The 72,089-nt window shown below is 37.2% G+C and overlaps 1 protein-coding gene and 1 long non-coding RNA gene across 3 annotated transcripts; one reads left to right on the forward strand and one right to left on the reverse strand.

Annotated features, from left to right (window-relative positions):
• Positions 1-399: 399 nt before the first annotated feature.
• On the forward strand, positions 400-9,826 carry LOC149066223 (uncharacterized). 2 transcript variants are annotated; one of them, XR_016195427.1, is made up of 3 exons: positions 400-580; positions 5,240-5,333; positions 9,244-9,826. It is a non-coding gene; the product is annotated as an uncharacterized LOC149066223 (long non-coding RNA). The 2 variants fall into 2 exon arrangements; XR_016195426.1 differs by having other exon boundaries at positions 401-580; positions 5,237-5,333.
• A 20,816-nt stretch (positions 9,827-30,642) lies between these two features.
• Positions 30,643-46,514, reverse strand: LOC149066224 (uncharacterized). Its single transcript, XM_089253185.1, has 10 exons — positions 46,428-46,514; positions 42,245-42,368; positions 39,663-39,866; positions 37,542-37,764; positions 37,164-37,398; positions 35,320-35,443; positions 33,440-33,625; positions 32,585-32,600; positions 31,146-31,341; positions 30,643-31,034 (listed from the first exon to the last, which is right to left on the reverse strand). Exons 2-10 carry the CDS (start codon positions 42,356-42,358, stop codon positions 30,668-30,670), a joined length of 1,665 nt encoding a protein of 554 aa, XP_089109311.1. The 5' UTR covers positions 42,359-42,368; positions 46,428-46,514; the 3' UTR covers positions 30,643-30,667.
• Positions 46,515-72,089: the final 25,575 nt, after the last annotated feature.

A 72,089-nucleotide genomic window follows, 5' to 3' on the forward strand; every position in this document is an offset into this window, starting at 1 on the left:
ATCGATTTCGTTTCCGAAAACTCGTGGGTTTGATTTTTTCCCCCCCCATTTGATATAAAGAAAATAATGTAGTTTTGCATTTAAATGCCTCTCGTAATTTAGAGGACGCAAAGGGCACGACTGATAATTTCCAAACAAAAAAAAATAGATTAATATTAATCGTATTATCATGGTTGTTATCGTTAGAAAAATATCATATCCATAGCAAATCGCTCTTTCACACGAAAAGCTTTGTTTTTTCTCGAATGTATATTATCCATACTGATGATACGCAGGTCTCTGAACGGATTCATAATAAAAGATAACAGGTAATTGATATGGGTGAGAGGGAAAATTCCCTTCACCAGATTTATAGCAACCCTAATAGGAATTTTTGGCGTGATATCAATATAAAACAATGGCCAGATCCAAATATATCGGCAGAACGAAAGGCAATATTTAAGATAACCACCACGACGAACATTCAATCTCTCGGTTGAAGTCATTAGTCGTACAGACTGAAGTAATAAATCATCAACCCCCGGAATCACTGGAAATAAATAGATAACTCATTCCCGAACAAAAAGGTTCTCGGAGAGAGGTGCGTCTTATTCCAATATATTTATATGTATATTTTAAATGATAGAATTATAAATATTTATTTTCCTTATTTATATGATAATACTCAATACTATTTGAAATTGATTGCGTGTTGGAAATGTGGAATACGAATCACGCGATGATTTTAAATAGATTTTAATTTTCATACAGTCAAACCCGGATATAACGAAGTCGCCCGAGAACGTGTAAAACTTTCGTTGTATCTGGTATTTGTTATGACCGATCTATGATAAATTCTTGAGTTTAATGAGGGGAACCTGTTTAGAAATGTTTCTCAAAATATGGTCCGTAAAGAAGGGACAGGTTGTCCTCGGACAGACTTGAAAATTAAAATAATGGTTATTCACGTGTGTCACAATGTTAACTATGCTCAAATTTCTCTAACTATGCTCTTTTCTCTAATAGGGTTGTTAATAAATGGAATAGCTTACCCCCGGAGGTAGTAAATTGTAACACAATTGTATTTGTAAATAGGGCTGAAAAAAAATACAGTAAAACCTCTCTTAACGGACCCCCCTCCCCCGATGCGGTAATCCCCCCCCCCTTTTACGGCCAAATAATAATTTTTTCTCCTCGTATAACAAAAGTATGCATTTCAAACCCCTGATTTTATCGGTAACCCCTCTTTTACGGACGAAATTCTTTGTCCCCGTCGGTGACCGCAAAAGGAAGGTTTTACTGTAATAGACCCATATACTGCAAGTTAATGGCTCTCAGCGTGTGCGTCGCAGCTTCCATATAGGAGAGCTTCCAACATTAATTGGAGGGGAGCTATCGATACTGATTTGAGCCTGCTTTGAAGTGGTTCTCTTTTAAATTTTGGAGTGCCACTGGTGGGAAAAGTATATAGCAGTTCACTGTAAATGATATTTTTTACATTATTTCGGTATTGCAGGTTCACTGGGATGGATATTTACTTATTTTTTATTCTGTTTAAATATGCGATCAGCACGTATTCCCAAGAGATCGCTACGATCTGTCCAGGGAATTTGTTAATGTTAGTAGACATCCATGTCCGACCCGGGATTATTATTCATTCGAGATATTTATTTATTATTACAGATACTTCGTAGTATCTGATTTCATTATAAGCTGTTTCTAAAAAAATCGTACATCGGAAATTGATCAAGAGTGTCGTATAAAAATGCCAGTTGATTAAATTGCAATGTACCAATTTATTCAATTGCAATTATTTTCAGCCTCCTCCTTTGTCATTTTGCCTGCTGTGGTCTTTGCATTTTTATTATATCATTGATAAATAGCAATATACCAATTGATTTAATAACAGCATAGGGGGCCGTTCAAGTATTAGGTAAACACATTTTTAGCCATTTTGTACCCCCTCCTCCCTCTTTGTCAGCAAAAGTCAGCAAAACTCTGACGCCCCCCCCCCTCCTCAGCAAAATTTCGTCATCAGCTCTGCCCCTCTGAATCCTAACGCATATTGGTGGGATCAGAGACGTACACAGGTGGGGGGCATAGGGGGCTCATGCCCCCCCCCCCTCGACGATCAAAAATTTATTTTTTTAATGCCATAAATATTTCTTAAGTTATTTTCTTCCGAAATTTTAATTTATATGTTATTATGATCGATTTCTGTGAATTTCAATGTTATTTGAAAGCTATGAACTCAAAATTTATCTTTAATAAATTCATTGCGACCCACCCTCCAAGCCATATAATGATATATCGCATAAAGGTCCTTGGCCAGCGGACCAAATATGGCCCTGGGGGTTATCTGATGCAGCCTGCCCTCCTCTAACCTAATTTTGTAAAAATGAACTAAGCGGCACATTTAGAGATCACTCAAGTGTCCCGTGGTACAATTCCAGAGCATTTAAGCGGCCCGTGGCACATTTTCAGATTACTTAAGTGACCCGGAACACAGTTCCAGAACACTTAAGTGATCCGTGACACATTTAGAGATCCCTTGAGTGACATGTGACGTAGTTTTAGAGCACTTAAGTGGCCCCAGTGCCGTTCTACATCACTCAAGTTACCCGCTGCACATTCTCAGATTATTTAAGTGATCTGCGGTATGTAATTATGGATTACTTGAGTGATCCGTGGCACAGTTCTAGAGCACTTAAGCGGCCCGGATACATTTCCAGACCACTTGGATCCGTGAAACATTTAGAGATCACTAAAGTGGTCCTTTAGGGCACTTATCTATGGGGGGGGGGGAAATATTACTTCAAGTGCGCACAAACTATCGAAAGGTTTTTCCTGTTTTGATGGCATTAAAAATATTTCATATTTTCATAAAGGGTGGTTGATGACGCAAGCATTATTCAAACTCCCCCCCCCCCTTGCATCCAAAGTCAGCAAATCTGAAATCCCCCCCCCCCACGCTGAAGTAATACTTGAATGGCCTCATACCAATTGATTAAATAGCAATGTACCAAACGATTAAATAGAAATATCCGAAGTGATTAAATTGCGTCATACCAATTTATTAACTTGCATTATATCAATTTCTTAATTGGCATTATACCGATTTCTTAATTTGCATTATACCAGTTTATTAATCTGTATTATATCAATTTCTTAATTTGCATTATAACAATTTAATTATTTTCGAAATACCAATGAACCAATTTGCATTATAGCATGATTAAAGTGCATCATCCCAATCGATTAAATTGTATTTAACTAATTGGAATCGTCATTAGGGCGCGCTTATAGTGCATACGTGTTTCCGAATCAGGTAGTGAGCGCGCTTTTACTCGTGCCGGGAAGGTGCACATAGTGCATACCTGTTTTCGGCTGCTGTATTTTATGCCGTATATATTTTTTTTACTCGTCAAACCGGCGCGGCGGGAGGGAAAACAGCGAAAAAATAGAAGAAAATGCTGTTAGGGAAAAGAAAGCAGTTTCTATTTGGCCTTTATACACTGTGGGCGTTGTATTCCCCCTCCCAGCCACGTGCAATGCATCTAAAATTAGTTTTTCTTCTGCAAATTATTTCTTCAGATCTATTTATCTACAGTTTGAATTTCACAAATGAAACACACACATTTGTTCCAATTTTTTTTCAATTATTATATTGGCAAAATAGACAAACGAGGTGGCAGAAAAAGTAGGAAAACAAATTGCTCACGTGTCAAGTTTTAGAAGCAATTTGTGTCTTCGAAAACGGTGTGGTGATAACAAGGACACGGATGTTGGTGACATTTGCATTTTTATGCTTTTTTCACTGTTAGTTTTTTTTTAGTTTTGGGGCTTTTTTTTTGACATTTTCACGATATTTTTTGTCTTTTTAAAATTTTTTGACAATGGAAAAGATTTAGAAAATTTTATGGATACTGATTGCATTGAGCACTAATGAAAAAATATGCTTAAAAATTCCTTGGAAAATAAAATAAAAGATGTTTTTTTTGGCTTCCTATGTATTGGCATGTATATACGGGGTGATTATAAAAAAACTATCCCGACATATGGGCCCCTATCATACCATTCACAGAAACTGAATGAAATTTTGGCATAAGGTATTTTGAGGTATGCGCTCAAGAATGATATGGAAAACAACAGTGTCACTCTAACAGTTACGGTTACAGTGAGAAAATTTCGAAAATATCAAATGGCAACACAAAGTTTTTTGTATTGCAATGGGATCTCCATACTGAAAAACACTAAATAGCGTTGGAATGGCACCTGTAGCACGAAAATCCCCGGAGCTAGGCAAGGAAAAAGGACTTTGGCGTGCACCAGAGCATTAATGTTCGTTTCATTCGTCACACCGTTTCTTCGGCTGAGATCCCAGCCCGATTAGTCCTCCACAAGGTCATGTGGAAAACACAATAAAATGCTTTATTTTATGCTGCTTCTCTGTCCTTATTGGTTGTCCTCACTTTTAGCCTATCTACCGCCGGTGATTTTCATGCTACAGTTGCCGTTCGAACGCTATTTAGGGTTTTTCACAATGGAGATCACATTCCAATACAAAAAACTTGGTGTTGCCATTTGATATTTTCTCACTGTAACCGTAACTGTTAGAGTGACACTGTTGTTTTCCATATCATTCTTGAGCGCATACCTCAAAATACCTTATGCCAAAATTTCATTCAGGTTCTGTGAATGGTATGATAGTTAGAGGCCCATATGTCGGGATAGTTTTTTTTATAATCACCCTGTATTACGGCAAAAGAGCCCGAAGAGTGGTAAAACTCTTGTAAACGCATACATTTCGGACTTTTACTAAGCACTTCGGTAAATGTACAAACTTTCATGAAAATGAGTGAAAATGCGATTTCATTAATTTCCATTAGAAAACTTTTTGAAAACTTATCATTTATTAACCACAACGATCCTGATGCTAATTAAATAATAATGAATTAACTAATTAGATATTCAAATTCATGAAAATTAGTAAAATTGCGAATTTTCTAATTTTTATAAATTTGAAATCTTGTCATAATTGTTGTTGCTTTATTAATCACAGCATATACACAGGATTTCCTCGGAAGGGGGTAGGTTTCAACGTTCAATTTTACAAAATCAATTTGTAGCCTATAATAGTCGCCTATATGTTAATATTTTAACCAATCATTCATAAAATCCAGTTCACTGATTATTATTGCTCTGTAATGAGATACTCATGGACCAACTTTATGAATATTTTTCTCGTATTTTACAGCAGTTTTTCCTGGAATTCGTCAGAGTATATCTGCATAGTAATCTTGTCCTCTTCAGCCAGATCTAATCAAATTTTGGGGATAAGTCAAAAATGGCAGGTTTGTGTACTTTGGATAATGATCAATCATAAAATATTATAATTTCAATTATATTTTTAGTCATTAGTGATAAAGAAAACAATGTAACCCTAATAAACATAGTTATGCTTAACCACATAAACTATGTAAATTTTTTATTCCTAAATCACAAAATTCAAAACGATATAATGCAGTTGATAATATTAATTTTTCTGTGATTTATTTCGTTAATATAGATGGCAGCATCTAATAGACCTTATTCTGTGCTTTGTTTATAATGTTCAAGTGATTTAAGATTGCTGTCTGTTCTGCGTCTCCCGCTCTCTCGAGCATTCGCAATCATGTAGCCAACGCGTTAACATCTATTTCTTTCGTGCTTCTTCCTTTATCATGTGTATGTGTATTAAATGTAATAATTCAAAGAGTTCACTTCGTCTTCCACTCGGACGAATGTTTCAATGAGTAATGAAATATAAAAAAATTTAATATTTAATTGAATTTTGTTCTTTATTTTAACATGTATAAGGAGCCCCCATTTTTTGGATTAAAATTTGGTAAAATTTTCTTTAAAGATATTTTTTGTTTTCAGATATATAATGAAAAATATTTATCATAGAACCCATTAAATTCCTCACCACTCTCATCTGATACACCACAATCAGCTACATCAACTTGTCAATTATCATCATCAGAGTCACTCTCATCGTAAATTGCAAAGAATTGAGTAATTTGTTAATATCTATAATACAGGGTGGTTATAAACACACTGATGCTACTGACACGTATGTGGCGCCCATTCTGATGGAGGTATTTTAATGAAAATTGATATACTGTATATATAGGCCTGGCATATATGCGCGAACGCGAGCCGATCTCTCCGTTGAAAAGTCAACGGAGGCCTACAAAATTATACAATTATTCAAGGCGATAAAATTATTCAATAATAACACTTCACTCATGGTTTGAAAAATTTATGGCAGATGGCAGCACCACGACAAGCATTACACAGAAAACAAGCTTTTCGTTAGGTTCACAGCACATACTAGCACATTTCCCAGCAGGGCCTAGGTCTTCAACCACCTGCTGAAATGTCATCTCTGAGACAGAGTGGTAGGCCACGATCTAGTTAGGAGGAGGTATATTGGATATATGGACCATGGGGGGGGGGGAATTGAAATTAAGAAGTGTGTCGGGTCTCTACACATCTATCTTTCTTTTCCCACCTGAAGAAAAAAAATAAATAAAAATAGATTTTTTTCCACCAGGTGAAAATGTGGCACTTTTTTTTATCAGTTACATTTTCGCATGTCCAAATGTATATACCAACTTTCAATCAAATACGTCCAGGGCCGGACTTTAGCAGGTGCGAAGGGTGCTGTCGCACCGGACCGCTAAATTTTAGGGGCCGCAAAATGGAATAAAAATACTTTGATTGCATTTTGACTTTAACTGCTTAACAAAGAAAGTATGTAATAGCTTAAAAATCTCTGTTCAAGACAGGCGACCCTCAATATTCGGACATTGATCACTCATGACTTAAGGGTTCGACCCCCCCCCCCCATTATGCTCTACAGCATAGTTTAGCAAACTTTTCATTCCATCGCCCCCTTCTTCAGAAATCTTTTTTTCTCATCGCCCCCAACTCAAGTGAACCCATAGGATCCTATGTTAAATCCGTAGCTTCTATCGCCCACTTTGGGAAACACTGCTCTAGAGGGAGGGGGTGCAAGTTGACCTGAGGTCCCGGGCGCTGTATCAACAGAGGAGCTGAATTCCTTTAACAAATTATTAAAAATTATCCGGGTGGGGTAAAATGTGCGCTTACTCTGGCTGAAACAGTATTCATTTGCGGTCCTGGATAGATGATCGGTTTTCTAGCCTCAGCAACCCTTCCACTATGATTCTCTGCATAGAGCACTTATAATTTTTTTCACTGGGCAGCGGACACTATTGTCCAAATTTAGTGCGGAATGGCTATCTTATTAACTACCATGAAATACTTTAGTACAGTGTTCCTCAACCTTTCAGAAAACAATGACCAGTAAAATGTTTGAAACAATTTCTTTCTTTGAAACAGAGCACAGCTTCGGTCTATCGCCATGGGCAATTTACTACTTGACTTTGAAAGCGGGAATGTGATGGAGGGAGGTTGTCTGGTTCTTACGAGTCAAGATTTCTTCTCCATCACTTTGATGGCATGCTACAGTGTGACAACTGTTCAAGCGGTTGGCGGCGAAATTTTTGCCTGAGGAGCATTTTTCTGCTATTCTTTTGGTCCCTTATTTCGATTGGAAACATTCGTCAATGCCAGCGCCTACCTTCATATCGTTGCTGACCACGTGTACCCGTTTATGGCTATAATGTTTCCTGATGATGATGATGGCTATTTCCATTTCATTTCGTGCACCGCCCAGGCTCTATCGACCATTGTAAAACGCCAATTTTAGCCATTGCCCCGGATGAGGCGGCTGGGCTAAAAGGACAGGTCCTGGACCACGCGTCTTCCCTCGTTGGCTCGGGTGAGCCCTCTTCCGCGGCCAGGCCAGGTCCTAGACCCTCGTTGGCTCGGGTGGGCCTTCCGCCGTGGCCAGCCCAGGTCTTTCCTCATTGGCTTGTTGTGAAGGCTATTTCCAGTAATCAACAAATTGCATATAAAGCAACAAATTAAAATTTTCAGCAAAATTTAGCGATATATCCCGTATTTAGGATTGCAATTTCTTGCATTCTTCTCGATGGTGTATGGTGAACCTGAGTATTGAAGGTATAATTTTATTTGAGCCCCTATGGATATTACTAATATCAATTGTGCAATGTGTGAATAATTTAATTAAGTCTGCCTGAGTAACATCTATGCCATCGTCGCGGACCATAGGTTGAGAAACGCCGAAATAGTAGTTTGATAGTCATATTTTCTCGGGTGACAGTGGAAATTTGGCGTGCACCAGGGTGCCCACGGACACTGGGGGAAAGAGAAAGAAAACCAATTTTAGAGGGTCGCTAAGCTGCTTTTACACCGGGTCACAAAATACTTAGGTTCGTCCCTGAATACGTCCATCACAACGAGCGCGATATAGGTCAGAGAAGTGTCAGTATGCAGTCGAATCCCGTTATAACGAACGCAAAGAGAACGAAGGAATCACTTCGTTAAACGAAATTTCGTTATGAAAGAATTCCAGGTTGCGTAGCAATGTTCCTATGTAAACTTATTTGGGGAATTAGAAAAGTGTTCGTTAAAACGAGATTTTCGCTATAACGGTATTCGTTAAAACGGGATTCGACTGTATAAAATTAAACTGACGCTATTACGACCAATGTAGCGCCCGTTGAGGTAGACGCATTTCATTGAAACTTGGCATATACGTTATTAGGACCATAGGGAAAACATAATGATTACATGAACCATAACAATGCGATAAAAAGCGCCACTTCTTCACCTGGTGGTAAAAGAAATCGAACTATTTTTTTATTGAATCTTTCCCCCCCCCCCCCCATGCTCTACAACAGGGGGTTGGCAACCTTTTTTGGGCTGCGGGTCAAAATTAACCAAAATGTGTGTATTAAGAAGACGCTTTATAATTATGTATCATATATAGTTATGCTTTATTTTCGGAACTCCCTTGAGTCACTTTAAATTATGAAATGGGTCACTCAGTGACCCCGCGGGTCATAGGTTGCCGAGGCCTGATCTACTATTATCATATATACCAAGTTTCATTAAAATATCCTCGTCAGAATGGGCTACATACGTCTGAAGTAGCTGTCAGTTTATAACCAGTATTCATTCATAAAAATCCTCCCATTTCTTGAGACCGAATTTTGGCAAAGACTTCATTGGCAAAAACGAGGGGGGGGGGGAGGGTCCTTATACACGTTAAAATTCTTTTTTTGTGACATTATTAAATATTAATTTTTTGGTATTTTCTCATTTCAGCCACGGCAACTTGTACAGCAGCTTGCACGGCACTGGCCATAGGAGGAACAACCGCCGCCGTTGCAGGGCTAGGCTTCGGTGCAGCGGGAGTAGGAGCCGGTAGTATAGCAGCTTGGGCGCAAGGCTACTTTTGGGGTTCCACAGTTGCTTCTGGGAGCGCCTTCTCTGTCCTGCAGAGTATCGGTATGGCAGGATTGGCCGGGAAGACATACGCAGAGATCACTGCTGTGTGTGCGGCAGGTTGCGCACAGGTTTTCTTTTTAATGTGAAACTGTGCTTCTAGGAAAAAACGTATAAAATGCCCGCCACATTGTATCATTGCGATAGCTTCATTACAATCATTCGAGCTTCATTATAAGACATCCTCATTGCTGAATTTTTAGGTTAGATTTGACTATGGACTTGCATATAGTAAAGACAATTTTTCTACAGCGGTACCTTTCTTATGTATCATAACGATGTCACATTATGAATAAATAAACACATTCCTTATGTGACAGTCGGAAACGTCATTCATCCATTTGTAACGGTGGGGATAATTATTTTTTTGTGTGAAAACAATAAAAAATGTTTCGAAAAATGATGGCTGTTCACTTTCGTTGATATGAGGGAAAAACAATGTCAGCATTTGACGAAGCCTGCGTAACACTTGAAACAGGATTATACAGGAGAAAAGTACATGGCACATATTTTGAAATATTTAAATTAAAAATCAACAATTCGATACAAAAAAGTGTGGTTTGCTCTAAAACAGTGGTTCTCAACCGGGGGCCATATGGCCTCAGAGGGGCCCTAGGATATTCCAGGGGGGCCACGGATGAAAATCTGGCAAAAGGGGAGCCACGAAGAAGTTTGTGGAATTAAATTTCTTTAGTCACTCTGACTAAAAATAATTTAATTTGAACCAAAAAATGCATAGAATATATTTTTCGCCATTTTTCCGCTATTCAAGTAACATTAACATTAGGAAGGAAATAAAAAAAGCGCGTTGCATGTAATCTCGGCGGGTTTACGACTTGGGGTTGACAGTAGGCCCTGACACAAACTATAGAAGAGGTTTAAGCAAAATGGAGTAACTGTAAAGACAGAAAATTGTGCGCATTCGAAGACTTTTCATTCAAAGAGGGCTGCCATAAAGAAATCAGACAAAGATTTGTTGACTATTCATTGTTGACATTCTTTTGAGTGCTGGTAGTAAATGCAATCCAAGAAGTAAATGGGTGAAAAGTGAAAGCTTTTAAAAAACCCCCATCGTTTTCATGCAATTACAGACGGATAGCCATCTAGTTTATCACAAAGCTATCTTCAACCGGCACTGAGTGGTCTGATCATTGATCATTTTTGGCGCACGACGAGGGCTAATTAGACCCCGGGACCTACAATTTATTGACGATTCCGAACGGCAGGCTTGTTTCTTATACTCATCGAGAGGTTGGTGCGCTAACCCCTCGATGGGGGACTCAGAAATTTTGTGCTGCGCTCAAGTTGTCATTTTTTGTTGTACCCCTATGTCAGGAAAGTTTTCTGACAAGGACGAACCGGGTATCGAACTCGCGACGCCTCTAAACCTGAGTGGTCTGATGGGGAATATATTTATAAAAATCGAATAAAGAACGATTGCTCTGGGGTATTTTTTATGGATTTTTGGGGAGGGGTGTGCCAACCCATTGCCTCCACTGAAAAGAAATAAAGTCGAATTCAGTTATAACGAACTCCATCCAAGAGACCAAATCATACATGAGGAAAAATACCCGCGAAATTACATTTTTTAAAAATGTATAACTTAAGAAACTGTAATTGCATAAATTTGCTGTTGTGTCTCAATCGCAAGTGTTCATATGCCATTCCTTTTAATTTAACAGGAAAAACGTGATTTTAAACATATTTAAGACGATCTTAACGTCATTTGGTTTGCTAATTGGTTTCTATATGCAGGGCCGTCTTAAGAGCATCATGGGTCCCCGGGGCAAGTGATTTCTGTGAGGCCCATGCCTTAAGACGGCACTGTCTATATGCAATCCAAGTAGATAATGTATTGGGACTTAGTAGGACTAAGATTGACATCACATCTTTAACGTTTTTTTTAATCTATACTGTAATGCTTCCTACTAACTGCCCAACTACGTAAGCCTGCTGCTGGCCTGCAACATCGCAAATAATTTCAATGCAATTTTCCTATACTGCAAGAACAATGTTGTGGACATTAGAAAATAAAATTCTAAAATGGCGTATGACCACATTTAAAGCAATTGAAATCCGTTTATTTGAGAGTCAGGGCATCTGCTGATTTTTCAGAAACGTGTAATAAATTCTCACGTAAGTCTTCACTTTGAAATGTCCATAACCGACCGGCTCAATGCGTATCTCTGTATCACTCAACCTAAAATTTGTGGTTTTTAGTGTTGATAATACGCATGCAAAACCAATTCAGCGACGCATTTTTGCATTTGATAGATAGAAATGATGTCTAAATGGCAAAGATTTGGAGTTCGAGTCAAAATGAAAGTGTCAAATAATTGAAATTGTGCTTCGAATAAATGAAATATTTTAATATTGAAAGCTATATATAGAGATTAATCTCGTGCCCGTAGTCATACGTCTCATAATTGCCGAAGTTCAATTACTTTACTGCAAAAATGTCAGAATTTTTTTTTTTTTTGGTGGGAATACAGTCAAACCCCATTATAATGAACTCCAAGAGACCGGAGTAATAAAGAAATTTCGTTACAAAACAATTTCAGATTTTTATGTTGTTCCTATGTAAACTTATCCGGGGCATTAGAAAAGTTTTCGTTAAAACGATTTTTTTTTCCGTTATAACGGTATTCGTTAAAACGAGAGTCGACTGTATTTCGTCTCAAACTATTTTTTTACGTGTATATGTAGACTGCATGGCGTATGGCACTACTTGCGAGCCGTTAGTCTTAAAGACATACCCAACTAGAAAAAGTATCCAAATCACGTGTCCAACTCAGATATGTCATTCATGTTGTAAGGGGTTGTATAGCTATAAAATAAAAAAAAAACCAACTTTTTATACCGTCCCCGTGTGCCAAAGAACCCAATTAAGAAGTTGTTGCTCTGTCTTTCCCGATGACAACTAAAATAATTTCACGTTTCTAGGTGCAATATTCACCGAGATATGCAAATTCGAAAAATTGAGGAAATTTGGGGGAAAAAAAACAGCATTAAATGCGGGTAAAATTGTTTCTTCTCATTTAATGATGTTTTTTTTCCCCAACTTTCTTCGAATATCTCAGTGAATATTGCACTTAGAAACGATGAATGTTTTTGTTGGAGACCGGGAAACAACTTTCACATTGTGTTTTGGGGCACAGGGTGTCCACATAGAAACTTAGCATTTTTATTTTAATAATTGTATAACCCCTGGCAACATGAATCAAATATCTGAGTACTACACATTATTAGGGTACTTTTTCCAATTGGAAGTATGCCTCTAGGACCAATGGTTCACCAGTAAAATGCCATATGCCCCGTTACCTATGCACCTTGTATATTGTATATTAAATATAGTACAGACTATTATGTGAAATATTGTGTTGTGTTTAAGCCAACTCGCACGTTGTTTCGTTCGCCCTCGAGAGAGCGGCCACATTATGAACCAAAAAGCCACTTGAAGGTAACTTGTCATCCAACGAAATATCAGATTTTCACCCCGCATCGAAATTCAAGTCAACGAACTGATAAGAGGGGGTTTCGGATTTGCTGACACTTTTGATGAGGGGGGGGGGGGGGGGTTGAAGGTGGCTTACGTCAGCAACTACCCCCGTTTTTTTTTTTGAAGATATGAAATGTTCTAAGCTGCTGACGGGGGGGGGGATCAGTGTTTTGCTTACAACGGGGGGGGAAGGGGGCCAAAAATGGCTGAAAATCTGCTTACGTAATACTTGAATGGCCCCTTATTTATATTTTCCGCTGGACTTGAAATCCTGATAATCAATCATTATTATGTTCACATGAACAGTTTTTGTCACTGCGTTACGCAATGGCAAAATCCGTATATACCGGGCGACTCGAAATGTTACGTCGTCCGCCAAAGCAGTGTTTTTTTTTTTGTTTTTTTTTGCCGCCTCGTAGCATTTGCAGTAGGGCAGAAAATCACTTCATTGTGGTAGGCCTGAGCTATAGTCGGTTTCAGATAAAGATAAAGCATTTGCAGCGAATTCACAATGGCACTAACAATTTTAAGGGAATTAAAATTAATTTAATAATTTTAGAAGTACCTTATGTGGTGATGACGAAAAGCTCAGCTATAAAAAATTAAATTCTTCATTCAGCTACGCTCCTTATAAACAAAGCTTATAAACTGACCTGAAAGATCAAAATTCCAGTTCAATAAAACAAAGGACCTCCACACAAGCAGACGACAGGTAAGATCGTAAAAAGTGAATTTTTCCTCATTCCACTTTATAGTAATGTGCTGCCATCTAATGTCAAATTTAAAAGTGACTCACGTGGTGATGATGAAGTTCAAAGTGAAAAAAAAACTATATTCTTTATTCCACTCAGTTCCTTATAAACAGAGCTCGTGAACTGAACTGGAAATTCAAACTATAAGTTCGGTTATTTTATTTGAGCTTAAGGAGACGTCCAAAACAAACAGCCTCTTAATGAGCAGACGACGGAGAAGAAGTCGGTTCCCTACGAGTTAAGCCCACAAACAGAACTGAAAGTTCGAACTGCCAGTTCAGTAATTTTTTCAGGACCCAAGGAGACGCCCAAAACAAGTAACCTGGAGAGAAGCAGACGACAGAGATTATACATTACTGGAGGGATCATCCAGCTACCGCGACTGCAGCGACATCAAATGCAAGGAAATTACGGGACTCGGTGAAAACAAAATTCCCGCCTGGCAATTTTTCCATAGAAATGTACAGTTCGGTCTCTAAATATTGGGTTTTAAAGATTTAAAAGAAGGATAGAGAGAAGAACTCATCTAAAGAGAGATGAAAAAAGGTTAAATTATTTTTATTTAATACCGGAATCATTTCTTTCATAATTTCTTGGATTTTCCTTCATTATTTCTTGAATATTCTTTCATTATTTCTTGAATATTCTTTCATTATTTCTTGAATATTCTTTCATTATTTCTTGAATATTCTTTCATTATTTCTTGAATTATCTATTTCATTAATTTTGGAATTATCTCTTTTTCATTAATTTTGGAATTATCTCTTTTTCATTAATTTTGGAATTATCTCTTTTTCATTAATTTTGGAATTATCTCTTTTTCATTAATTTTGGAATTATCTCTTTTTCATTAATTTTGGAATTATCTCTTTCCTACATTCTGGAATTATCCTTCATTAATTTTATTATTATCTCTTTTATTAATTCTTTCACTAATTTTGGAATTATCTTTCATTAATTCTTTCACTAATTTTGGAATTATGTTTCATTAATTCTTTCACTAATTTTGGAATTATGTTTCATCAATTCTTTCACTAATTTTGGAATTATCTTTCATCAATTCTTTCACTAACTTTGGAATTATGTTTCATTAATTTTATTATTATCTCTTACATTAATTATAGAATATTTTCTTCCATTAATGGTGAAATTATCTTTCTTTAATGCTGAAATTATAACTTTCATTAATTTTGGAATTATCTCGTCCATGCTGAAACTATTTTTTCATTTATTGTTTTAAACTCATCTTTATGCCATAAGAAAATAACAGGGGGGGGGGGTGGGGATCGTGTTTGTTTTCGCCGAGTCACGCGATGTTCCGACAAAAAATGTTGGGGGACACAGTTCTTAGCACTGCCAAGGCGGAGACCGCTGACGTCATACTCTCTCCGGAGGCTTGATTTATATACTCTTGGTGCTGCCATTTAATCACGAGGAAACTCATGCGATGATGAAAGAGAGATAGAGAGTTCTCTTTGTCATTTTTTGGCATGAAATTTTTTTATGAGACGAAAATTTCGGTAACAAAATTCGTACATTTGCAACAATCGATTTTTTATGTAGAAAAAATAACTATTTCTTTCCACAAAAACATTCGGACAATATGGATGATCGAACAAATAAGTGAAAATACGGATTATGTGGTCTTCAGATAGGGTTACCAGATTCAATTTACGAATTTTTCGAGAATTTTTCAGGTAGGGCCTCCAAAAAATCCTTTGGCTCGGGGGTGCCTATGATACTATTACGACGATCCTGCCTGTCAGCCCCACTCTTGTGGGGGGTCATGGAATTCCACTGCTTGGTTCCTTTACTTCTATTAATTTACATTAATTACACAAAAATAGCAATAAAAAATTGCGAAAAATGATCAAAGTTATCGAATTGCAACGTATATTTGATAAAGAGATGATGAAGCGCTTTAAAAGTATGACAAAACTTTATGTCTGTTCAATATGATTCGAGCCACGATGAAGTGTCAGCAGGTGGTCCACGTGCTAATTATTATTAATAATTTATGAATTTTGTGAATTTAATTCAAATGCCATTCCCCCCTCTCAATGGATCGTGTTTGATTACGATCCAGACAATCAACGCGTTCCTGAAATAATGAAAAAAAATGAGTGTGATAGAATTCGTTCTTTTCGTGAAAACAAAATTTCAAGATTTATGTTCGTAACTAGAAAAGTTTGTAAGTCGGGGAGCAACTACATGAAAAAATTTTAGAGAGGGCCGCAATTTTTTTTTTTTTTTTTTTTTTTGCATTGGGCCGTGAAATTCTCCTAAGCCTGGGCTGGTCTCCGATTTTTGAATTTAAATATCTCAGGAAATAATGGAGTTGAAAACATGTAATTTGTTTGTTGGGCTCAGAAGAGAAAGAGCAACAACTGTCTGATTGGAAGTTAGAGGACGGGGGCGGGGAGAGGGATCGTATAAAAATTTCATTTTTTATTTTGTGTACACTGTATTTTCATCCTCAAAACTCGCACAGGGTAATTTCTGGTCACATTTTTAGAATTTTTAAAATTAGAGCCATACCACTACGACGAACGGTTGATGAGATAAAGACTGTAACAACACTCCAAGGAGAAATCTTTGAATCTTAGAATGGCCATAATATTACCAATAGGCAGGGCCGCAAGTAGTTGGGGGGAGCAGGCGAATCTGGTGCCCCCGGCGCATTAAAAAGGGGCGCAGATTTAACCATTCAACCTATCCTTCAGCATTACGGGGGGGGGGGTGTGCCTAAATGAGTGGTTGCCCCGGCTAACTAAGTATCCAGTTGCGGCCCTGCCAGTAGGTATCTTATTTCTGACGATTCACCGTTATATATATTGGGTATTTTTTATTTTTAGTTACATTCTCAAGTTCGTAATTTACACATGGTAGCATTTCTTTTATTTCTATAGATCAAACTACACAGTTGATCCACTAATAACCCACAAAAATCATGCCCTCATTGTGTAGAACTTGGTTTACTGCGTGGGCCCACCTGAGCACTTCTGGCAACCAAGTGACAATTAGATCTGGTTCCGATTTTCAAGAGTAAATATGCAAATAGGTAGGTAGGAATTTTTAGCATGGTAGTAGTGCCTCTCTCAAAAAAATCGCTTTGTATGCGGGCGTGTGATAATGTTAAGAGACAGCCCTGGGCGTACTTTATGAAAATTGTGAAAAGCTAATCAAAAAACTCAGCAAAATAATGTGGTCTAGTTTTGTTAGTTTCTCATCTTTTGTGCCATCCTTGTGATAATGATCTTCAACTATTACAATCAAGTGTTCTTAAAATTTCAAGCCGGGTTTTCCTAGGAATAGGTTTGTTGCGCCGCGTGAACCGAATTAGACTATTTCGCGCCGACAGAAACGTGTTACATAATCACGCCACGCGTTTGTGTTTTCCTAGCGAGACGCATCAGATCAGGGCGGCTATATAAAGTATATGGCTTTGGCATCAGCTACTCTGTAGTCTGCATGCTCCGGTTTGAAGGGAAGGGAAAGAAAACACAGAAGAGTGAAGAGAATATCGGCAAAACCGCGGCGCACGACGCATTTGACTCCTCCAGAAGCAGTCGGCCAATCACGCCGGACGTAAAGCGCTGTCGTCAGGCGTATTGCGCTCTGTGGGAAAACAGTCATGCTGCTTTTCTTACTGGTGAGTGGACGGCGTGTCGCGCTGGGTGAATCACGTTGCGCGTGGCACAGGAAACCTGCTCCTAGGAAAACCCGGCTTTAGAATCTATCGGATGATCGATGTTGAAAAAAAAAATCGCGCATTAAAAAAAATACCATATGATATCTTTTTGTGATGTCCCTTTTGTACTGATGCCCTAAGCACGTGCTTATTTTGCTTAATGGTTAATCCAGCCCTGTGACTGCGCACATGATTTTTCTGGAATGAATGTTTCAAACAAATACTTAAAAATTTTTCACACGTATTTTAGTTCATTTTTTTAAGTTTAGTATGGCTACAACATTAACCTATATCCTTGATACATTATTGAAAACGATGTGAAAGGTTGAACTTTTCATTGTGATTCTTTCTGTGTGGCTTTATATACTACTTTTATCCGCATGAAGAGAATAAAACTAATAAAACTGCTTGATACCACTCTTGGCGATTTTTATCACTACAAGAATGCGTATTTTGGAAGCCACAGCTGACATTTTCACAACGAAACCATAATCATTCACACAAAAATAAACTAATTTGAAATAATACAAATTTCATCCATGGTGAATTTTCCTACATGTGTAAGCGTAAGAGGGTTCTCATACTAGGGGATTTCAATTACCCAGGTATTGATTAGGTGAACCTTTCATCTAGGGATCAGTATGAAAGAGACTTTCTTAAGTTGGTGTTCGAAAATGTTTTGTATCAGCATGTATCAGTAGCCACTACGGGTACTGCTATTTTGGATTTAGTTCTTACTAGTTCTGAGTGTCTTGTTGAGCATGTTTCGGTGGGGGAAGAGTTTTCTTCCAGTGATCATCGTATCGTCAGATTTCACTGTAACTTTTCCTCGGGTAAGGTCGATAACAAAAGACTGGTTCCTTGTTTTCGAAGAACTAACTTTGATGTTTTGAGAGGAAGGTTAGCGGAAGTTTTCAAAGATTGGTTGGAATCAGTAGGGGTGGTAAGTCAATGGGAAGAATTTAGTACGAAGCTGTCCTCTGTTGTGCACGACGTCATACCCTTTGTTCGAAAAAAGCGTATTTGTACATCGCACCCTCTATGGTTCACAGATAGCGAGCGTAACCTTTATCTTGAAAAGAAAAGAGCATTCAGAGTGTATAAAAGTGGACGACGTGACCTATCATTGTTTACTGATAAAAGAAGAGTGTTGAAGAGAGTGATAAGGGATAGTAAAAAGGAAGTTGAATCTAGGTTGGCAGATAACATTATCTTTGACTTAAAATCATTTTTTCGATGCGTCAGTAATGGATGTAAGGGGACGGTGGGCCCCCTCTCGATAGGAGGGTCTAGGTTAGAGAGCAATGTAGGCATGTGTAGTGCTTTCAATGACGTTTTTGCGTCGGTTTTTAATGGAGATAATGATATTCGATGTACGGGTGTTGCATGGGGTAATAAAACCCTCAACGATATTCAAGTAGAAGAGGTCCTAAATCTTCTAAGAAATGTATGTGCAAGAAAAGCACCAGTATCAGATGATATCAATCCCAGGGTCCTCAGGGAATGTGCTAACGGATTGTTGGGGCCAGTCGCACAGATATATAGGAGTAGTGTTGCTGAGGGTATCGTCCCAAGGGATTGGAAACTTGCTAATGTTGTTCCGATATTTAAGAAGGGTAGTAGAGAAGCGGTGTCAAATTATCGTCCAGTGAGTTTGACGAGCTCCCTTTCGAAAATTTTGGAAATTATCACCAAAAGGCAGTTTGTAAATTGGATAGACGAGAATAATGTGTTGTCGGATAATCAGCATGGGTTCAGGAAGGGGAAGTCATGTGTAAATAACCTCCTTTGCTCCTATGATCACGTGACTAAGGCTTTGTATAAGAGCAAAAATGGAGATGTTGTTTACCTTGATTTCCAGAAGGAATTCTCATTGACGAGCGGCTTAGGTTTTTTGAACATTCTTCAGCGGTGGTCAAAAAATCGAATAGAATGCTTGGTCTCATTTTCAAAAAGGTCTCTTCGCGTTCTCCTAAAGCCATTCTTCCGCTTTTTCGAGGCTTAGTTCGTCATGGACTGGAGCATGCTGTAAGGTTTTGGGGACCATACCTACAGAGGGACATACACTTGGTTGAAGGGGTGCAGAGAAGAGCTACGCGTGTCCTTATTGGCACACGGGGCTTGAAGAGAGACTTCATTTTTTGAATATGTTTACATTGGATGAACGCAGGTGTCGGGGAGATATGATCGATGTATTAAAAATTTTCAATGGGATGGATAGGATGGACCATGAACTTTTAGTACACCGCCAATCGACTGCTTTTACAAGGGGACACCAATATCGATTTGTGAGGGACAATGCAAGGTTATGGTGTCGCAGGGAATTTTTCTCCAATAGGGTTGTTAATAAATGGAATAGCTTACCCCCGGAGGTAGTAAATTGTAACACAGTTGACACGTTTTAAAAAAAAATACGAGAAACATGTTGGCGTAAATTGAGAAGCTATCCATTCTTGGATTAAGACAACCACAATATTCTTTATGGGCATTGTATAGTATTCTATCATGCATATATATATTGTTTATAATTTTTGTTAATTGCATTTTTAATTGGGTTGCTGTATTTTTGAAATATATGACATCCATATTTTTATGGGCATCTTTTTCTCAGCCACCTCGTTGGCAATTTTGCCTGTTGTGGCGTTGTATTTGTATTTACAGTAACTTGATGACATTGTGTCGTCTTCAAGCGCAGAATTTACATTGATTGAAAATAATTTATTCTAATTTTTTTACTGTATTCTATTACGTTTATTTTGCTCTTTCGTTATTTTCATAAATTAAAAATTAATCAAATTAAATTCAAACATATTTATATATTTTAGACAATTTTTGAATAACTATCTTCTAATGGAAAAACGGGGGGGGGGGTAGAAAATTATTCATGTTCGCAAGAGGGGGGCCATAGGAATAAGAAATGGTTAAAAGGGGGCCATGGACAAAAAAAGGTTGAGAACCACTGCTCTAAAACACTTGTCATGGCGCAGAATTTTTTTTTTGTGATAAATTAAAAAAAAACAGTTGAAAATTTCACTCATAGATTTCGCTTTCTATTAAGAAAACGGAATAGAACAAAATGCGTCGCAAACAGTGTGTAATCACTAGGGTGACCGTACGTCCCGTATTTACCGGGACAGTCCCGGTATTTTCTGTTTTTTTTGGTCGTCCGGACTTTTTGGCAAAAGTGTCCCGGTTTTTCCCGTATTTTACACGAAGCCTACTTGAATTTTTATTCTTTGTTGAAATCGAAGATTGGCATTATTTTTCAACTCATAAATTATTTTATGATAATTACAACTGTAAAAAAGAATGTTAATCTTCCACATTCGTCTTTGGTGAACGTTTTCTTCGTGGAATTCATTTTAATCCACTTCAATTTGCAGTAATAGTTCATTTCTCGCCATTGTGATTTTTCCGTAATTTCAACAATATTTGGCAACTTTGCTTTGGCGTCATTTTTGGCAATAATTGGCGGAGTCCCGTATTTCCCCGTATTTGGAATCCCAATGTCCCGTATTTCTCTCGAGGAAATATGGTCAGCCTAGTAATCACTCAATGTTTATTAGCCCAATACCATTTAGCTTGGGTACATCACGCGTCTTCAACCTAAGAGAAAAATAACTTTTCATGAAACTCTCAGGCTACCAACTCATATTGATGTACAGGGACATAAAAGGGAAACTACTAGACACAAAATGTTATCAAACTTGGTAATAGTTTACAGGAGGTCATGAGAATCAATTTTGCGCAAAAAAAAAAGTTCAAAAACTCACCACCAGGGGAATGGCACTGTATGCAATATTGTTAAACGAAATAAGATTCACATGAAGACATCGGTTTAAAATGTTTTTAATCGTTTCTAAAACTAAACTGTTTGTGGGGCTATGCAAAATCCCATACATATCCGTAACATTCTTCCTGATATGCTAAGAGCTACTGTTGAGAACGCAGTAATGCGATTTAACTTGTTTCCAGAAAATGGTGGACGCCACATTGAACATACTTTCTAACACGTTTTAGAAACGATTAAAAACATTTTAAACCGATGTCTTCATGTCTTATTTCGTTTAACAATATTGCATACAGCGCCATTCCCCCACTGGTGGTGAGTTTTTGAACAATTTTTTTTTGTTGCGGAAGATTGAATCCCATGACTACCTGTAAACTATTACCATTTTTGATAACATTTTGCCCCAGTAGTTTTCCCTTTTATGGCCATTTCAAAGTGGAACTTTAATTTTAGGGGTCTTAGGGTACTTTAGAACAGTGGTTCTCAACCTGGAGCCATATGGCCCCCTTGCGGTCTTGGGATATTCTAGGGGAGCCACGGGAGAAAATCAGAAGAAAGGTGATCCCCGACGAGGGGCTGAAGGGAGTCATAGAGAGAGCTCACAGCTTCAAAAGTGAAACATGGTTGAAAAATATTACTACTTTCAGAATCCATTAGATCCGTCCAAAGAACCAGGGACATCCTAACCCTTGGGTCTATGTGGGCATGACCGGGGTCTTCATGTCTATAATGAAGGGAGGGGGACTGCACTATATGGGATCTGGTACTATTATTTTCATACGTAAGCTGTTACTTCCAGCTATGTATGGAGGGCCGCCAGAGCAACGGTTGTGTTAGGAGAGTCGATTTATCGTGTAGGTTCGCTGGATCGCCCCGTATTTTACATAGACCGTTTTTTACTGAGATGATAATCAACCATTTGAATCCGTGCCTACCCAGGATTCCAGAGATTGATCTGATTTATTAAAATGCCATTCATAATAAAAAAAAATAGAAAGTATCTCACTCTTGGATGAGGGTAGAGGGGGCCCTGGATAGGAGAAAAAAATGTGATCCATAGGGGGCCATGAGCTGAAAAAGGTTAAGAAACACTGCTTTAGAAGACCTGTACTTTATACAGGGTCTTTAGAAGACCCGGTACTTCGGTACAGAAATACCGAAATTAATAATTACGTGACGCTGTACGTTACATAATTACCAAAATAAATAATTACAGATTAATTTGAAAACGTAATTAATCAAAAACATTTTCCGAATTGGTGAAAAATTGCTTTCTAAATACAGGGTCTTTATTTGGTCGCGTAACTAATAATTTCGGTATGGCGGTACTGATATTCCCTTTTCAGTTTATCTTGAAATTATTTCTTTCTCAAATATTTTGAAATTACTTTTTTCAATAAATCTTTAGGTATTTTTTTCAACAATTACGCAATCTTTTTTTTTTTTATGATAACTATGAATTAATTTCTATCACTAATTTCAAAATTATTACTTTTATTGATTCTAAATGTTATTTTTTCACTAATTCTGAATTTTATTTGTTTTGCGAAAATTTCAAAACAGTTTTTCTTTCAACAATCATCAAATTATACTTCTATTAATTAGAGATTTTTATGAATCACAAAATATTTTCACTAATTCTGAAATTATTTCCTTCATTAATTTTTAATTTCAAAAACTCCAAATTTCATTTTTTTACTTTTTTTCCAGCATTATTGTGAGTTCGGTGATTAGGTATGCTTTTTTGAAATACATGAAATCGGGAGCGGGGGGCTCCAACAACTGTTAAGATGGCCATGGAAGTATTAGATGCATAGCGTAGTTGGTGGATCTCGAAAATTCTCAATACCGCAGTATAACCTGCGGGTGAGACTGAATTATTATTCTAACTTGATATAGTCTTTCAATGTTTTTATTTATTTTATAAAAAATGGTTGGCGGAACACAAGGCAAAACGCTTCGAAGGACAGGCGACCCCCCGACAATGTAAAAATTGCTCAATTTCATTTCACGTATCTGCTAACATCGATTGCGGAAGCGTGTGGTAGCTCAGGTCGATAATATACCCGCCAAGTACCAAAGGAAGTTTAGAGTTGTCGCGAGTTCGATACCCGGTTCCGTCCTTGTCAGAAAACTTTTCTGATACAGGGGTACAACAGAAACGGCGACATGACCGCAGAAGAAATTGTTACCGCAGGGAGTCCGCTATTGAGGGGCTATCGCACCAACTTCTCGATGAGTATAAAAACAAGCCAGCCGCTCGGAATCGGAAATAAATTGTAGGTCCCTGTCTAATTACCCCTCGTGTGCAGAAAATGACCGTGGTGTGACAAAAATGGTCGATTGCGGAAGAGTCTCGATCACTTCCATGAATCTCGTCATCAAGTTGTCGAAGTTGGTATGCGTGAGGTGTAAACTTTGTCAAGTTTGGCAGCCCCTCCGGTTCCAAGCCGTCGGTCACGGAATTCCTAATTGAGTGGATCTCGTACAATTGAGTGAATCTTCCCCGAAAATGGTGGAACATCATAAGGACGGTATTGATAGGTGATATTTTGAGATTGCATCAGTGTCGTAACTAGGATTTTTCAGGGGGAGGCGCAAACGTTATTTTTCCTCCTCTTACACCAGAGGCCTTAAACTTTTTTATAGTCGCGAGCACTGCCTGTACCCATCATCAAAAGAAGAGCACCCTTTACGGCAAGTTTTACATCGAACGTATGAAATCAGGATGATTTTAATCCTTGAATAAAATTTGCACAAGGTGTTTAATCGAACAGTGATTGAGTGCTCGAAATCGGACACGGGCGTAGAGCACCACGGGTGCTTCAGAGAGCACAGCATTGCTCCAGAGAAACAGGTTGAAGATCCCTGCCCTACACTGTGGTGATATCCGATGATTTTATCATTGTGTTTTTGTCCTTTTCCTGAAATTTTCCGCTCCCTAAAGTTTGTCGTCCGGGCAGTTGCTTCCCCTGCCCACAGTTCCAGCCTGGGTTGTATTCCAACTGCGCTTAGCAACTTGATGCAAACAATCATGTAAAAATGCAAAACCCGGAAGGATTCTAGATCCCGAAAAATAAAGAATGGAAATCCCTCTTTTTGATCTGTTTTGCCGTCTGCAACAGTGTTCAACCGCAGGACCAGATTTCGTTCAATTTATGTAGCTGCTGCATTATTTTTAGATTTAGTTGAATATTATGCCGTCTTGGTCCGTCAGAGGGTCTGTGAAACATTTTTCTATTCAATTTTTGCCAGTCCGCACATTATTACTCCCATTTTTCTAGCGGTCTGTAGAATTTCTCTACTTTCATCGGTCCACAAACCTATAGGCTTCCGTTTTTTTTCCCCCCAATGCATTTTCTATCAGCTGAATCCATCGAGCTTATAATACTGGAGGGAGCATCCAGCCGCCGCGACGTCGTCTACATATAGTGCAAGGATACCACGTGACTCGTTGCAGACAAACGCGATCCCCCCCATAGAGATCAATGTTAAAATTGCCGATTTTAGCATAGAAATGCGGAAATTTATGAGGGTTTTCCGCCGCATCAATAATTTTAAAAATTGAATTGAATTCTCGATTTTCGAAATATTGAGTTCGCTTAGAGATACGAAGCACAGAAAATTGAATATAAAATAATGAGCCAGACCCACTTTTGAGGTGGATATCCATGCAATAACATTAATTTAAGCTTTTTATTTATATCTTCTCAAGCATGAAAATGACAATTAATGTCTCCGTATTGTCTTATATTATCCACTTGCATTTTTTTAATCCGTTTTGAAATTAATTCTGGAATTATTTCTTTATTAATTATTATTTCTTTATTAATTATTATTTCTTTCATTCTGGAGTAATTGCTTTAATCAATTCTAGATTTGCTTCTTTCATTAATGCTGAAATTATTTATTTCATTAATGATGAAATTATTTCTTTCATTGATTCTGAAATTATTTCTTTCATTGGTTCTGAAAAATTATGTCTCATTGATTCTGAAAAATTATGTCTCATTGATTCTGAAAAATTATGTCTCATTGATTCTGAAAAATTATGTCTCATTAATTCTGGCATTATCTCTTTCATTAATTTTGGAATTATATCTCATTAATTTTGGAACTATCACTTTTTCATTAATGCTGGAATTATTTCTTTCATTAATTCTAGAATTTTTCTTTCATTAATTCTAGAATTTTTCTTTCATTAATTCTAGAATTTTTCTTTCATTAATTCTAGAATTTTTCTTTCATTAATTTTGGAACTATCTTTTACTTTAATTCTGGAATTACCGCTTTCTTTAATTTTGGAATTATCACTTCATTAATGCTGAAATTACTTCTTTCATCGATTTTGGAATTATCTCTTCCATTAATTCTATAATTTTTTCTTTCATTAATTTTGGAATTATCCCTTTTTCTTAATTCTGGAATTTTAATTATTAATGCTGAAATTATCGCTTTCATTTATTTTGGAACTGAAATTATCTGTTTCATTAAAACTAGAATTTTTCTTTTATTTATTCTGGAATCATCTTTCATTAATTCCGAATTATCTTTCATTACTGCTGCAGTTATTTTAGGTATTTATTTAGGTACTGCTTTCATTTATTTTGGAACTGAAATGATCTCTTTCATTAATTTTGGAACTGAAATGATCTCTTTCATTAATTTTGGAATTATCTTTCATTAATTTTGGAATTATCACTTTCATTAATTTTAGAATTATCACTTTCATTAATTCTGGAATTATCAATTTCATCAATGCTGAAAGTATCAATTTCATTAACTTTGGAATTATCTTTCATTAATGCTAAAATTATCTTTGGTTAAAATTTCGAAATTGTTTTTAAGTTATTAATGTGCCTGTTTTTGCTTCAAAAAATGCTTGATTAAAGCTGCAGAATTTCTTCAATTAATTTATATGGGCCCATAATTAATTTCAAAACATCCTAAACCAGTGGTTCTCAACCTTTGGAAGCCCACGGCCCGGTTTCATTTATTTTTGTAAGTGGAAGGCCCGGTCAAACACATGATTAACGGAACCTGAATAGGGAGGGGGGGGGGGACGAAAGGAAAGGGGGGGGAAAGGGCAGATCAGTCGCAGCCCAGTATGAATGATGTCACAGCCCAGTGCCGGGCCGCGGCCCGGCGGTTGAGAAACACTGTCCTAAACTAAATGGATTGGGAGATGCAAGTGGATAATATAAGACAATACGGTGACATTAATTTTCATTTTCGTGCTTGAGAAGATAAAAATAAAAAAGCTGGAATTAATGTTATTTCATGGATATCCACCTCGAAAGTAGGTCTGGCGAATCAGATAATTCCATATCGTACATAAAATTTTTTAACATGGGATGTGCCTCATTGGCTAAGATCACTATTACGTCACTAAATCGTCACATCCGATCGTGACCGGAACTTCGGGCCTCGATGTAATGCGCATGCGCGACATAGTTATTGGCGCAAATATATTTCCTGGCAACGTTTAATGATAGATATACCTAATTTTACCTGCGATCGGCATGTGCCAGTCGGTGAAATGGTTAGAGTGGTGTTTCCCAACCTTTTCAAGTTCGCGGCTCCCTTGGGAATAACGTCAAAATTTGGGGCACCCTTCCTTGAATACAGAGTTTACTATACAAAAATTACTGAGTGAAAATACATCAGTAGAGTTTTGTTCGATTAATCATTAATGTGGAACTTTTGATTGATGCTTGTTCACTGTTGGTGAACTTACGTTTGTGGAATCAGCGCAAACATCAGTAAATTCGGCAAGCAGTTAAATCTATTTTCTCCTCACTGTCTGAGAAATCAAATGGTGAGACAACCCATTCGAGATTCTCAGTGGAAAGAGATGTAAAGTACATATCTATTGCATTTTGCAATCTTGATGAGTGTTAAAAAATGAACTGTTTCATATCTTATCTGAAGAGGATGTCTGCCTCCGCTATTATTGCGAAGGTTTCGACAGCTGGCTGATGCGAAGATAAATCTAAGAAAGAAAATTCACCTGTCTTTGAGGGGAAATTCAACCTACGTCCTTTCACTTGCCGCGTGAGCGCACTAGATTACAAAGCCAACGAATCATCTTTCCTTAAAAAGCTCGAGGCAAAAGCTCACATTGCTGACACTGCAGCCATAGATGGCGACTTATCCGATAAGTCTGTGATGCATGAGATTAATTTATTCGACTTGCTTTATTTCAAGACCTTAAGTGGATTAATATTTTTTTTTATTTATATCCATAATATCTCGCTGCATTCCTTAGCTGATATCGCGGAACCCTAGGGTGCCGGGGCACACTGGTTGGGAAACACTGGGTTAGAGCATGGGATTTGTTTTGGAGGTTGTGGGTTCGAATCCATCAAAAACTCGCTCGAATTTTTTTCTAATAGTGTTACCCAAGGTCGGTTTTTGGAACATTTTGTTTCAACTTATCAGTTTTGCCATATTTCCGGTTGGGGTTGCCATAGGCCCGCGGCGAACGAAGTTCGGCCTACAGGGGTACTTACTAATAAAGTAGTCGGAAACATTCTTTTTTTATGCGTTGTGATATTATATTATATATAATTATTATGATAATTATGTTACATTATATTACTATAAAATTTTAGATCCTTGTGATATTATCACGCGAGCAGTCATGACGAAATAAAAGCGATATCGTTAATGAATCCTGGTGTTTGGCGATAAGTTGCCAAACGTAACAGCCGTAATTCCGAATCGGTTATGATTGGCTCTTCGGCTACTACGTCACGAGATAGGCTCGGAGTTAGAATTTCCCTCGATCTTTAATGACGTAATTGTGGCCTTCGCCAATGAGCGTATCCCATGGTAAAACCTGAGTACATTATGGAATTGTGCGACCGGGGTTCGAGTCCCCGTGGAGGCAGAGATGAATTTTCTTCCTTGTAATCTACATCTCCACAAATACCCATTGATGAGTGGAGAGAACATTTCTATATGCATAATTATTACTAAATATAATAATAATCAAAACAACATAAGGCATCTAGACGCTTTTAAATAAACATCGGCCCTTTCTGTTGTTTAAAAAATAAAACTTTGGATAAAAATAAATCAATCGTCGACAAATGTATGCTATTTCTACGTCGAACGACGTCGAACGATGTCGGGCCAAACATAGTTCGGAGCAGAGAATCCGATGTTGAACTACGTCCACAAATGTATGTCATTTTCTACATCGAACGATATCGGTAAACGATGCCGTGTGAGATATAGTTAATCATAGGATTCTCTACGTCGAACTATGTCGACAAATGTGTGCTATTTCTACGTAGTACGATATCGGTAAACGACATCGAAATCTCTACGTCGTTGTATGTCGATGTGCTACTGGGGATCGGTATTTGCAGAAGCGGATTTAACGGTAGGCGCGCGTCCTAGGCCCCGACATCTAAATCGCCCATCAAAACCCTAACTTTACACTTTCTTCTAATTTAATGGGTCCAATATTTTCTTCTGCGCCCGGGGCCTCAACCGACCTTAATCCTCTTCTGCCTCTGGGGTGTTTGATACCATTGATTATCGTTTGCGTGATGGATTGACTTTTTTCGGTATCGCTACTTTGCGTGTGATACACTACAATGTATTGCGATTAACTAATTTACAGGGGCAATACATCCAACTGAATTTTGTTTATCAATTAATCAATTAAAAATATTTGCCGTGGCCCAAACACACAAAAACGCATTTTTTGGTGGTACTAACAACGCCGATTGAAAAAAGATGCCAACAGCAACAGAAATTTGAGGGCATGTGATGATAATATTGACTGTCGATATAACGATAATTCCTCTACAGCGATATTTTTTCTTGGTTCGCAGAGTATCGTTATATCGAAGTTTCACTCTATTTCATTTAGCTATTGTTTATTTGTTTCAGCGTTATCAGCCATACAGTATTTTGTCAAAAATGTTTTGGCCCCGGGCTTCCGAACTCGATAAGTAAAATATGCTCAGAGTGTACTTTTACTCATTTCAGTTTCATTCGTTATTAACCTATTTTTAAGTTTTCTTTCCCTCCTGCATCGACTGGACGCTTCCTTCGCCAAGGGTCACGTTCAAACAAAAGAAGAAGAGTTGCTTCTGAGTTTACAGTAACGAGTAGCACCAAGGTGGAATGAAATTGGAGATAGAGTGACAGGGGGTGACCACGAGAAAAACACTAAAAATTGTCACGAAAGAAAGAAAGTCAAGAAAGAGTGAATTGTGATGTTAAAAAAGTATTAAAATAAAATTTTGAGCCGAATGTTCTTACTAAACTTTTTTTTTTGGTTCAATTTTTTTGATAAAAAAGTTTGAGATTGAACAGTCCCCTGTTGACATGTAGGGTCCATGGATTCATGAGGTTGTCTCCATACCCGTACACGTCCATCAGCTCGAAGCAATTGGAACCGAGACTCGTCAGACCAGGCAACGTGTTTCCAGTCCTCAACAGTCCAATGTCGGTGTTGTCGGGCCTAGGCGAGGCGTAACGTATCCACTCAATTTCGTTTTTTTGGGGGGGGGGCTGAGATGGCTCTCCAAAGTTATTGGAAGGGGGGCCTCTTGCACATGTTCCGCATACAACTTTACGCTTATGCATATCTATCCTCTTGAGATGTGGTGATGTTCCCCCACGGCCTCTAGCATATATAATGCTTTCGCATAGCATTTCTCCCCAGCTTAAGTTTTCTTCCTCGAACCCATACAAGAACTCAAAATCACCTTGAAAGACAAATAGGGTAAAATTCCTGAAGCTTTTCGCAACAGTTTAGCCGACAGCGAGCACAACAGATGTCAAATGTGCATCAGTGTCTGAGGGGGTCACACATTATACTGACGAACCCATGTCTGCCCAGCAGAACGCGCACTTTTCGTAACTGTTTACGATTGCTGTAAGGAGCATCTTGTTTTCTTTTGCTTATTTTTTTTTCGTCACGTGACGATATCTGTACTATTTTTAATAATACTTCAGGATATCTATTAAACACGTGCCAAGTTTTATATTTTGAAGGATGCCTTTCGTTAGGTGTGACGAAAAATAACCTCAGCTTTTGTCAAGCAATATAACAACAATAAGATCAAATGAGCATATTATACTTTATTATTCACACTAGCAACAATAATAATTTAGTAATTATAATGTTCTGTGTTCGTACAACAATGTCTTAAAATTATTTGTTCAAGAAAAAATGAATAAAAGTTGTCAAATTTTGTAAATTATGGTGAAAACAGAGATTTTTTTCTCTGAAGGTAGCTTTCTATTAAGACGGTAAAAAAAATAACCGGTTAATACCGTGCCAACCCTGGCTGGCTTGGAGTCAATGCCTATTCAGATTAATCAGTGGAAACGGTTTTAAATCAAATTAAAAAAAAATTGGAATGTCTTGAGTTAAATGCAAGCTCAACATCAACAGACCGAGGTTTAATAATCTAATTCTGAGTATTTGTGAACGTAAGCAATCAATATTTATGTACAAAAATCATGAAATCATCAGCTACAGTTTATTAGAAAGAGCAAACAACGCAGTGTACAAGGTTGTCTTTGATGTATTCATCGCATGGCAATGTGCCACAGCTTGTCTTAACATCAGCCACGTAATCCCCTCTCTCCGATTTCGACTGTCCAAGAACGGATTTTCGAGTCGTTTTAGCATCTTTATCCACACAAACGAAGTCTCCTTTCCTACTCTTAAAATCTTTGGTCATTAAGTAACCACTATATTCCAAAGTCCATTCAGGAGGGCATTCTGTTTGGGCTGGGAATGTCATGGCCGATGTGCGTTCATTGTTCTGGCAGGCAGCGCAAGCGATCGGTTTCTCGTTCAAATCTCCACGACCATGGAATCGAACTAGAGCCAATCGGGAATAGTATCTAAGACAGAAAAAAAAATAAAACAATAAGTGTACCCAAAAAGATAGGGAGAATGTTTTCGTGTTTTCGGATGCGAGAGGAATATCGAAAAAAACCCAACTGAATGAATACCTTGGATTTTTGGTGATTTTGTCAGCTTCGGGATCGAATTGAATTTGTTCATTCAAACAAAGAAGCTCGGCTGATCCACCTTTGGTTCTATCTGTACTAGCGACAACTCCAGTGTACACGGTTTTCGTACCATCTGAAGTGCACGTATCTTGGCCCCAGTGAGTGTAGAAAGTTCCTCCGATATCAAGTTTTAATGCTGCATGAAAACACTTGATATTTAAACATGTTCTAAAAAAAATAATACATCGCAGTAAAACAAATATTGACTTGAGTTGGTCTCAGTACAGTATAATTTTTCTTATCTATTTTTGTCTAAACAAATATGTTTCCCTTATGAATTATTAACCGTGTCTCTAAATGATAGTCATCTCACGTATTCAGACTGAACTTTCCGAAAGAAACTGTGACTTGTGTAAATAAATTTTGGAAAACCCCTTCTTAGTGAGCCTTTACGTCATTAAATGAAACTATTGACCAAATTTCATATTTATAGTGTCAGCGGTTTTCGCTCGGCATAATTTCTCTGTATAGTATTTGAACCCTGTTATGACGGTGTTGAATTTTTAAAAACCCCTTGTTAGCGAGTCCTTACGTCATAAAATGAAATTACTGACCAAATTTCATATTTATAGCTTCGGTGGTTTTGCATAGCTGAATTCGCTCCCGAATTTCTACTCTATCTCCCGGACTCCCAGAAAATTCTTTTATCTCCCGAATTTTGCCAGTGATTGTAAAATATCCATACATTTAGGAAAAAAATTATTCCCCAAGAATTTACCCAAAAAAAACCCCCAAAAACCTGCTGCTTCATAAGCGTTTTGTAAATTGTCGCCATTTCGTCAAACCCCAAAAAATATTTCATTTTTGGAGAGAAAACAGAAAATTCGTCAATCAGCAAGCGCCAATCCGGCCTTTCGAAATCCAAAATTGGCACGATTGCGTATACAGTATCTGCTTTTACCCGAGGACTTTACCCGAAGGTTTCTAGAATATGTATAGGGCCAGTAATCTTTAACCTACTAGTAGGTCATGATTGGCGATGGCTTGCACCGTGCCACGATTTTTGCAACGGGAAATATCCCTAAAATTCGCCTTTTACTAATGAAAAATCGCTTTTTTTAAAAGATCCCTTTTATTTATTTCTATACGGAATTTGGATCAGCGCGAAAACCTCCCAAATTCTCATTCTTCAAAGTTGGCAGCTATGGTTTTGGCTCTGCGATGATCAATCAGTCGGTCAGTCAGGACATGTTATTTTATACGTTTAGACAGTAGAATAAACGAACAAAGAATCGCTTCGAAGAACCTTTGTCGGCGTCACCACTCCATGGTGCCCTTATAAGTTTGGTGGTTCACCAGGGTGCCGCGGCACGCAGTTTGAGAACCCCTGCACTACTCAATGGATACAAAAAGAAATATCACAAGAAAAAAAAACTTACCGGGTGTTTCAGCCATCTGAAATAGAAAATAACAAAGAATATCCATTAAATGTTTCTATATACAAAAATCATGAAAATTCCAATTTTATACATATTTATACTCATTGTATAATGTACAGTAGATACAGGGTGTTTCACGAAGGACCCCTAACTGAAAATAAATAATTTGTCAAGCTTGTGTGTCGATTTCCGGTGACACGCCACAGAGAGTCACTGACAATTTCATTCTTCGTTTGCGACATGTGTGTGGTGTAAAAGGTGCACATTTTGAATCGCTTTTGATGTGAATGCAACGAGGGCTGCCTACATTATTATCCACTACGTACAGCCTACTTATGGTAATTCCGCCTGCGGCGCCATCTATCTATCCACCATTTTAATTGTATATTCGTAACTAAAATTTTGAGGTTTCTGTAAGGATTCTTACGGTTTTTTTTGATAACACCAATGGTTTCATGCTTCTATCACCGTTTCCGAGTTATTTATTTTCAAAGTTAGGGGGTCCTTCGTGAAACACCCTGTAGTTTATTCCTTAATAATTGTATGCCACTTTTTCAATCCTCCCAGTTATTGAAGAAAACCCGGGCAGCGCCGGGTATTATAACTAGTATATTAAAAGTTGCAAAAAGAAGTCTAAGAATCTGTCCTAACTCGCTCATAGTTAAGAATCCTAACAAATGTTATAGTTTCAATGCATAACTCCCGTGATTTCCGTTAAATTGTTGAAATGCTGAAGAAATTTTACAAAAACTAACTCACGTTCATAGCAAAGGGAATCATATATATCAAAATTGCATTTCCAAATTTAAAAAAAACCAACACAAGAAAAAAAAATTCATGGCAATCGATACTTACAATTTTATTCCGCAGATTTATAAGTTGTCTGTAGTACTTCATCGGAAGGCTTCCGCCATTATCTTCATATGCCTTGAAAGCTTTATCAAATTGAATGGTTCCAGCATCCTTCGCCAAATTCAAATTTCCAAGAACTTCAAAGAAAACAGCGCTGATTTTTTCCAATTTCTCATTGAACTGACCTACCTTCAAGAGAAGAAATTTTCGTCATGTTTTGACCCCTCTTGTTTTTCATTTGTATAATAATTATATAGTGTCGCAATAATTATTTTACGTAGAAATGCTCGTTATTTCATGTATAACCCTTAGTACAATAATAATTTTTATATTCCCTAATTAAATCTAAATCAACCCTTGTGTACATGGTTGAGAGTTTTTTTGTGTGTGGCTTTTTGCTATATAACATGACTTACTACCGAATCCGCCATCACCAGATACGGTGCTTAGTGCGAAAATAATAGTGGGGGCCCCTTAGCCCCGGTTTTTCTCTTCTATGAAAGAGAAGAATTGAGGAGGTGAAAATCATGGAAATTAAGAATAAACGCAAGAAATAATTCCAGTACCCATGGTAATTATGACGGAAATGAAAGAAATAGTTTCAGAATTGATGAAAATTTTTTTCAGAATTCCAGAATTGATAAAAATGCAGAATAACTGAATGAAATAGTGTCAGAATAAATAAAAGAATTAGTTTCAGAATAAATAAAAGAATTAGTTTCAGAATAAATAAAAGAATTAGTTTCAGAATAAATAAAAGAATTAGTTTCAGAATAAATAAAAGAATTAGTTTCAGAATAAATAAAAGAATTAGTTTCAGAATAAATAAAAGAATTAGTTTCAGAATAAATAAAAGAATTAGTTTCAGAATAAATAAAAGAATTAGTTTCAGAATAAATAAAAGAATTAGTTTCAGAATAAATAAAAGAATTAGTTTCAGAATAAATAAAAGAATTAGTTTCAGAATAAATAAAAGAATTAGTTTCAGAATAAATAAAAGAATTAGTTTCAGAATAAATAAAAGAATTAGTTTCAGAATAACTAAACGAAATGGTCACAGAATTGATGTTTTTTTTTCAGAATTCCAGAATTGGCGAAAATTCAGAATGAACGAAAGAAATAGTTTCAGAATTGATGAAAATTTTTTCAGAATTCCAGAATTGATGAAAACGAAGAATAACTGAATAAAATAGTGTCAGAATAAATGAAAGAATTAGTTTCAGAATAACTAAACGAAATGGGTTTTTTTTTCAGAATTCCAGAATTGGCGAAAATTCAGAATGAACGAAAGAAATAGTTTCAGAATTGATAAAAATTCAGAATAAATGAAAGAAATAATTTCAGAATAAAGAAAAGAGAAACAGTTTCAGAAGTGATGAAAATTTTCACAATTCCAAAGATGATGAAAGTTCAGAAATCTAGAATAGATAAAGTCTCAGAAAATAAATAAAAGAAATAGTTTCAGAATTTTTTTGAAAATTCAGAATTTATTTAAAAAAAAACTCCAGATAGGGTGGAAATTCAGAACTTATAAGAGAAATAATTCCAGAATTGCTTCTTTCGAGATGAAAAATGCATAGATCCAGAATTATTTCTGTCTAGATGGAAATTAAGATCTCCAGAATTTACGAAAGAAATCATTGTGTGACCGGTAACGACCCCAAAAACGCTGTGCCCGGTGCAACTACTCCTGACGCACATCCCTAAGGGTAGCTCTGATTACTTCTAAAATCAAACATGGCTGATAGATCGAAATAAAATACAGCTAAATCCGTTAAAAAATGGCAATAAACCGTCGTTATGACCGATATGAAGTGTACCATATATTGTGTGAAATAGAATAATTTATCTTCGTGGATATTGGTCAATCAATCGAATTTTACCTCGTTTTCGAGAGCTTCGCTGAGCACTGGTGGGACAGCAAACATCCACTCTTGTAGTTCCGCTTTCGTAGATCTAATATCATCGAACTGTTCTTCTATGAGATCCAATTGGTCAACAAGAGCTCTGAAAGCCAGCATTCATTTGAATAGTCAGTCACACAGCACGAGACATAAATTATAAGACATCCTTAAATTTTAGTGAAATTACACGAAGAAGCGAAGAGAGTAAAAAATATCAAAAACTCCGAGCTGTGTTATGAAGGTGCAAAATAACTACAAATACAGTCGATCCCGCTTATAACGTTTTCGAAAAAACCGTCATGAAAAAACGCTTTAAACGGGAAATCTTAATGAGAATTATATATATATAGTTAGGGTTGAGACCACGAAAATAAGTCTAAGTCATCGTAAAAAGTGGGAAAACGTTCTAAGTGGGTTCGACTGTATTGAGAACTTAAATATTTTCACACTATTTTATGGTAAAACAAAAGAATATAGTGTGGACAAAATTATAAGACACCTACTGATGTTTGAGGAAAAGTAAACTAAAGTTTAAACAAAAGCAAAATCACATTAATTTACAAAAATCAATATTTTGTGCAACCACCTATGCTGCAAATCAAACCGAAAATGCGATTTGGCATGGATTCAACCAAACCAATGAGAGAGTCACTAGATCAGGGGTTTTCAACCGGTGCTCCGCGGAGCCCCAAGGGTTCCGTGTGCACCACCCAGGGGCTCCGCGGCGACTCGAGGAAAACAATATAAATCAGCAAATTTGATAGATAAATAAATAAAAGAGGCCTACTGCTTCACTGAGATATTCGAATTCGTAAAACGGAGGAAATTTGGGAAAAAACAGCGTTAGATGCGGGTAAAACGGGTTTTCCGCATTTCTTTAGAATTTTCCCAACTAATAATAAACTTGTAATAAACGTGGAATTTCTTTTTTGTTGGCATCAGGAGAGGCAGAGAAACAACTTTCTAATTCGGTTCTTGAGAATACGGAGATGTATAAAATGTTGACATTTTTATTTTTATAACCATACCTTCACGGTGGTAGACGAGCATCTTACCACCACGCCACTCTGGTGTGTGGTAAGGACTGGCATGTATATATAGAACTGGTTTTTAAGTGAAACGAAAGCTTACGTCATTTCCGTTTCACAAGAAAGGGATTATTTTTTTCCCCGTTAGTCCAGCGTTTCACTTTAGCATACGTATATAATTTCACACTTTTCTAGCGGATGTTCAAATTCACTTCCCTGACTAAAGAAGTTTCACTTCAAAAGTTAAATTTTGACAGTCCAGATGACTGGAAATGATATTGAGAGAGGAAGAGCTAAGCTACCTTAAGCTTCAACAAAGAGGGGGAAGTGTAGCTGTCTGGGGTGCGTTCATGTTGTTTTTGTCTCTTGAGCATGTTGTAATGATCAAACCTTCCTCATGCACAGACAAGTAGCCTTTAAAAGAGTTAGAGCATAGGTTCCCAAACTGTTTTGCTCCATCGCCTCGTCCAACATTTTTTTGTTCTCATCGCTCCCAACTCAAGCTAACCCATAGGATTCTATACTAAACCCGTAGCTTCCACCACTTCCCTGGAACATCCCTTGGTGATGCTCACTTTGGGAAACACTGTGTTAGCGCAAAAAGACACTTTTAGAAACTATGGTAGCAAGCACGTTCACCAAATAATGTTTGATCTTCAATAAATTGCATGACTGCTTCAGACATAATTGTAGTAGGAGTTTTAGATAATAGCGGCAATTATTGTTTGGTTCATAGTTTTTGATTTTTTTTTGACAGTGAGTTTTTTTTGACACATAAAAGAGCTAAAACATTACTTGGTTTCCAAATACTGTGGTATGTCGGCATCCAAAGCTGTGAGTGGAAACAATTCCATCCTTAATGGTACACCAGTTCCATTATTAACTAACGCAGTTTGATTAGGGAAATCATCGACGAGCTCCATCAAGGCATCCATAGTATTTGCAACGCTTTTTATTGGGACTGTTGCGTAGTAACTGATTTCTATAGATGTCGATTCTTTCAAATCATCGTGAAGCTGTGAAAAGTTTCCTTAACAGAATCATGAAACATACAAGAATTACATGTAGCATAGGACTCGTTTCCATCAACTTATGTACGATTATTGATACGTTATTTTCTAATTAATGAACACGACATTGTAAAAAAGAAAAAAAGACTGATCAAATTTTTACCGGAAATTCCTAGACCAAACGAACCACTATCGGCCTGTAAGTTGGCTTGGACAATTGCTTTAATTCTCTGCCGGTCTGAAGCTCTTTTACCGATGAACTTTAATGAAGCAACGAGATCTCCTCCATAAGTGATACTTCTTACATAGTGAGTCCCAATATTAACTTTATCGAGCGTCTTCCATCCGTCTCTTGGCTTTGCTGATGATCTCAATGTCAGAGTGATCTGTGAATATGAAATGTCTTTACTTTCAAAACACATTGATTCCCATGGGAAAAATCACTGAATTAGCTATAGGTCCAAAAAGTTTTGTATTTATTATCTTATAAGGTCTAAGGTCCTTGCGCTCGAAAAAAGGCCGAAAATTCCAAAAGGTTTTGCGTGGATTTTAATGGAACTTACCAAAAACATATACAGGGTGGGGGGAAAAGTCCATAAAAACTTTAAAAATGAATGAAAACCGGGAAAATAACCGAAATAAAAAACGGTTTGCAGGGTTAGCATCGCTAGGTCACGGGAATTTTAAGCCAGGAAAAGAAAATAACTAAAAAAAACAACCGATGTAAAAGAGCTAAAATATTACTTGGTTTCCAAATACTGTGGTATGTCGGCATCCAAAGCTGTGAGTGGAAACAATTCCATCCGTATAGTGGCACACCAGTTCCATTATAAACACGACATTGTAAAAAAAGACTCATGTAGGGACTCGGTCTATTCCCGAACAATGAGACATCCACCAGCACAAGCGTCACCACAGGACTGGTGCACCAGGACATGGCAGCAGATATTTGACAGCCACGAGTTTGAGTATATAAACACAACTACTCTTCCTAGCTTCTGTAATGTGTATTGTCGTCCCGCTGCCTCCTCTTATTTTTGTGTGTGGTGCGTTTGCTTACTGATTGAGAGATTTCTTTTTTTAATTGTCGTCGTGGATGTGGGACTTAACATGTTTTGGATGTGTGGCACTTTGCAGAAACAGGGTTGTCTGTCTTAGAACTCGAATTTTCGCGTGTTTCCTATCGCGCGTCTTTGATTTGCAAATCCTATGTCGATCTGTGGCTTTTACAGATCGAATCAAAGTTGCTGGCGTGACACAAAAACGTAATTTAACTGTGATGTGACAACACTTGATGTCGAAATGTTGTCATATGTTATTGAATTGATCAAAGCGCCTGTTACAGATGACTCATACAACTAATTAAAAACACGCATTTGTCAACAGTTTTCACTCTCAGAAATTTTCCGCTTACGAGTTCTACTCCAAGAGCTCGCTCTAGGGAATAAGCGAACTTCTCAGTTGCTGCATGGGCTGTATCAGAACCTCCTAGAGATAGAAGGCCTCCGCACTCAGCTTGTGACGTCAGTAAGCAGTCCATTTTCCCTCAGAATATTCAGGGGGAAAAAATTCTCTGCTCGTGCCAGTATCATCGTTGTGAGGAAAAGAAATGATCGGCCTCAGAATTGGCGATTTCTATGCCCCACATCCAATCACTACGCGGTATTTGTGAGCCAATCAGGAAGATTCTACGTCAAAATAAGAAGAAACGAAATAGGATGTTGTGTTTCAAAATGTGGCAAACTTGCTAGGCAGTCTGAATGACGTTTATGGCAAACAGTGCAGAGGCCTTCTATCTCTAGGAAGTGATGGCTGTATGCATTAGCTGGCAAGAAAATTTCAGATGAAGTGCTTAAAACCCTCTGGTTACAACCTTTGTTCATCCATGCACAGTAGGAATGGGTGATGTATCACCGATGTAAGGTGATATTCCAATCGATATTCCATCGATATTCCAATTTCACGATTTTGTACACAGAGATGTATCGTAATTTCCGGTGCCGATTTTGCTCACGCGCATGTGCGATATCCTTACATCAAGTTAAAATTGGCGATGTCGATTTATCAAACGCGCGTGCGTGATGTATCAGGGAATCACAATAACAACGGGTGAAACATTAGGAAAAATTGAAGAAACCACAACGACTCAAGCATCCCTCAAAGTTCCCTCTTATTCGTCAAAAAAAATCATTAATCAGTTTCAGTATTGATTGATTTACTGATCTGAGAAGTGATCGTATGTGTGTGTGTCCGTTAACATATTTGAACGAGTTAATAAACTTACAGTCTCATAATGAACTTTCACGAGAATTTCCACCATATGTGCTCTCGATCTGGTTTCTTTCAGGTAATCTCCAAGCCCTTCTAAGTTGAGTCGACCAGCTTTCACTTTCAATGATAAATCCCCCGTCACTTCTAGGAAATCTCTAGCTTCTTCTATATCTTCAACTATTCGATACTGTGAATCCGTTAAATGCCTCTCAATAACCTGTAATGAATTCATTTTAATGTAAAAATTAGAAAAAAAGAGACGCTCGGAGAGAGTAGTCAATAGCTTACGTTTTCAAATATAATGAAATTTATTCATTTTATGTACATGCAGAAAAATTAAAAAATTAATATATTACTTCACACACACTCGCTCGCTCTCTCTCTATATATATTAAACTAGCTATAATATCCGGCGCTGCCCGGGTTTTCTTCAATGAGACTTTTTTGGATCACGTGATATCTCCCTCTCTTTTTCTTGAGGGACATACAAACCGTGTCCAAGTTAACCAATATGGCGACCTGCGCGATTCATGAAATAAACAAATCTAGATTTACACAGAAACGTAGAAATGAATATATTTTTTTCTTTTTTTAAGGGGCGGCGCTAGGTATGTCGATCCCGCCCCCCCCCCTGAACTTCAAGTTATCTATCTGTCTGTTCCAGCTTCCAAAAATCCTTAGTTAAAGCTGTGGAATTTTTTCGATGCACTTTTCACGGGCTCATAGCTAATTTTAAAATATCCTAACCCACATGAATTTATGCAAATAAATATCAAAAGAGACAATATGGAGACATTAATTTTCATACTTGAGAAGATATAAATGAAATCAATGATATTGCTCGAATATCCAACTCAAAAGCCGGTTTGGCTAATTACTTCGTATTTAATCTCCCGGGCTTCGTATATCTCTAAGCGAACTGAATATTTCAAAAATCGAGAATTCAATACAATTTTTAAAATTATTGATGGGGCGGAAAATCCCACTAATTTCCGCATTTCTACAGTAAAATCGACAATTTTAGCACTGATTTCTATGAGGATCACCCTTTTCCTGACTCTCAAAGCGATGCTGATGATGATTATGACGTCTATTCAAAAACTAATGTGGCAAACCATTATAAAGGCATAAACTATCATACATATACTAACAGGATTAAAGAAGTGACAAACCATTGTAAAGGCATATACACGTCTGAAACGCATTGCTAGGGAGCCACGGTAACCAAAGTAAACGTTCGGAAAGTGATTGTTGAGGCCAAAAAAACCATTGTTGCCGGACAGTTTTTTGCCCATTTGGGGCATTTGCCCTGGGCTGACGAAATTTTAAAGTAGCCTATCGTTCAAGTCGGGTCCCATTTGGTATATATGCAAGATTTGGCGACGATCGATCTAAAATTGTAGATTTGTATAGAGAACACACACACACACACACACACACAGACACACAGAAATCAATTTTATATATATAGATAATGTGTGTGTAACACAAAATTGAGATGCCATGAAAATTTTAACTTGTGTTAATCAAGTTGAGTGTGTGTGTTCCAGAATTACAATCAAAAGCTGTGATGCGCGCAAAAGCTTCTGCATCTTTCAAAACATTCGAATGGAACCGGGAAAAAAAATGCCATCCCAAAATTGTTAGTGATACTTTATTCATTCAAGGTGTGTCACGACCCCTCAAATGGAATGTTTAAAAATCAATCGGGTCAATTTTTGTTTTTCAAAATAAAATGAAAAAATTAATGAATTATATAAGTGTGAAACATGAGCAAGAAAAAAATTGAACGCGGTTTTCTCAAGTTTTTGAGTTCATCCGTGAATTAAAAAATTCTGAAATTTTGTAGCAACATTTATACTACATGTAATAGTAAAATGAACCTTGAAATTCGATATCTGATTATTGGTTAGAATTTTAAGAATTTTCAAATTTTGTTGAACGTTCTTTAAAAAGTACTTCCTATAGTTAAATTTCTAAATCTGAGGCTCATTTTACTAACACACATGGCAAGTGTGCAAAGTTTCAGAATTTTTAGGGCAGTAGTTCTTTTGTTTTGTTTTTTCTTTTACACTCACGGGTTAAGAAAATCATAATAACAACCTCGTAAAAATTGGAAAAGTGCTACAAACACACTAGAGGGGGAAAAAAACTGGGGTGCTTTTCCTTCAATTATAAAGGCTATATCATTATTGTTCACCTTTGAAAATGCCAAGTCATACGTTTGGTGTACGTTCGGTGAATTTGGCAGGATTATGAAGTGATGTAATCAATTTTTGAAGTGTTATAACTCATTAATTACGACTCAAATCAAGAGACTGAAAGAATTTTTCCGATATTAGTTTTCCAGCACGAATCACACGTGTAATTATTATACTGTCGATAGTTACTACCCTGTATAAGGACATGCTATCGTTGACTATTTTTAGTTTTTTCGATGCTCTTCAACCACATGGCACTATGTAAGTGAGATAATTTCTGAAATATCTGTAAGCACAAAATAAGCTTGACATATTTTTCGGTTTGATGAGACATAGGTAAATATTATAATTATTCCTAAAGGAGAGATATTTTGAACTAGTGACTAATACTCACTTCAGCTTTATCGATTTCAGCCAGCGGAAACACGTCCACACCGGGGCTGTCCGTCCGCATGTCATATGTTCGTCCAAGTAACATGGGCAATACATAATGCCACACGACCGTCATGATTTTAAACCTATTCCACGAATCATGCAATAAAAATCTTCATAAATAACTTTATCTAAATTTTTCATGATGTCAAATATCTTAATTTAGAAGAAATGCAGATCTATACAGTAATACTTCGAAGTTACGCATTAGGTGGGACGGACAATATATTGCAGTTTTCCCTACATACACTGAAGAGCCAAAAAAAAACTGGTTCACCTGCCTAATATCGTGTAGGGCCCCGCGAGCCCGCAGAAGTGCCGCAACACGACGTGGCATGGACTCGAATAATGTCTGAAGAAGTGCTGGAGGTAATTGACACCATGAATCCTGCAGGGCTGTCCATAAATCCGTAGGAGTAAGAGGGGGTGGAGATATCTTCTGAACAGCACGTTGCAAGGCATCCCAGATATGTTTAATAATGTTCATGTCTAGGGATTTAGGTGGCCAGCGGAAGTGTCTAAAGTCAGAAGAGTGTTCCTGGAGCCACTTTGTAGCAATTCTGGACGTGTGGGGTGTCACATTGTCCTGCTGAAATTGTCCAAGTCCGTCGGAATGCACAATGGACATGAATGGGTGCAGGTGATCAGACAGGATGCTTACGTACCTGTCATCTGTCAAAGTCGTATCTACACGTATCAGGGGTCCCATATCACGCCAACTGCACACGCCCCATACCATCACAGAGCCTCCACCAGCTTGAACAGTCCCCTGTTGACATGTAGGGTCCATGGATTCATGAGGTTGTCTCCATACCCGTACACGTCCATCAGCTCGAAGCAATTGGAACCGAGACTCGTCAGACCAGGCAACGTGTTTCCAGTCCTCAACAGTCCAATGTCGGTGTTGTCGGGCCCAGGCGAGGCGTAAAGCTTTGTGTCGAGCAGTCATCAAGGGTACACGAGTGGGCTTTCGGCTCCGAAAGCCCATATCGATGATGTTTCGTTGAATGGTTCGCATGATGACACTTGTTGATGGCCCAGCATTGAAATCTGCAGCAATTTGCGGAAGGGTTGCACGTCTGTCACGTTTAATGATTCTCGTCAGTCCCGTTCTTGCATGATCTTTTTCCGGCCGCAGCAATATCGTAGATTTAATTTTTTACCGGATTCCCGATATTCACGGTACACTCGTGTAGTGGCCGTACGTGAAAATCCAAATTTCATCGCTACCTCGGAGATGCTATGTCCCATCTCTCGTGCGCCGACTATAACACCACGTTCAAACTCACTTAAATCTCGATAACCTGCCATTGTAGAAGCAGTAACCGATCTAACAACTATGCCAGACACTTGTTGTGTTATATAGGCGTTGCCGACCGCAGCGCAGTACAAATAAAGAGATATGGAACCTGATTGGTTCCATATCTCTTTATTTGCATACGCATGCCTGGACCAGTTTTTTTGGCTCTTCAGTTTATATTATATCTAAATTACTCAAAAATTGAAAAATTGCCATTAACGTTAAATTACTTCAAAATACTCGTAATAATTGTCACAAATGAACGTTATATGTAGTGGGGAGATGTCGGTTGTAAGACGCAACAAACCGGGGTGGGCCTATTTCATTTTTTTTGCCTCTGGAGGACGGTCGCCCTCCTTTAAGCAATCAATGCTAGGGCCATAGCGGGACTTTCCGAGACAGACTTTTTTTCTGACAAGGCTCTTTGTATGGGGGGGGGGGGAGATCACTGAGTGTGCGTATATTATACACAAACTCAGTACTCACTGTTTCGTCGACTACATTGTTTAATAAAACTATCCACAGAATATTTGCAGCACAAATAGCACAGCATCCCAAGGAAATGTGGCACGTCGTTTAGAAATCAATGTGGGGAGCGAATCAGTCGGAAGCAAAAATTGTGACAGTAGTACGCATACGCACGTAAGGAGAGTCCGAAGGTTATGTTTTGACATGACTTCCTTATTCAGGGTTTTATGCATCTATGGCTATACACTGGTATGAATCACGAACGAAGATTGAAAAAGCTATTGCTTTTTCCACCTCTTATAAAAATGGAAACCGCTTTAGATTTTTTTCCATTCGGTGCCGGACATCCCTGTTCTAACGGAAAGATGAAAAATGACAAGCAGAGGATAAACTAGAAAATCACTGCATGTTTGCACGATATGAGATGGAATATTATCCATACTTAGGAATATATCGAGTTCAAGTTTTTCGTTAACTAATGAAGACTCTCGAAAGAAGGGAGAAACATCGCGAATTTATTTCTTCCATCAACTAAGATACGAGATATTTCGTCTTAGCACATTAAGGGTTAAACTAGCATTATTTTAAACGAAATTTTTCTAGACCGGTAATAACGTTTAGCTCAATCATGTATTTAATGGTGATCAAACTTACTAAAAACTGAAAATTTTGATTCCAAATGATGTCAAAATTGATTTTCAAAATCTCTGGCAAAGTTTATATCTCCAGCTACTTGCGGTTATACTTTTACAACCTTAAAAATCAACCCAGCTTTAATACATATGTTGTTCTGATTTAATAGACAATACAGGGTGGGCTAAAAGTTCATAACACAATTAAAAAATTAATGAAAAACCCCCCATAAAAGTGTAGTTTGCACTAAAATACTTATTTATTTATACAATAATGTTGGCCGAGGACTATACATGAGAATGCGATTGATGGTGACAGAAATAATGTTTTACATTTTTCGAAAATATGAAAGGCATGGGGTGAATCAACGACAATGAAGGGGAGTAAGTTCCAGTTAGCTGTGGTATGCGGTAAGAAACTAAATTTAAAGCAGTCGGTGGAAGCAGAGATAGGGTTTATCTTGTGTGGATGGTCAATTTGGCTGGAGATATATGTTGGCTTGGAGATAATAACGGAAGTATCGAAATTTAAATATCCATGGAGAATTCTAAAAAAAACATGGTTAATCGAGAAAAAAGACGGTGGGTACTTGGAGGGAGGAGATTAAGTTGGCGTTTTAGTTTGGAAACACACACAAAAGAGGACCAACTGTCGTTTATGAAATGGGCTGATTTATTTTGTATTGATTCCAGCTTTTCTATATACTTCTAGCTTATAACTCAACATAGACTTTTTAAATAAATTGTGTTATGAAATTTTCGCCCAATTTGCGTATTTTAACCTGATTATCACATAATAATTGAGAAATATGTTTTTCATCTCAGCTATAACCCCATAAAAGCTTACAAATTGTGATGAATTCAAGAACCAGTCTTTTTTTTTTTTTTACAGAAAATCACTTAACTCCGCAGTGACGTAAGTCGGGGTAGTGTAAGTTGAGGTATGACTTTTGGGGTTATCGAACAACGAGATATTTTGTTTGGCCACGAATATTTATTGATGTTTCATTTTTCCTCAAAAAAAAAACGTTTTCCAATTAAATTTTTAATGAAGTGTCACAGAGTAACAAATATAACATCAATTTGAATATTGTTTCATTTCTTATATAGTTTATATTTTATACTATTTTTGTTATTTCAACACTGGAACAGCTGAAGCAGTCATTGTGACTGTTTTCCTCAATAGTGTAAATTTATAGTGGCATGATATTATATGTTATCCATAGCGTGCACGAACAACTAAATAATCCGCATAGAAGTGACTGTGAAGCACACATGAAAATAAGTACACATCATCAAAATGAAACAATGTACGATGTGATGTTAGTACACACACACACACGCGCGCACGCACGCACACACACACACACACACACACACACACGCACGCACGCAAAGTGCTTCTATCTATTTTTTCGTGGTGAATCTTGTGAACAACACTGTCATTTATATTTTCAAGTATAAAGTTGGAGTGTCATTTTATGGACACCCTGTATGCTTAAAAAAAGGTAAATTTCTCCAAAATCAATAAACTAACCACGTGGAACTAAGCTTGTTGTTTTTGTTAGAAAAATTTAGGGTGATTGAATAAATTTATTCTTAAAGAAACAGCAGTCAAAATGGCTGCAAGAGGGCCCTTATAGGTATAACGTATAGTCCGGCCTTTCGATCACAAATTGAAAAAAAATTGAAATTGCTAAATCGCACGTATTTTGAAATGAAGATTTGTTAAATTTCTACTTTACCTCGACGGATCTGTTGAAGAAAGATTAGGAGACTTTCGCAATAACCACCAGCCAGGTTACAAGTGATTGATATCAAGCATATGGCAGTTTCCCAAATGAAATCTACCAACGTTGCTTTATCAGTATCCTATCGATTACTTGAAGAAAAAGAGCATTATATCAGATTGGCTATATAACTATATTTCTTATCGCACATTTCAGCAATTAATTCATTTTCTTTTCGATAAAAAAAATTTCATTTTGAAATTGATTCATGAATTTGTACATCATTGGTAGATTTGAAATTATGATCGATTATCGTAAATTTTACCCGATATTTCTCATCCCATTGTATTTCTGAAAAGAAATCCATGTGGCCATGGGCACCGGAGTATAGGGGGATGATGCCATTTGGGACCCCCTCACCCAATAAAATTTGTAAGGGGGTTGAACCTCCCCCCTCGCAACCCCCAATAATTTCTACAAAAACAATGTAATGCAGTTTCCCCTCTCCTGCGTACGAGGAGTCCCGTATATAAGGGGCGACCAGCGACTTTCAGCCACCCAGTGTTTTCTTCATGTCGCCACCTCTGCATGTGGCCATGTTTTTTATTTATAAACATCTAAAAAAATTTCTCCGGAGTTCTTATTCATGTTTCATATATTTGTCGTGGAAACGGTTTTCCTTCTCAACTACATGTATTTTGAAAAATTATTTCTCACAATAAATCTCGTAATTATTTCTCACAATAAATCTCGTAATTATTTCTCACAATAAATCTCGTAATTATTTCTTCAAATTTCTCGTAATTATTTCTTCAAATTAATCTCGTAATTATTTCTTCAAATAAATCTCGTAATTATTTCTTCAAATAAATCTCGTAATTATTTCTTCAAATTAATCTCGTAATTATTTCTTCAAATTAATCTCGTAATTATTTCTTCAAATTTCTCGTAATTATTTCTCACAATAAATCTCGTAATTATTTCTCACAATAAATCTCGTAATTATTTCTTCAAATTTCTCGTAATTATTTCTTCAAATAATCTCGTAATTATTTCTTCAAATTAATCTCGTAATTATTTCTTCAAATTTCTCGTAATTATTTCTTCAAATAAATCTCGTAATTATTTCTTCAAATTTCTCGTAATTATTTCTTCAAATAAATCTCGTAATTATTTCTTCAAATAAATCTCGTAATTATTTCTTCAAATTAATCTCGTAATTATTTCTTCAAATTAATCTCGTAATTATTTCTTCAAATTTCTCGTAATTATTTCTCACAATAAATCTCGTAATTATTTCTCACAATAAATCTCGTAATTATTTCTTCAAATTTCTCGTAATTATTTCTTCAAATAATCTCGTAATTATTTCTTCAAATTAATCTCGTAATTATTTCTTCAAATTTCTCGTAATTATTTCTTCAAATAAATCTCGTAATTATTTCTTCAAATTTCTCGTAATTATTTCTTCAAATAAATCTCGTAATTATTTCTTCAAATAAATCTCGTAATTATTTCTTCAAATTAATCTCGTAATTATTTCTTCAAATTTCTCGTAATTATTTCTCACAATAAATCTCGTAATTATTTCTTCAAATTTCTCGTAATTATTTCTTCAAATTTCTCGTAATTATTTCTCACAATAAATCTCGTAATTATTTCTTCAAATTTCTCGTAATTATTTCTCACAATAAATCTCGTAATTATTTCTTCAAATAAATCTCGAAAGCGTTTCTTACAATAAATCTCGAAATTATTTATTTCAATATAATGCCGCAGTATAACTATTAGTGTCCTCACTGTGGGCTCAATGAAATAATTTATTACTAATTTGGACATCTTTAATGTTTTTAAATATTGTCTAAAAATTATCGGCGGGTGACAATGAAAGGCTCCGAAGGCCATATGTGTGCCCGCGATCATTGCGGTGAAGATCCCTGTTGTACACAGTCTCGTAGGTTGATAACGATAACTAATAGGGAATAAATGAGTCTGGAACAAACTAAGCTTCAAAATATACATAATGCATAGGTCCAATGCTTCCGATTTACCCGGAAGTCTTCCGATTTTTCAGCCTTATTAAAAAACCTTCCGGTCGGAAATCTAATTCTTCCGATTTTTCGTATCTTCATGGAAAAATCCCTAAAAGTCCTCAAATTGAGCTTTGTTTGAATGGAAAATCTCCCTAAAGAACTCTCTTCCAGTCTTTGCAATTTCAGGCTGACACCATTTTGAAAAATATGGGGAACCAGGATATCAAAGTAAGAAAAATCGGTAATTGTCCTAAAATATGATGATTAAGGAAAGCAAAGTGGGTAATTATTGCTAAAAAAAATCAGGACAGGGAAAAACGATTCCCGGAAAAACGGGATTTTTATATGGTCACACATTGCAATTTCAAAAAGTCCCCGGTTATTCCCTTTTATTTGTTTGACATGTTTTCTTTGATGTGGAATGTGTCATAGCGGGATAAACTACAGATTTTTCAACTCTGTGATTGGCACCTATGCATAATGCCGTCTACAAAAAGAAATTGATGATATTAACCGGCGTCTTGATAACGAAAAATAAATTCTTTGGCATGGCGGCTATGATATTGGTACGCTCTGTACTTAACCGAACTGATAACATTATCCGTAATTCCAAAAAAATGAGCGGATTCTATTACTCTCCTAACTTATGTTATCACAATTATGATAAAAAATATAAATACAGTAAAACCTGTCTTTAACGGAACCTATATAAAACGGAAACCTCTATATGTATAATGGGAAAAAAATCGTGGCCCCCGTGATTTCACAATTCCAAAATACAAATTAAAAAACCTGGATTAAACGGAACCTGTCTAACGCGTAAAAAACGGAAAGGAAAATTTTACCCTTTGAGAAGGAAAATTTCACACGAACACTTCGACTGTTAAGCGACCATGATCAAGGAATCAAACAAAATATTAGTGCTTCTATCGAAACTTTTAATGCAATTTCAAAATGATATACAATGACTTACAAAATTGTATGGAAGCTGCTTTCCGTGATCGCAAGTGCTGAGCACGGTCGCAATTAGAGAAAAGCGATTGGGTGGGGGGGGTCAGCGTTCTGCTTACTTTTGCTGGCACGGGGGGTGGGAGGAGGTAAAAAATGGCTAAAAATTTGCTTACGTAATACTTGAACGGCCCCACACCAACAAAAATCCTTGTAACAGCCCGGGTGCTGAGTATTACATAAACATAGACGACAATGCACAAACTGAACCTAACACGACAGATATTGACACTCTCATTGCAAATTTCAGTGAAAGCCAAAAAACGTAATCATTTTAAATGAAGAACATTGTGGGGTGAAGTTTCAGATAGATGTGAAAACCTTAATATTTAGTAATTATAGAGTGAATAATATGCATTACTTTATTTTATGTGCATTCAAATTAATTAGTTTATTTTTAATTGATTTATATTTTGATTATACTGTATTTCCATCACATATATATGAGGCCGTTACATAATTTCACACATTATGTCAATTTAACCTCTGTTAAGCGGAAACCCGTGTTCAACGCAAAAAAAAATCTCGGTCCCTTGGGATTTCGTTGAAGACGGGTTTTACTGTATTAATCTCGAATATTTATTATGTTTAACGTTTTTCTCATGAATTACTTTTAACTAATTACCCTGCTATTCAGGTAATTTTCAGTGAATAATTAGCGTTTGCTTATTATGGCGTCACTTCTGTGGCAATTTCCCGTATTTTTCTATTTTACGTCTCATCTCAGACCTAGAGTGACCGTATGTCCCGTATTTTCCGGGACAGTCCCGGTTTTCTTTCTTTTTATGGCTGTCCCGTTTTTGTGAAAATGTCCCGGTTTTTCACATGACGCCTACTTGGATTTTTATTCTTTATTGAAGTCAAAGATTGAAATTATTTTTCCTCTCATAAATTATATTATGATAATTACATTTATAAATAAGAACATTAATCTCCCACATTTGTCTTGTTGAACGTTTTATTTCGTGGAATTCATTTTAATCCACTGCAATTTGCAGTAACGCTTCGTTTCTCGCCATTGCGATTTTTATGTAATTTTAAGCAATATTTGGCAGCTTTATACACTTTTGGCGTCGTTCTTGGCGATAATTGGCGATGTCCCGTATTTTCTCGTATTTGGAATTCCATTTTCCAGTATTTCTCTCGAAGAAATATGATAAGCCTACTCAGACCTAGGCTGACTATATTTCCTCGAGAGAAATACGGGAAATCGAGATTCCAAATATGGGAAAATACGGGACGTCGCCAATTATCGCCAAAAACGACGCCAAACCCGAACAAAGTTGCCTAATATTCATGAAATTACGGTAAAATCACAATGGCGGGAAATGAAGCATTACTGTGAATTGCAGTGGATTAAAATGTATTCCACGAAAAAAAACGTCCACTAAGACAAATGTGGGAGATTAATACTCTTATTTATAGAAAGAAAGAGTTGAAAAATAATTTCGATCTTGGACTTGAATAAAGAATAGAAATTCAAGTGGGCTTCGTGTAAAATACGGGAAAAACCGGGACAGATTTCTCAAAAAAGTCGGGACGGCCAAAAAAACGGAAAATACCGGGACTGTCCCGGGAAATACGTGACGTACGGTCAACCAACTCAGACCTATATTTTTCCTGAGAACTAGGCTGACCATATTTGCTCGAGAGAAATACGGGACATCGGGATTCCAAATACGGGAAAATACGGGACATTGCCAATTATCACCAAAAAAGATGCCAAAACCAAACAAAGTTGCCAAATATTGTTGAAATTACGGAAAAATCACAATGGCGGGAAATGATGCATTACTGCAAATTGCAGTGGATTAAAATGTATTCCACGAAAAAAAAAACGTTTACCAAAGCAAATGTGGGAGATTAATATCCCATATATAGTTGTAACTATCATAAAATAATTTACGAGTTGAAAAATAATCTCAATCTTCGACTTCAATAAAGAATAAAAATTCAAGTAGGTGTCGTGTGAAATACGGGAAAAACCGGGACACTTTTGCCAAAAAGTCGGGACGGCCAAAAAAAGAGAAAATACCGGGACTGTCCCGGGAAATACGGGACGTATGGTCACCCTACTGAGAACGCATCGTCAACGAATGTCAAAACAACTTTCCTCCCTCGAAGATCATGTGCTGTCATCTGTCGGCAAAAATGTAAACCTCAAAATTATCCATTTGAATTAATTTTCCATAGATGTCACAGCTGATATTAACACATTCCGCCAAATATTTCGAAACTATTTCTTCCACAATTTTTTTTGAAAAATTATCAATATGATTTTTTTTCTTTATATATTTTCATGTGTTCATTCATTCTAAAATTAAGTTATTTTTTTCATTGGTTCTGAATTTTCATCAGTTTACGTAATAATTTCTTTCATTAATTCTTGCGGCTACATATTTCAGAATCTATGCAAATTCTCTAATTACGGATGCCACACACACACGATTCTTCCTTCCGAACCCCCAAAGAGTTCGCAGAAAGAATTGCTACCGCAGGAACTCCCCCCCCCCCCACATTGAGGGGGTTAGCGCACCGTCCTCTCGATGAGTATAAAAATAAGCCTTCCGTTCGGAATCGGCAATAAATTTTAGGTTCCGGTCTTAATTAGCACTAGTGTGCTACCTTGGCTTGAGTGCATCCTGAAGCGGGAAGATTCGAAAAGTAAAATACGTAAACTGGTCCGCTTTCTAGAGCAGCACCCTGAGGATATCAGAACTACAGTCCCGGAGTCAGAACCAGATAGAGAACCACCTATGCCAGTTAGGAGATCCACTAGACTACGACGTCAACACACACTCAGACAGCGATCTCGTACATATGTTTAGAGAAGAGGAAGAAGAAGAGGAGTCTGAGAGTAGTCGAGAATAGTTTGATCCACGTTGGCTTATCGAAAAGCTGGATACAGGCAGCGAATGTCTTTGGACCAAATCAAACTACACGGTGCAGTGATTAGATCAACCCAGCAGCAGATTGACAGCTTTCATTGATGTGATAGTTACTGATCCAATGAAAATCCCTGAAGAGAGAAGCAGATCACAAATTTTATCAAGAACTATTCCCGATTATGACGATTATTACGATGATTTTGTGATTTATAACCTGTGATTTACAATTGTGATTTATTTACATGAATCAACATTTTTCGATTACAAATTTTATACTTGTTTACTGGCGAGGTGCGTAATGGCACTTGCCCATGTATGTAATATATCTTTCTCAAGATCAATAAATGGTTAGGTTTCCCCGGAGGCACCCGAGTCCCCAGGGACAATGTGCTTATATCACTGAGTGTGACAGAGCCTGGGTGTCTCTCGGTTGCAATCACTATCACTAGTATGCAGAAAATGACCGTGGTGCGAGAAAAACGATCAATGATCAACAATTTTTTTTGCATTTGATTTGCAAAATTGGTTGAAATAATTTGTTAAAATCACTTTTGTGAAATTTCGACTTTTAGAGGTGGTAGCAGCCCACAAGACGGCCCTGGTAAAACAAGTATTAAATGCACAGCGTTACTGGTGAATTTGGAAATTGTCTGAGTGCTAGAGCAAGGGGCCGCTCTCCCCAACCATTTTCAACGAAGCAAGTGGATGAATTACGCCTCGTTTACAACGCTTCAGGCTACGGATGATGAAATATTCAATCTCAATCTCATACACTCCAGGTAAACCGCTTTTAGCATCAGACGCCCTTTTAAGAGCCCCCTCTTGAAAGTGACAACTGCGGCGAAATGGAGGAAGAGACCAAGGCATGCGTGAGACTCGTCATCTCTACTGAGAAAATCCCAATTCCAAGAATTTGTACGGACGTATGGATTTGAGCACGTGACGTCGAGTCCAAGATTTCCGCAAGCAAACGGTTTCATCGAGTCTATGGTCAAGGTGGCCAAAGGACTGATGAAGAAAAATTCAGATCCATACCTAGCACTGCTGCAGTACAGGAACACGCCATTGGAGAATGGCTATAGTCGAGCTCAACTACTGATAGGGCGTTGCCTTAGAACAACGGTTCCGATTTACCCTCATCTGCTAAAGCTTTACCAACCCGATGAAGATCGCATAAGGGAGGAGGAGAAGGAAAGGATTGAGAAGCAGAGGAAAAATTACAATAATCGCCACGGCATCTGCACTCGAGACCAGCTGAATGTAGCAGACACAGTGTGGGTGGCGGACATGAAGACGTGGGGTGAAATCGACCTCAGGGCAGATACCTCTGAGATAGTTCATCATCAAGACTCCAAGAGGATCTGTGAGAAGTAATCAGTTCCACCTTAACAAAACAGAACGCCCTGTGCCTGTTTCAGAATCGGATCCAGGAATTGTAGATCTCCCACCCGCTGGTCCAACAGTCCGGGATGTCCAAACACTTCGTCGAGAAGGCCAACTGGACAGTCGGACAACATCCGTCCCCCATCGGAGCAACACGATACGGTCGTGTGGTGCTGGAGCCCCAGCACTATCCGCTGACTGACACTATGAACTACAGTCATTTTTATGAAAAAAATTAACATTAAAGTGGGATGAGTCGGAAGTGAAATGATGTATAATAATCGGGATCGGGTGAAAAGGCCATGGAGCCTAATCAGAGGCGAAAATTGTAGAAGGCAAGCAAAGTTACCAATTACAGCCAAAATTATTGTTAGTGACAAGGAAAGTTGCCTTCCACCGCTAATATTGCTGAAAAATTGCTAATGGAAAGTGAAAACTACTGCAAGTCGCAAGGGGTAAAAAAATTCACAAAAAAATGAATAGCCTTGACATATTTGTTTTGATTTTTTTTGCCGCCTGGCAGTCGAGTGGTTAGGCAACTGGACTGGCACGCAGACCTGAGTTCGAATCCCTGTCCGGGAGTGGAATACTAACGGCCGTATTCTCTCACCAACACAGTTTAAACTGCAATCGCAGGTTAAACGATTAGCGATCGAGACACGGATTGGTTAAAATCCTCAATTTAACCAATCCGTTTCTATCTTCAACCCTTTCACCTGCGATTGCAGTTTAAACTGTGTTGGTGAATATACGGCCGTCATAATATCAAATTCACAGGATGGATTCATACGGATCCCTTGGAAACACGTGGGAATCACATGAGTAAAAAATATATACATGGGTGTGTGTGATGGATAAAGCCGACAGGTAAGCCTTGTTGAAAAAAACGGTACGTTTTATAAAAAAGTTGCGACGGCCAAAGTTACATAAATGACCCTTGAAACACGGGCCACTCCCCATTTATACAAGTTTCTGGCCCGCGAGCGGCAGAAAGACCGTATATCTGGTCCGAGGACTGAGAAGTTTGTCCTGAATAAAGAGTTTATATAAAAGACACAATTTTTTCTCACATTTCAAATTTTCTATCGCATGTATACGATTTAAATTAGTGGAATAAAGACGCAAGCATATGCTTGAAACTTATAAGACGTAGGAAAACATTATACAGCCGAGTATACTTATAACATACCCTGGTGGGGATATGACATACACTTTCGTAATCCCCGATTTTCGGCCCATTCACTTCTATGTACAGTCGAATCCCGTTTTAACGAATGCCGTTATAGCGAAAATCTCGTTTTAGCGAACACTTTTCTAATTACCCCCAGATAAGTTTACATAGGAACAATGCTGAAACGTGGAATTCCTTTATAACGAAGTGATTTCTCCGGTCTCTTGAAGTTCGTTATAACCAGATTCGACTGTATTTCTACCTCTGTTATTACATACCCCCTTAAAACATGTACGTACCTAAAACAATCTCTTGACTTAAAGAATGATTCGGATATAACATACTGCGAAAAAAAGGGCAGCCAAAAAAGTGGCTTATTTGTGCAATATTCGTTGCATTCGGGTGATATGTTGCAGTCTTTCACGGAAAAAGTTATGGGAATTTCTTTAATATTAAAAAATTTATCAAAATAATTAAATTTGCTTACATGACTCTGTAATAACCACGGGTGTGGACGGGTGAACCTTCCTCTATCTAAATCCAGAATAGATAGCTTCTCAGAGCACGAAATACAATTGAAAATGTTGTTTCGCCCGTAAAATACGGGACGTATATTCGCCGACGTTTTCACTAAATTTCCCTTCCCGACATATTATTCTGGATTCGCACCTGTGGTGTATGTCAGTGACTAGAAAGTATTACCTGTTTATACGTACTGTGTTTTGCTGGTGATTTTCGTGTTATTTAAAAAAACACACTTTTTTTCCTTCTATTCCTGTAAAAGCTGCATCATCGATGCTTTCCTGAATCATCGAATGTTTGCTTTTTCTAGTACTTTTGGATCACGTGGTAGATGGCATTGATAATAAAACAACTGTTGTGATTGGGTGAAGCAGAAATTTGCACGGTTTTAAAAGCATCAAATCTCTACGTGTTGAAAGAATATGCAAGAGCATGATGCTGATTGATGACAGCATTAGTTGCTTCTTTATAAATAAATTATAAATATTACAACTTATATGAATGCAAATTATCAGCATAAACCCAAATAATGCCAGTCAGATCAATTAAATTATGCAAAAATGTGTGGAAGTTCGGTATATCATGTACTCCGATAATTTTTTTAAAATTCTTCAGGGCATATACAAACCAAAAAATATATTCATTCCATATTAATTATTTGCTACGTATAAGCTTATTTTGTGTGCGACAATCTCAACAATACACTTTATGCATGTATACATTTGTTATACAGGGTGGGCAAAAAGTTCGTAAAAACTTCAAAAATGAATAAAAACCGGAGAAATTACCGGAATAAAAAACGGTTTGCAGGGTTAGCATCGCTAGGTCACGGGAATTTTTTTGACACGGAAAAATAACTCAATAAACAGCCGATAGGTGGTGCTGGTACGAGTGACTTCGGTTGAAATATGCAAGACGGTTATAAGAATTTTCGCTCCCAATCTACAACCAGTTCAGCGTGTAATGAAACTGTGTATGTAAAACTCCACCGTTGCTGGATTTGTGACTCACCTGCAATGTGTTATCCCCTGTGGTGGTGGTCATGTGGAACATACTGCTGTAATAAACGATTTGGAGGCATTCTGTTCGTTACTTGCGTATCTTCTCTTTGACCTGTGTACGTCAGTGCCACCTATCGGCTATTTTTTTTAGTATTTTTTTGATATCTTAAAATAATTCCCGTGAACTATGGATGCTAACCCTGCAAACCGTTTTTATTTCGGTTTTTTTTTGGAAGTTTTCGTGAATTTTTCACGTTTCTACGAACTTTTTTGCCCACCCTGTACCACATACAAATTTCAAGACCTCGCTTATAAGGGGCCGTTCAAGTATTACGTCATCATCGAAGGGGGGGGGGAAAGGGGATTTCCGATTTGCTGACTTTTGATGACAAGCGGGGGGAGGGGGGTTTGGATAATGCTTGCGTCATCAACCACCCTTCATGAATGTATGAGTTAGGATTCAGAAGGCTGATGACGAAATTTTTCTGACAATGGGGAGGGGGGGGTCAAAAATGGCTAAAAATTTGCTTACGTAATACTTGAACGTTCCCTAACATACACTTCTCGAATCATTAAGGGGGGGGGTATGTTATAAGCGGACTCGACTGTATTTCTGTACTACTATCTCCTTGATGCTTTTTATTTCCTTTTATGTGTACGTAATTACATCATACTTTTCAAATTAAACTCACGCGTATGAAAAATTTAGAAAGAAAAATACATATTTAAAATTTTCTTTCTCATGAACAAAAATCCCATTTGCATTTTGCCTACGCGCAGCATTTGTTTCTTTACTCAAGAGGTTTTCATGTCTTCAATGTTCCTGAAAAGAATATAGTTGACTTTTATGTTTTCTTTATTCCAAGGAAACACACAAACGAATTCAAAACAATTTCTAAAACGAATGGAATATTTTATTCCGGAAAAGAAGTTAATCTCGCGCATTATGAAAATGCTAATGTCTCTTTCATATTACCTACATGAAACTCGAGTCTAGTTCTTCGTGAATAAGTAATGTACTATTTTTCGGATGCTTCCATTAAACATCGCTGAATATTTCATGCATTCTTGGGACTTTGAGCTTCGTATTGATTATATTCTGAGCATTTGAATCGAATTATTTATTGATAAAGAGTGTGGATATAATTTAAGATTACTAAAAATTTTCCAACTTGAAAAATATCATTTTTTTTAAAGAAGATTCTCTCGTATTTTGGCCAGAAATAACAGATACATCTGTGTGATGAAAAAAAGATTAGATTATTTATTTTTCATTTATACTAGAATCATTTCTTTCATTAATTCTTGAATAATTTTTTTTTCGTTAATACTTAAAAGTTTCCTTCATTAATTCTTGATTTTCCTTCATTAACTTTTCTTCATTAATTCTGGAATTATTTTCTTTATTAATTCTGGATTTGTTTCTTTCATTAATGCTGAAATTATTTCTCTTATTAATGCTGGAATTATTTCTCTTATTAATGCTGGAATTATTTCTCTTATTAATGCTGGAATTATTTCTCTTATTAATGCTGGAATTATTTCTTTCATTGATTCTGAAATTATATTTCATTGATTCTGAAATTATATCTCATTAATTCTGGAATTATCTCTTTCATTAATTTTGGAATTATCTCTTTCCTTAATTCTGAAATTTTCGCTTTCACTAATTTTGGAATTTTCGCTTTCATGAATTTTGGAATTATCACTTTCATCATTCTGGAATTATCTTTCATTCGTTTTATTATTACCTCTTTCATTAATTTTGGAATTATCACTTTCATCAATCTGAAATTATCACTTTGATCAATCTGAAATTATCACTTTCATCAATCTGAAATTATCACTTTCATCAATCTGAAATTATCACTTTCATCAATCTGAAATTATCACTTTCATCAATCTGAAATTATCACTTTCATCAATCTGAAATTATCACTTTCATCAATCTGAAATTATCGTTCATTAATGCTGGAATTATCGCTTTCATTAATTATGGAATCATCTCTTTCCTTAATTCTAGAATTATCTCTTTAATTAATTCTATAATTTTTCTTTCATTAATTTTGAAATTATCTCTTTCCTTAATTCGGAAATTTTCGCTTTCATTAATTTTGGAATTATCACTTTCATCATTCTGGAATTATCACGTTCATCATTCTGGAATTATCACGTTCATCATTCTGGAATTATCACGTTCATCATTCTGGAATTATCACGTTCATCATTCTGGAATTATCACGTTCATCATTCTGGAATTATCACGTTCATCATTCTGGAATTATCACGTTCATCATTCTGGAATTATTTTTCATTCGTATTATTATTATCTCTTTCATTAATTTTGGAATTATCTCATCGATGCTGAAAAATTATTTCCTTCATTTATTGTTTCTGGAATTCATCATCATTCATCATTCTGGAATTATCACTTTCATCATTCTGGAATTATCACTTTCATCATTCTGGAATTATCACTTTCATCATTCTGGAATTATCACTTTCATCATTCTGGAATTATCACTTTCATCATTCTGGAATTATCACTTTCATCATTCTGGAATTATCACTTTCATCATTCTGGAATTATCATTTTCATCATTCTGGAATTATTTTTCATCCGTTTAATTATTATCTCTTACATTAATTTTGGAATTATCTCATCGATGCTAAAATTATTTCCTTCATTTATTGTTTTAAATTCCTGTGGATGCCGTAAGAAAATAACGGGGGGGACTGTGTTTGTTTTCACCGAGTCACGTGATCTTCCCACGACGAAAGATGTTGGGGGACACCGTTTTCAGCACTGCCAAAAGGCGGAGACCGTTGACATCATACTCTCTCCAGTAATATAAGCTCGAGGGTAATAAGTCTTTTGATTAACGTTCGCGGTCATGCGCTCTGTGAAACTGGGCTCAAAATGGAATCATACACTGCAACTGGGCTGTTCTGGAAAACGGAAAGCCTCACTTCCAGTGAAATCGTATATCCTAATGGAAGAAGAAAAAAACAAAACTTCTTACCTCGCATAAAAACGTAAAAAACAATATTTGTCCTACACGATCCTATTATTTAGAGTGTTCGGCATGAATAGAGAATTTCTCAGATTGATTCTGAAATTGTGGAAGATTTTTATGTCTCTTCTAAACAAACATATCGGAAAAAATATCCATTACAAAAATATGGGACCTCTGCTGCCACCTATAAAATCAATACTAAACTATATGGTGCAATTTCTTAAGTGAAGTTAGTTGTTGCTTTATGCACACATAATAACAAAAGGACAAAATGTTCTGAGATACCATATATATATATATATATATATACAGGGTGTTTCAAAAAGAATCATTCGATTTGAAATGCGTATGTTACGAAAAATATTGAACATAGACACTTAAGATTAATTTTATATTACATGGCTAATCCCTGAATTAGTAATTTGAGTAATTACAAACCAGTAATTACTTTACCAGTAATTTTTCTTACAAACCATATTATAGGTGCTCAATATGTCCACCTTGGGATGCACAACATATGTCTGGTAGTCAAATTTGTCCCAAACTTTTGCGAGCGTGTTTGCATCCACTGCGAGTGTATTTCTGTGGATTACGTGCGGAAACTCTGTTCGTCTGACATGCGGGGACAGCCAGGGGATTTCCCTTTACACAGAAAGCCCGAGCCTCGGAATTGTTTATACCATCGCCTAATGCTCTGAGCGGTAGGAAGTTCAACACTAAGGTATTGTCGACGGAAGGCACGATGAACAGCCGTTACGGACTCTGACTTCACGAAGCTTGGAACACAAAACGATTTCTGTTGTGCAGCCACCATGTTGACAAACACTGAAGTAGCGGCCGAAGGAAGAGCGTTAGCGCTACCTGTCGGCAACTGCTTGAAAAAAAATTGAGATTTCCCTCTCTTTACCTTTACATACATTATTCTATCAAAACTGATCTATATCTCATTAATGCTGTTATGATTAGTTACGATTATTAGTTATGATTTTTTTAACTCGAATGATTCTTCAAAAGCAACAATCATTTTGTTTTGAAAATTATAACAGACAGTTTTGATATTATTACATAGCAGGGCATTAGTGACAGCAGGGTTCTAGCATAAAGCTTTCTATCGTATTTATAACAGCAAAGTATAGAAAAATGTGAAATACAATAGATCAGAAAAGGTATTTCTTCTCCTTTATCTTCTTCACTGGTTCAAAAGTTATTCCCTCCCATTTGTGCTGGTTCGTTCACTTAATTTGAGCGATCTTCTAGCTGCTAAAGGTTAAAGAAGACCCAACTAAACTGTACTACTACTACTATACTAAACCACACATGCACCTCGTCCATATTCCTCTGCGGAACCTCTAACGAATTGGTACATGTTGGAATGTGTGTGTGTATGTATAGTGAACCTGACGAAGTTTGTTTCTGTGTAATGCTTGTTATATGTAGTGCTGCCATCTGCCACCAGTTTTTATAACTACGAGTGAAGTGTAATGATTGAATGATTTATCGTTGTAGGCCTGTTGCTCTCTGTGGCGAGATTTTTTAATGGGGAGATCGGCTCGCATTTGCGCCTCGAAGTTGGGACCCCAACTAAACTGTACCAGGCACCGTTTCCGGAAAATTCTCCGACAATATTTCACCGCTAGGAAAATTCACCGAATGTAAAATACATCGCTGGCAAAATTCATCGACAAACAATTCACCGACATCAGTTCGACATAAGTCAATGAACAAGTGAATGGATGATCGAGTGAGCAAGTGAACGAGTGAGTGAATGAAACGAGAGTGAATAAATGATCGCATGAGCAAGTGAACGAGTGAGTGAATGAATGTGTGTGGAACCGACCTTTTTCACTATACATAGAGCTTGCTCGTTCTCGCTCACTCACTCGCAAGGTCACCAAGTCACAGTCAATCACTAGGTGTACCTCACTTTATCAATCATTCACGAAGTCGCTCCCTCTGTTATTCGCTCACTATAGGCCGCTCATTATATCACTCATTCACTAGGTTACTCATTGTATCACTCACTTACTCCCGAGATCACACATTTGCTCACCAGGTCACTCACTTTATAGGCCAATCACTCAATGTCGCTCACTATGTCTCTCAATTACTCTCTCAGTGTGCTGGTCATTCATTCGATCTCTAGGTCATTCATTTATTCCCTTGATAACTCACTTACTCGCTAGGTCGCTCACTTTGTCATTCGCTCACTAGGTCATTCATACTATCATCACCTTACTAGGTTGCTCACTCATACACTCAATCACCTAGTCAAGCATTCTCACGTAAGGACTAGATCGCATACTCTCACGCACTTGCTCACTAACTAGGTCACTCACACTGTTGCTTTCCGACTAGGTCACTCATTCTATCACTAACTCACAAAGTTTTCAGTCACTTAAGTCACAAAGTCACTTAAAAGTTTTTTTTTCGTGTTTCGTTTTTGCTTCTTCGGCTGTCTTGGCTCAGCGCGGAGTTGGTCTCTCTGTCAGTCGCTCACTCACTACGTCGCACACTCTCACTCGCTTACTCACTAATTAGATCGCTCACTTTCTTACTCCCTGACTAGGTCACTTACACTGTCACACGAGCTCGATCACTAGGTCACTTACACTGTCACACGAAATCGATCACCAGATCACTTACACTGTCACACGAACTCGATCACCAGGTCACTTACACTGTCACACGAAATCGATCACCAGATCACTTACAGTGTCACACGAACTCAATCACCAGGTCACTTACACTGTCACACGAACTCAATCACCAGGTCACTTACACTGTCACACGAACTCAATCACCAGGTCATGCACTTACTCACTAGGTCCCCTCAGTCTACCACTGGGTCGCTCATCATGACACTCATTCACTAGGTCGCTCATCATGACACTCATTCACTAGGTCGCTCATCATGACACTCATTCACTAGGTCATCCACCCACTCACTAGGTCACCCATCCACTCACTAGGTTAATTACTCTATCTCTAGGTCACTCACTCACTAGTTTGCTCATTCACCAACACTAATCACTCTATCACTCACTCACTAATTACTGTATCATTTACTGACTCACTCACTCGGTTACTCCTCGCTCACTAATAATTGGCTAACTGCTGTCGGTGAATTTCACGTATACCAGTAGGCACATTCTTTTGGTGGCAATAGGTAATTTCTATCTATTGCCTTACGATTCGACAAGATGATGTCCACTCAAACTTTTTTTTCGAGATATCCTCCGGTCTCTCAATCGCATGATTTGGCTAACTTATCCTAGGACCGCACCTGCTGAGTCTGGTCCCGTACCGTAAATCGATCACGATTCTTGACCGGTCATTCCCTTGATCGCTAGGTCACTCATTTACTCCCTAAGTTTATTACCTACTCTCTAGGTCGCACACTTTTTCATTCACTAACTAGACCACTCATTCTATCATCAACTCACTAAGGTGCTCACTCTGTTTTACATATTATCACATACACTCAGTCACCTGGTCGCTCAATCTCACTCGCTTACTCACTACTACTTGGTCGCTCATCTTGATCATGGCCCCCACATCCTGGAGAGGGGCCCCCCAGGCTGGAATCTTTTGCGGACCCCCGTCAGACTTTTACGGGCCCTTTCTGTAGTTAATTTATAGCGTGAAAAAGCAAAAAATGACGAGAACTGTCCCGAGCCCCAGGGCTAGAGCCCTGTCAGCCCCCCCGTTTGTGGGGACCATGATCTTGACACTCACTCACTAGGCCATTTACTCTACCTCTTGGTGGCTCACTCTGTCACTCGCTCACTAACTACTGTATCATTTACTGATTCGGTCAATCCTCGTTGACTTACTTGCTCACTGACACGTGTCGAACTGTTGTCGGTGAATTTTCCTAGCTGTGAATTGCAGGGCGGTGAATTCTTGTCGATGAATTGTTAGCGGTGAATTTATCGTAAACCATCGACAACAGTTATAGCCCAAGACATTCTCGGAACTCATCCCAGCAAAATATTACGGTTCATATAGCATATTCAATGTTTAACAAGAATTGTTCGTATCTAAAAAAAAAAAAAATGAAAAAGTAGAACAGGATGCAGGGAATATATAAGGTTTCTTTTCCATTACTATTGATTATACTGGGAATCGTATCTGCGGAAGGCGAAACGAAGAAAGTTGTAACAGATTGTTCTCTTCCATCCGGGAACAATCCAAACAATTGCCTCGCATATGTAGTATGTGCTTGATTGCGGTTATATTCGGCAAGAAACCTCATCACTGTTTCTTTATGAAGAGGGCTTATCTTCCACCGCTGGCTTCTCTTCCAATCTCTTAGGTGGGCGATGAAATTACTGGACATCACAATTCCGGGCCATATATCGCCATAAGACAATTAATTTACTACCGATTGTATAGGAATTCTTTCTCTCGAGAGAAAGTACTTCTACAGTGGAAATGCATTGCACCCATCTGTGTTATTCCAGGGAAGTTTTTCTTGTTTCTTTCCTATCCGGAGAAAATGTGTCTTGAGGACAGATCGGTTAACGAACCCACAGAGAAAGGCTTTTATTCTCTCCTGGGGTGGGGCGGGGGAGGGCTAATCTACCTGAAATCGTTTAGCTACATCGAGTGGAATCATTCAGGAATCAAAACTGTCCACTGCAAAGAATTTGCCGCCACGCAATTCACCGACAGAAAAATTCATCGGAGGATAAAATTTATTGATAAACATCTTACTGAGAGAAAAAACTCTCCGAAGGAGATTCATCTACAAACAACTCACCGAGAGAGAAGGAAGGAAAATTCACCGACAAAAAAAAGTCATCAAGGAAAAAATTTGCCGACACAAGAATTCTACAAAGGAAAAATTTATTGACAGAAAATTCCTACTTCAAAAAATTCACTGATAGGAAAATTCATTGACAGAAAAATTCATCCAAAGAAAAAATTTCCTAGGAGAAAATTTCATTGAAAGAAAAATTCGTTGAAGGAAAAAATTCCCCGCAAAAAAAAATTATAGGGAAAATACACGACATGAAAATTCAACGAAGGAAAAAAGTCACCGATAAAACTATTTGCTGAAAGAAAAATTCGTCGAAGGAGAAAATTGGCCGACAAACAAGTACAGTAACTCATAGATTGAAAAATTCATTGACAGGTAAATGCATAGTGGGGGGGGGGGGAACCACAGAAAGACAAATTCGCCCGAAAAAACCTCACAGGTAAACGGTTCACTCACAAAAAATTCATCGAGTGATTAAAATTCACTCACAGAAAAATTCGTCGAAAAAGTGAAATTTACCGATAAAAAATTCTCAAGGGAAAATTTCCTGACAAAAAAAAGTTCTCTTAAAAGGGAAATTCTTTGACTTAAGCATTCGTCGAAGGGGAAAAATTCACTACGAGGAAGAAACTCTTCGAATGGAGAAAGTTCACTGAGAGGAAATATCTTCGAGTAGGATAATTCACCGACAAGAAAATTCATTTTAAGGAAAGATTCAATAACAGATAATTTTGTCGAAAGACAAAATGCACTTACAGAAATATTCATCGAAGGGGAAAATTCACCGACAAAAAGACACCAATACGAAAACTCATTGAAGAGGAAAATTCATCCCAAACAACTAACTAATAAAGAGAAAATTCGTCGGTAGGGAAACTTTATAGACGTATAATTTCATATTAGGAAAAAATTCACTGACAAAAAAAAATTCGTCGATGGGAAAAATTCACCGTCGAAGAAATTCATCAAAGGAGAAAATTCACAGACAAGCTGACAGAAAAATTCATGGAAAGAAAAAATGCACTGATAAAAAAAATTCGTGGAAGCATAAAACTCACTACAGAAAAATTCTTCGAAGGTGTAAATTCACCAGTAGAAAATTTATCGAAGGTGAGAATTCATCCACAGAAAATTGTCGAAAGGGAAAATTCATCCGTACACAGAGAAATTGGTTGAAGGAGAAAATGCACCAAAACAGGAAACTTCGTCGAAGAGGAAAATTCCCTGACAGGAAATTCATCGTAGAATAAATTTCACTGATAAACTACTCATTGACAGGAAAATTCATCGAAGGGATAAATTCACTGATTGAAAATTTATCGGAAAAAAATTCATCAGCAGAAAAATTTTTCGAAAGGGAAAATTCACCGACAAACAACGTACGGAGGGAAAAACTCACTGAAAAGAAAAATTCACAGACAAGCAAATAGCTCATCGTGGGAAAAATTCACCCGAGGGGGAAATTCATAGACAAATAAATTCATATTAGGGCAGCGGTTCTCAGACTTTTGTCACCAACGGCTCCTTAGCCCTATTCATGATTCTCCTGCGGTTCCCCATAAAAATTTACTAGACATTGCGTGCATTCATAAAAGAACCATTTCAAATCGTAAATAGGCACGCACACAGAACAATCGACGCACACTTCGAGAAACAATGTATTAGAGGAAAATTCATCAAAGGATGCAATTCAATGACAGAAATATTCATCCAAAAAAAAAAACCAAAATTCATTAATGAATCCAGAGAAAAAATTCATGGAAGGGAAAAAGCATTATTAACAGATAAAATGATATTAGAGGGAAATTCACCGACCAAAAAAATTCGTCGAAGAGGAAAATTGATATACAAACAATTCACTAACAGAAAAACTTCTTCGAAAAAGACAATTCTTAGACAAGCAATTCACTGACATAAATTCATCAAAGGATAAAATTCATCAAAGAATAAAATTCACCATCAGAAAATTTCCCTATAATCAAACAATATGTATTCAACGATTAACCAAAGATCTTTGTCCCGACACGGGTGGGGTGACACCCAATTACTTATTCACCCACGTCTAAAGGCCCGTTTACACGAGACAAGCGCTTTAGTGGGCAACTTAATTTTAACTTACCGATTCTTCTTGAAAGTGTCCACACGTATAAGTGGCAAGTAGATGCTCATTGGATAATTTTTACGGAGGCGAGAGCAGTTAGCGCATGCGCGCTTCAGTCTACTCAAATCCACGGAGAGAGACAGACGCACAAAGCGCGGGAGTATAATAGTAATAATTTTTTATTTATCTGGCATTCAGAGAGGTGCTTTTTTTAAAGCTCATAGCTTTCGTAACGATGGATGAAGATGATCAGGTAGAACTTAAGAATACTGTGATCAGAGATACATTATATGATATATTTTTTTAAAGAATATAAATTTATTCACTTAAATAAATTTATTCAATAAAAAAGAAGAAACTTTTTTCTCACTTGCGCGAGAGCAACACACTGAGCAAGAAGTAGGTCACGCAAGGGAAACAGTTCGCTTGTCCCCTTTTTTCGCCTCTGCCACCCACGTAAGGGGGGGGGGGCGAGAGATGACGCCACAGGCGAAAAAAGAATACACAACATATTATAAACTTATGTAAGTCATCGAGAAGAAATATAAGATTTCTCTATTTCTCCTCCAAGTTCTAAATATCGATTATGATATTTTAATCGAAGTTGAAGAGGAGATAAATTATGAATTATGGAAGCCGAAAATACGGGAGAAGATTCTTGGCATTCGTAGGAAATTCTAAGGGTTAAAAATTAAATAATAAAAATTCATTAAACAAAAATTATTTCCAAATTTCCGAAATCATTATTATTTTTTAATTTAATCTATAGAGATGACATCTTTATGTTAAATATTGGATCATGTATTTTTACAACAGATGGCAGCAAATTCGTTCTGGACGAGAGACTCCCCCTCCAGTTTTTAATATATTAATCCTCCCCACCTGATATATATTTTTGAATCTTCAATTTTTTTCAACTCCTGATATCACGTCGACAGAATATTCCATAGCTTTTTCCAACATCGAATAATTTTTAGTTTGTTTGTTAAGGTAATTTTCATTTCAATAGTTCAACAAACATTCATAGCGAAGATATTTTTCAACAAACTTGAAGGTTGTGTCCTCTGGCCACCTCACCATCCAATATTTCCGCGGAATTCTAGCGAAACTTCAGGAGACGACGGAGCATGAACAGGTTCACGCTTGAGATCAAAATAAACCCCTCCGTGAGATAGCAAAATGACCCCTCCAGCGCGGCAGGTCACGCCCACTGGCGCATGCGCATACGTCTACTTAACCGGAAAAAATAGAACCGTTCTTATCTCACTTACCGCTAAATCACTTGTGCACTTGCCAACTAAAGCCGTGTAAACGGCCCTTATCGTCTGCATACATTGTATCGTACTTGGCAACTAAAAATTAAGTTACCAACTAAAGCGCTTGCGTCGTGTAAACGGGCCTTAAGTCAGGCTCTGTGAAGTAATAAAGTTATGGGGCACTGAAATATAAAGTTGCAATTTGTCGGGAAAAATTATATCCGCATTTGGCAACTGCAGAAACTCGCCAGATGAGATTTACTCTACAAAGGGAGAGACAGAATATTGGAATGGGCTTCTCACATTTCATTAAACATTTTTTGTCTCTGTTCGATTCCATTATTGAATAGCTCATTTTGATTAATGATCTATGTCAAAGGTGCACAACCTCCTTCCCGTGGGCCAAATGTGGCCGCCAAGGGGTTCCATCCGGCCCGCGAAAGATGTACCGGTAGAAAATATCAGTGGCTAAAGGCTGACCATATTGCCTCCATAAAAAAACAGGAAATTGGGATCTATACGAGCCAGCCATCGCCAACTATCAATGGGGGGGGGGGAAGTCAAAGATAAAGAGCTAAAAAATTGTCAAAGATAAGTACGTATAGTTGCCAACTATCGCTAAAAATGCTGAAAAATCGCCAATGGAGGAGTAACTCACAATCGATTAAAATGCGATTCATCAAAAAGGCGTGCTTGTTTGACAAATATGTGGAATAAATATATTTATGTGACTATTAATTAATTGTGATAATTAGAATAATAATTCCCATCATGCAATTCGCAATCTCAATCTTTCAGTAGAACATAAAAACTCATCGGAATCATCTAAGATCGAGAAAAAAAACCGGTATATTTTTATAAAATAGTCCGGACGTCCAAAATTACGCAAATGCCACGTAAAATACTGGTCTTATGGTCACCCTCATGTGCACTACATATCTAGCCCATGGTCTGAAAAAGTTGTGCACCCCTGGTATATATATATATATATACAGTATATTATATATATTTATATATATGTGTTTTTATTTTTAACTTTAGAGAAGACACAATGAAAGTCATCGCTGAGTTAAGAAAACACTTTTTGTGTCTGGATTGCAGCTGTGTAAAGTAGAATAATAGCAAATACATCTGTTGGTTCCTTCAGGAATTTTCTCAAGGGACGTATAACGTTATTCAGTCAAAAACAAGATTTTGTAAAATAAATGTCACACCTATTCGGTCGAACCCTTTAATTGGTGTTTTCCTCAAATTAATATGCAGCTCTTTTAAGAGAAGGTATGCAAAAGTGTCACGATCAAACACTCATACACTCTCTATCTCTCTCTTCCCCATAGCGAAACCACAAACCACACGCTTGCACACACAGACACATCAGGAAACCAACACGTTTGAGTTTTTTGTTTCCCTTCGCAGGAATTCTACGACGCATTTTTCTTGTGTTGAGGTACGTACAAGATTGCGCAACATGATCACATCATCTGAGACAGACAATAGGCAAAGTCACGTTTTTCAAAACGTGCCTCTGAGCCAATCAACGACGAAATTTCGTTATTGATTATTATGAGAGCGACCTTTTTCTGCATAAATCCTGTGTACTGTTGAGAGTGCCGTTATTCGTTTATATTCTAGTATATCGAGTTATTTGTGTAATGTACCACGATTAGGGATAACCATGAATGAAATTAATTTGTAATTCTCTAAATGAAGGTGAAGTGTCATGATTATTTTCGCAATGTCCTTCCAATATTTTAGTGTCATATATGTCGCGTGCAATTCTACGATAAAGGCATGCAAGCGCGTAACATAGAGTACTGATTATTATTATTAATATATGTCATGATAAGCGCTCCACAAAAGATAAACAAGAAAACTCAACTATTGATGACTTTCTGTGGTCTGTAAATTTAACCAAAGCATCTATTGGAAGTCTAACCAGCTTCAAAACGGAGCTTATGAGGATGACGAAGGGGGAAAATTTTCTTACTAGATATTTCACAAGTTATTGCCTTTCAATCGTTATCTAAAACCTCATCGATATCAAGTAGGAACGAATGTCTCGATTACGAAGATCCTTGAAGATCAAGATACACGGAAAATAAATGTCATGGAAAATTCGGAATAGGGCATTTTTTCAAGAAATAATAAAACTGTCATATTACAGAAGACAGAAAAGACAGATTATTTGTCTCATACTGGGAAATTGAAGAGGAAAACTGAAAGTTCTTCGATTCTGCGGGCTCTGGCTTTTCAGTCTTTCAAGCCACGCCCGCTCTCAACTCATGGCCTGCGAACTCGAACCTAATTTTGTAAAAATATATTGTATTTGTCACGAATAATCTACAGAAAATTAGTTCTGTTAGACCCCTTTAGTTAACGTTTAAGATCGTATCCCAACTTGGTCACGAAAACGTTTGAACTGCCTTCCGGAATCCCATTGGAACCGTAATTCCTGGTCGGATTTGATAATCTCATTGCATAACCTGACCCTGAAGCCTCACATGTTCAAATGATTTGTGGATTTTTACGGGGAAATTTGAACGGTTTTTTCTTGTTTTTTCAGTCACTACGTCTGGTTCCCAACTTCAAGGTGCAAATGTGGATCGATCTCCCCGTTAAAAAGTCCCGCCACAGAAAGCAACAGACCTGCAACGATACAATTATTCAATCACTACACTTCACTCAAAGTTAGAAAAACTGACTGAAGATGGTAGCACTACACGTAACAAGCATTACACAGAAACAAACTTCCCGTTAGGTTCATAACACGTACGTGCACATTCCAACATTTACCAATTCGCTAGAAGTTCCGCAGAGCAATGAAAATTTTTGTTCCTCTTGATGCCTAGTATCACCCCCCTTTGAGTTTGTCGCCACTTGAAGACAACACCCTGTATATTCTCTAACCAAACTACTAATGAGTAGATTACAGATGAAGTTCTTGGAACCAAAACTTCTCTCATTGAGACGATATAAAGTTCCCCGTAATCGAATAATTTCAGCAACCTTTACCTCGCTTAACCGAACACTACGAATCACACGATAATTGTCAATACACATCAACCACTATTTATACAATATTTTTCATTTGGAATGGCATACATGTTCCTAAGTTAAGACTTGCAAAAAACTTAGACTTGAGAGTGGGTACTGAACTAGAAACATCTAAGTTGTGTCCAAACGCACATTTAATTATTTTAATTTTTGTTCTCTGTTAAGCCCATAGGGGGCGCGAACTTTCGCGATGGAAACTAAAAATCTTAGGTATTAAGATTGTTGTAATTGAATATAATTTTAATTTCATTTTGATGTCCTATTTATTCCGGAAACATGATTAATATTGGTCTTTCATCTGTTTTCGAAATGTACAAACTATACTGAACAGCAATTGAATTGTTTTCCGTATAATCGAATACTTCGCTTAATCGGATATCGTGTGATGAAACCGTTGAAAATTCGTTTAAGTGGGGCCGATCGTACTCAGGATTACATCCTACAGAAAAATATCCCGGAGTCTCATAAAATTAAACCTGATGCAGCTTCTTGACTGCATTCCAAGAAGAAACGGCTCGTTTAACATCTCATTGCCATCAATTTGAGGCTCAGACAGCCATTGCATCCGACGGACAGATAAATGCTTCTATCCACTCGAGCCAAGAGCTACCATAACTCGTAGCTCTTTCCTCTGCGAAACTTCCATTGGTCTCTCAAGTAATATAATATCGTGAGAATTGTTTAAGATAGTTGCAATCCCCATTCTCGAGAATACGAAACAATTTAATTTCCTTTAAAGTTCAGTTTCAAATAACTTGAAGAAACAAAGCTTTGCGAATGTAAATTGGAAACTCCATCTTGATGGACGATTGACGGATAGAACAGTGACATGTGCATTCTTGTTGTATTTCATTACATCGACTTTCCATCACTGACAAATCTAGATTTAGTCAAGACACCGATTCTCTATGTTCGTGGGTCTAGAGCAGTGGTTTCTTTGCGTCGTAAAGGTTTCTTTTTCGATTAGCGATCGTAGTTTGTTATAATTTATAATTATAAATATAATTATAATTATAATACAAAAAACTAAAGAATGCCTTTATTCAGCTTAGTTAATTGCCATGTATCACACAATGAAATTTTATCAAATTATACTTGTAAAATAATCAATATATCTCTCCTCCGTCATGCCATAATCACCAATGTGTAATGACCTTGCAAAAAAAGGGCGTGGGAAATAACGTTTGAATGGTTAGTCTATAGAAGATATTCTCCTAAAATGTTTTGTAACGTGTGTTTCAATAATCATACACATTTGCGTCCAGGACAAACATTGTAGTAACTGTACTAATTGGGTTTTTAGGCACACAGGGACTATAAACATTTTTTTTGCTTTGAGTAACAAATACAACCCCTTGACACGTGAATGACATATCTGAGTAATACACGTTATTTGAAATTGTTTTTTTTCTAATTAGAAGTATACCTCCAGGATCACTGGTTCACCAGTAAAATGCCATACCCCTGTTGGCTACGAACCC

The sequence above is a fragment of the Pholcus phalangioides genome, unplaced genomic scaffold, assembly GCF_987345545.1.
Source record: "Pholcus phalangioides strain wild (caught in Gottingen) unplaced genomic scaffold, Ppha-v1.0 ptg000032l_1, whole genome shotgun sequence".
In the NCBI taxonomy this organism is placed as follows: Eukaryota; Metazoa; Arthropoda; class Arachnida; order Araneae; family Pholcidae; genus Pholcus; species Pholcus phalangioides.

Excerpts from the sequence above, each read along its gene's own strand:
- LOC149066224 (XM_089253185.1), bottom strand. The coding sequence starts at position 42,358 with ATGACGGTCGTGTGGCATTATGTATTGCCCATGTTACTTGGACGAACA. Across the intron at positions 37,399-37,541 it reads GTTTGGTCTAGGAATTTCCG|GAAACTTTTCACAGCTTCAC; the intron begins GTAAAAATTTGA and ends GATTCTGTTAAG. Across the intron at positions 33,626-35,319 it reads GCGAAGCTCTCGAAAACGAG|GTAGGTCAGTTCAATGAGAA; the intron begins GTAAAATTCGAT and ends CTTCTCTTGAAG.